Here is a 60,948-nt window from a genome sequence, read left to right on the forward strand (position 1 = left end):
TGAAGAGACCCTTCTCAAGTTAAAACACTAGACTCATAGCAAACAACAGCTACAAAAAGATGACGTATCCCAGCCACAAAAGAATGGCTGACGTGAATGGAAATTCAGAACAAAAAGTAAAACACCGAGTGTTTCCTTGTTCTTTGGGTTGTTTTGCTAACCTATATACCTGTACTTTTTTAAGAAATTATTTACTTAACCAACCTCCCTCAGCCTTGTCCTAAGCAATGTCTCAGGTAAGTTTTCATTACAACTCACTGGTTCAATATACTTTTTCTTAACTCCACATTAAAATAGTTAACTACTTAAAATTTTTGTGTATCCCTAGTCTAATTTTACCAGTGGTGACTGACCTGTCAACAGATACCCAGACCATTTTGCAAAACAGTTTTAGGCACATGGAAGGCTTAAAAGGTGATGCCAAAACCCAAGAATCCTAGGCTTCCCAGGGTTTCAGGGAAAGATCGTTTTTATCCCCATTTAATATCAACTCTTACTTCCTTATTTAGTTCAGATATATGACTTCACATATATATACTGAAACTACTTAAGCCATATAAGACCTTTAGGGGTTTTTCTGCTGGCAAGTTCTACCATAGCATCATCTCATGTAACTAGTAGCCAAAAAAGATGCACCCCTCTCAAAGTAAGTTTGGAAGGCTACCTATTAACAATGAATGGATACCTCTGGGGAGTGGCTTTTCACTTCTGAATCTGAGCATGTGCTATTTAAAAAAAAAAAGCGCCTCTTGGTTCTACAGTACTTAAATATACATGTTTTTAAGGACATTGGGTTTATTAGTCTTTTGTAAATAATGAAATTTTAATACTTATTGCCTATTTAATAGTTCTAAAGAACTCTGTGGGCTAACCTATTTTTTTTTTTAATGGTTTTGTGCTTCTTCCTTTCCCATTCAGTTTTTACAGAAGGATTTTAGTCAATCTGTCCCACATGCAAGAAAATGAAAAATCACTTTCTTTATGCTGTATTTATCAATTTGGGGATCAGTGAAAATTCTTCTCATAGCTTATAGTTAATTTATAACCCTACAATTGAAGAGAACTAAGAATAAAAAGGCTAACAATTTTATTTGTCTCTAACTGACGGATAGGAAGACATTTGTGGGCAAATTTTTAATCAGGATATGAAATTACTTGATAGTGTACAAGGACTGCACACCTTACCTAAAAATTCTGTTATTGGGGGTTTTAGGAAAAAGCATTTAATATCATCACATCTTAACCTCAACAATAATAAATTTGAGGGCTAGGGCTATACATACACTGACCTGGCAAATATTTTTAACTATATACTTCAGTCATAAATTAGAATCACTTAGCTTTTTTATGCACATAACAAATTAACACAAATTATGCACATAAAAAACACTTCAGATACCAAATGGACAAAACCAAGGGCAGTCTGTCTTCCTGCTCAGTATTCTTTATCTAAACACTGTGGAACAAAACCTTCCCATAAATCCAATTATTTGGTATCACCCTGCAACACACTCTCATGCGAAAGTCTTTATCTTCAAAAATTAAGCCACCTGACTAAAATATTTACATAAAATACAATCATCAGTATGAGACCCTTGACAATTATTGTTGAGAATCAAAAACTAGTGATATTCCTTATTTTAAAATTGTTCATTATACTTCTTTATAAAAATAATTTTAATAGAGAATCAAAGGCAAAAAGTAAAATGCTAGATTTTACCACATCGCCTTCCAAAAGTTGCCTATGATGAGAATTTTGTTACAGACTTAGTCCTAATATTGAATCTATGATCAATACCCTAAACCATTCTGTTCTAACAGATTAAGTTTTTAAGTACTAAGATTTCAGAGGATTCATTACAAAATGATTAACTGACCAACTAATATTTTAATACTACTTATAAGCAAGTATAAGTGCTTCTTCAAAAGCAATCATAATATTATTCTAGGCCTTTTAAGTAGCTCCAACTACTTTTCAACAGTTGGTATAAAAACTAGAAAGTTAAAAATCAGCAAATGGTAGATCAAAGTTTATTTACTACCTGCATACAAAAACATATTGCACATCAAACAACCAAAATCAAAAAAAAAAAAAAAAAAAAAAGAAAGAAAAGAGGAAAAAAAAGAAAAGAAAAAAAAAGGGGGGGAGGAGGGTTGGGGAAGAAAAGGAAAAGATACTCTATTGAAGACTAACATGTAGTTTATACAGAATAAACCTTCTGGAAATTGATCTTTTCAGTAGTTCAGGTTATGTCTGAATGGACATGACTAATTCAGCTTAGTGTTTAACTAAAGCTATGTTTGATTTTTTTTAAATACTGTACACTTTAATAAATAAACCAAACAAAGCCTCATTGAACAGTCACTGCCAATATCACCCAGTGTCCCTGCAGATGAGAGTTTAACAAATGTATTCCAGTGGTCTGCAGATTTTCTACATACAGCATTTTAAAAACACATTAAAACAGACCAGTTTCCAGACTAAACTAATGAAGAAATTACAATTCAGTGCAAAATATCTTAGACTGCATTTCATTCTAGTTTTCCTCAGGTGAAGAAGTGGTTGCATATTATTAAAAATGTAACAAAAGCAGCTAATGCTTTCATAAAGAATATTACGTTAGGGATCCCACCCCACCCACCTCCCCCGTTTCTGCCATATTTTGAAAACAAAATAACATTTCCTATAGCCAGCAACTTTTTTAATGTTACATATACTATTCTCAAGGCACATCTGATGATATATTTTATAACACAGTAGGTGTCAAAGTATGTTTAACATATGATTTCTTCAGGATCCCTCCCCTTCCTGAATTCCAAATGGAGGAACTGAAAGTGCGATGTAAAGACTGGCGATCCATATTCTATCTTTGGCAAGCTTGTACAAGCACTATTGTAAAATGTAATGTAAAAGAACTGTAAACTAGGAACTTCTTCAGTTTATGAAACACCATTCAGGACTGCTGCTTCTTGAGTATTTTCTTCTTTTAAGGTATTAATCTTTTCTTCTCCTGGAGTACGCTGTAGCTTAGAAATTTCATCGCCAGAAGCACTAGTTGGGCCATTTATTGCCTTTTCTGAAGGACCATGCTCTTCAATCACATCTTTTGCCTGCCAAAGGGAGACAACTTTTTCAACTTCTTTATAAATGAAATCTACAGCTGAGGAGGAAAACAGCTACATAAACATTAATTAGCTAATAAATAATTTGTTTTATATACCACAATGGATCAAAGAATTAAAAGGTTCTTAAAATTTAGAACAAATAACAACGTACTCCACCTCTCTGGGTCTTTCAACTCTTTATATCTAATACCTAGCGGTCCATAAACCACAAGAACCTGTACCTATTTACCAGAAACTTGCATCTAATTTCAGTTTAACCACAGGAGAGCTCACCACGTAAAAGATATAAACAGTAAATACCTTAAATAAGGCAAATAACCACCTACTTACTCACCTTTTTTTTTTGAAACTCATATTTACATATCAAATCCTTTAAAGTATTTAAAAGAAGTGAAACTTAAAGGTCTAATCCATCACTGAGAAGAGGTACATACAGCCTATTGCTCCCCCAAATAAAGCCAACAGTCTCCATGCCCAGTATCTTTGGGCAGACTGAGTTTTACAAATACTATTTAGAGTTCTGACTGAAAAGTATTTCAGGTTCAAGCATGCATATCTTCAGTTACCTGGGACCAAGAACAACAAGAGTACTCTTTAACTAGAATATTACTCGTCTAGTTGGGGAAACAAGTGATCACACAGTAAGTTAAGAAGTAAAAATAAAACTAAACCATACCAAAACAAACAAACAAAAAACAAACCAAAACAAAAAACAAAAACAAAAATCCAAAACAAAAAACAAAAAAAAAAGACCTACAGGTTAAATTCTCCTTACCATTTCTTTCTTGTTTTTAGCCAAAGTTTCCCTTGGGAGGTTTCTTTGTCTGCTCTGAGACTCAGCTCTAGAAATATAATCTGCAACTGTGACTGTTGAAGATGAGAGAAAAATTACAGGTGTTGAAAAAATATTTCTAAAGTTTATTTATGGATAAAGAGTAATTTTACTTTTAAAATAAACTAGTGGTGGGTTACCCAATTTCAAAATTTTCTTAAGCTGGGTACCACCTCCAACCAAAAACAAAGCTTGAAAAATGTGCCTGTGATTTAGTGCTGACAATAGAAAAATTTCAAGCTGGAGACTGAGGAAGTCTACATTAAAGTCCTCTTTCACAAGAATCCAGCCATTTGCTTCTGGTGAGTCTACAGTTGTGGGCTAAATTTGTTATAAAAATCCACAACCAAGAATAGGAGATGCAGCATTCTAAGCCCCAGACAGTGTTTACACTTTTGGGGGGAGAGGGGAAGAATGGGGCAAAATTGGTGCAAATCATGGTGTAGCAGGCTTCAAGTTGAAATTTTCATCAAAGATGTAAGATTTACTCAGATATTAGTTGTTCAATTTTTTTTAAGTTTTTTATGTTTTTAAAGTACAAATAAGATACCCAAGTGTGGTATTTTATGGTTCCTTTTTAACATTTCACACTAGGAACCACTCTGAGTAATCTTAAAAAAAAAAAAAAAGAAAGAAAGAAACTGCAAGCAAACTAAAGATGACAGAATACCAATCTAAAAATGTGGACATTGATTATGGTGGGAAAAGCGCCACCATGAATTCAGTAACAACCCCCTTTCCTCATTTTGCCAATCTTTCAATCTTTTAAGAAGCTGACTGAAAACTTTTATGTGTGTGCAGTGACAGTAGGGATACAGGGAGAAGACTAACCCAAACTCACACCCTACTGCCAACCCAACTGCAGAGAATGACCTCTGGTCTGCAGGTACTTGTAAGTGGGCTGGACCCACTCTTGTAAGCTCAATCCTTTCTCTTCAAGGACTTACAAGTTAGAATTCACTGATTTTCAGAAATACCAAAATAATCACCCTCTTCCTTTCAAAGAATTATTTTTCTCTCAGAAACTGTTGGGGGAAAAATCCTGACTATGTGAAATACAGTGTATTTTAAATTATGGGAGCAAGTAATTTATGTAACAAGTAAAACTCAAGTAAATTTAAAACTTAAAGTCACTATGTATGGGGAGAATTAGTCTATCAGGTTCAAATTTTATGAAAATAAATCACTTTGATACAATAAAAAGCTGGATAGTATTACAATTCATTTTTCTTAAGAATTAACATGCTAGCACCTTTATTAAGAGCAAAGAACTTTCTAGAACTATTAAATGTTTTAAATCTCAAGAAAACAACTTGAGAAATACACTTCTTTAGAAACACTGCTAAAGATGTTTCCTGTCTAAAATTCTCTTTTCTTCCAAATTCTAAGAAACTCAGTGTGTTTATTTTGGAGTTTTTTTCAATCATTTAAATTCACTGTTAGTGAATTTACAAATACATTTAATAAGTTTCCAAAATTGGGGAGGGAGATACTATCAAATACACTTCATCATTATGTCCATGTACATGGGAGCAAAAGCATCCTAGGAATTATTCTAGTTTGGAGAACATGTTAATGAATTCATTGTTTTCATGGTGCCAGCCCTCAGTGATACCTGGGAGAACTCAGCTACTTGGAAACCCTGCTGCATAGACACACGTACTGCTAAGTTTCAACAGTGACAATTCTTAGACTCCTTCATCCGCTAGGTACAGACATGGAGAAATATACTTTGATGTAGTTTAGCAATTAAGAGGCACTTAGCTGGAAAGGTAAAAACTTACCAGTGCCCCTCCCCAACCAAAGGGAAATAAAAACAAAAATAACCTCAGTTGATTCAAAGAAACACCTGTTTATAGCCAGTCTTTATAATATAAGCTACTTAAAAGTTCAAAGCAAATTAATAAATATTTACAATATCTAGGAAAAAAATTTAAGGCAATTTGTGCAGCATGATTTGGACTCTAGAATTTCCTCTAAGGTTCAAAGTTAATGAACTGGACACCAGTATACTGCACATTCTAAGTATAATAAAGAATGTTCACAGCTTAATTTATACCAAGGGCAACAAGAACAAATTAACTGTATATTTCAGAGAATGCTGACATTAACTTTAGATGGAAGCTGACTTCCTATAACTGCTGCCGGGGGCAAGGAGAAAGGAGAAAATGATGTGCTTGTTTTCCACCTATCTTGGTGTGTGTGTGTTTTGTCTGGGGATAGGCAGGCTGAGAAAGGCATTCTTGCATTGAATTCTAAAGAGAAAAAGCAGTAATTCCAAAGAACAGAGTAAAATAGGAATAAATGCAGAACACAAATCACTGTCAAATTATTAAAAACTCCAAATTATTCAAGTTTTGATTAACACCATGCAGAAATCTCTTCCTTTAACAAACCCTTTCATGTTACTTCCTTTGTTATTTATGTCCTTTGACTTAGTGATGAACCACCACCCATCTAGTTAATAAATTATGTTGTAATTTATCCTATATCAAGCCCATACTTATAGCTTAAATCTTATTTATAAAATATAGCCAGAAAGTTTATGCACTGCTATGCCAACTTCAAAAAACAAAACAATCTCTTCATCTAAAAGATATTTCTAAAACTAAAGAGAAGTTTTCAAAAAGAAGGGAAAATAATAAACATTTTCTGGAAAATTTCTATTTTGACCATATTTAATTCCTTTTAAATTTACAACTATTTTTAAAACATGAACTTTTTTTTTTTTAAGAGTGGGAACTAATACCCTTAACCAGTTTTCTCAAATGTCTCTACAACCACTAAACTTAAAATAGTAAAGATACTGGAATTTACAGTCTTTATTTGGGGAAAACACAAGAATTTGTTTTGGAAAGAATGCAAAATTGATTAGTTTAAAAGGGGTTTATTTCTGGTGAACACAATTTCTTCACTGTGGGTATACAGCATGATTCTCTGTACATATGAAATGGAATTATGTTCGAAATAGTATAGACAACAGCAAACAAGTTTCTTTGAAGTTACTAAAAATTGTATCTACTTAAATTAACAATCTAAAGCTAAGTAAGTACTATTAATTTGAATAGTTAGTAGGTTTAAGGGAAAAGGCATCACACTACAATAAACAAACAAAAACATAACATGCATTCCTCTTATTATGAAAAAGACACTTTTCAAGTATTTTTCTCATTTATACTTTTTTTTTTAAACTGTGGGTATTAGAATTCCCACAAAAATGAGGTGCTGAATCCAGATATAGTAAGCAGGCACCATGCAAAAGCTGCCCAGTTTTGCCAATCAACCTCAATCACAATCTATAATATAGTCCCTGGCTTGGCAGGCCCCAACTCAAGTGTGTAGACTCTGCCAAGTGGACAAAATAATGATCTTCTCAACAGTATTTCAATGTAAAAAACTGAGACACAACATTAGTTCAATTAGACAGGTTACTAAACATATGTGAAGGAAGAATGCATTTTCTTAATAGTAGTCTTATTAGTTGAGTAAACAATTTATGCAATGCACATCTTGAATGTATATGCACACATGTGTACATGTCAGTATAATATATTTAGGAAGCAGACACATGACAATTTTTTTTTCATGCTTGTGACCTGGTGTTGTCAACAGGTCCACTCAAGTTACCTGGCTGTCTATCTTCTGCCTGACCCCTGAAACGACGCCTGCGGCTACGATTGCGTCGCTGGGGTTTTTTTTCACTATCATCTGTAATTGCAAAGTTTACCATGAACTATTCTGACAAAAACAAAGCAAAACACAAGGCAAAAAAAACAAAAACAAAAACAAAAACAACCACACAAAGACAAAAAAAACCCTAAAAAACTTCTTTCATTTAAAGATTGAAGGAAGGAGAAAGAGAACCTTTTAATTAAACAGTAAAGATAAACAACACACATTACTCACAGGAAAAATACTTCTGTAGTTTTAAGCATTCCAACTAAATTAAAAATGGAATTATTATCTGGAAATTAAGAGCGTTTTAACTCTTGATTAAACAAACTCTAAGACTTAATTTAAATTACCATCATTCAGGGATAAAGTTTTCCTCTCCAATACTGTTAAGTTTTTACCAAAATTAATGACATTTTAGCCCTTTGGAAATTAATGCCTACTCAGTATACACACCTTCATTAGTGTCATTTATAGTAATATTTAAAAAGACAAGATGAAAGCCCAATTTTGGTTTATGAACAGTGAGACTATTCAGAGCCTTGCAGTTTGAGTATTTATATTGTTTTAATGGCATCAAAGGGCACTTTAATAAACCCTCCCAGTCTCAAAAAAAAATTGGCCATACAAATCTGAGAACTAGACATTTAAGACAGACACAAAGCCATCTACTTCGTCTGAAGTAAACACTGTGAATTGCATATGTCTGGGATCTTTTTTTGCAAAAAGCATCATACATTAACAATATTATACAATAATATATGTCTTTTCCCTAAGTGCTTACATACCTAGCCCATTTTCATTAACTGAAGCTGTATCAGATTCAGTCATCCCATCCATCAGAACAGCATCTTCATCAGTCCTTCGTCTACGAGACCGCCTACGACGGTTAGTACTGTGATGAGATTCGCTGGCATCAGTGTCTGCAGTCTGATCTGATTCTGTATTATCAAGTAAGCTGTATGGATTGCTGTCTGGATCTTTGAGCACTATATGCATGTCAGAGGCAAGAAATATTCGTTTAAGAGAGCTGCATTTATTAGGAATGTTTTGATCTACATTGAACTACATCAATTAATGATAAACTTCAGTTTTCCCCCAATAAAAGTATACTCTTGTCTTCAGATAAAATGTTTTATGTATCACTATTTTACCTGAAAAATAGCAAGTATGAAAAAATTTTAAATGGCGATGAAAAATTAAAGCAGATCAGGACACCTTGACTTTCTACCATTTCTCTTTGACCTGTTTTGAAAACGTATTAGGAAATAGTATATTATAACACGATATTTTTTACATTCACATTCCTAACTAATCCTATCCAGAGGCTAGAGAAATAAAAAATGAAGAAAAACAAATCAGCTAATATGAATTAATCCCAGAAAAGCTTTTTGTCTCCATAAATGAGTTCAAGGTGGCTGCTGCTGCTTCATGCCAATGTTGATGAACTATTTCCAAATAATACTCAACACCTGCACTCCATGACATAATAGAAATGCCACTGTGAACTGAAACAAGCAAAACAAGTCTACACAAAAATGCACAGAGAAGTTTGAAATTCTAACTGGTTATAGGAAAATATGGAAATGAATGTTGACTAGTATTCCCATCTCTAGAAAACAAAGAGCGAAGGTGGGGTAAGGTGGGGTGAGAATGGGAAAAGAAAGGTTTTAAGATACAGTTCAAAAGAAAAAAATTACCCATCTTACCTATGTGCATTTACTGCCTCCACCAATCAAATTATAGAAGAAATTCACCTAATCACGATTTTTCCTAAGTTTCCTTTGGTAACAGCTAGCAAGCTAGCATCTTTACAAAAGACACTAAGTTTATCCATTAATCATAAACACTATGTAAAGTACATTTATTTTGTAATTCGGCATACTATTAATTTTATAAACCTCGGTAACAGCAATGTACTAAAATTTATAAACTATTTCCCTTAAAGGCTATAAACTAAGTTTAGGACTTAAAGAATATCAGTGGAACTAAAGAGTACCTTTTTAAACATCTCTAAAAAAACATGCTAGGAACAAGTTTTCTGGTAATTTGTAAGCATGTTTGGTTATATGTAATTACATATACGTATGTTCTATAACATTTAAAATACTATATAAACTTTCATAGGATGTACATTGTAACATTAAGAAAAGAGTGGTTTTCTTAAAAGTGCCAGATAATAATATGTTAAGGTTACATCCCTGATAGAATCTAGTCCATATATCCCTTAACAATTCTCCCCCCAGCACATTGCTAAGCAAGAACATTCTGTCCAACTCCTACCAATTCCATTTAAGTTATAGCATTTCAGCTTTCAGAAAGATATAAGCAAAAGCTGGTTGGTTATACACCTCAAATCTCAGTCTTCTGAACACTTCTCTTTAAAGGTCAATTCCTCAAACATTTAAAAGAAAGTTTTAAAGAAGGTGATTTCCCAGTTTTTCCCTGTTCCCCAAGTGGTACAGAGTATAGCAAAAAATGTTTTTCAGTTAATTTTCAATACTAAGTATACAAAAGTATTTAGAGCTCTGTGTGCATTAGAATTCTCTGGGTCTGTCTGGCAAACAGAAATACATAACCCAAAAATTCTAAGCGGAAAAAAAATTCTAATCACCTAAGCCCCCAAAAACTGAATGGATAAAACATCTGACCAATGAAACAGAGAATCAGCCAACTAAAGTTACTCTGACCTGAATATTCTAGCTAAAACCTCACTGAGAAACACTCTATAGGTCTTTTCCTTATACTGCTATGTGTACATACGTTCCACTGTTTTCCTCAGTCAGTAAAAAGTGGAAACATGAACTTCCAAAACTGGGTGGCCCTGGGAAACAAATTAACTTGTATAAAGTTATACTGTTTACAAAAAAAGGATGCTGACATAGTACATAAAAGACTACCAGAACTGATGGACGATTTGCCACCACGTGGTCCACCACGACCTCGACCCCCTGAAACACTTCTGCCTCTTCCTCCTGGGCGTCTCCTGCTGTCACGCTGATGCCGGCTCTCTCGATCATCTTCTCCTGCCAATGACCAATCACTCAGCTCGTCTTTACGCTCTGATTCTGTTTCAGATGGATTAGACAGCTCAGAGTTTGTACCTTGGGAAAGAAGAGAACATGAGCCAATTATAATTCTATAAAAAACAAAGTAAAATCATTCATAATTATTTCCTACAATTCACTGTTTAACCCTACTGACTGGCTGCTCCGAAAAAAGGAAAATAAAAATAAATTTGCAATTTGTTAACTAAGAAATAATGAAGTGTTTATATTATATACTAGTAATGTAACACCTACCAGAGTCAGACTAAAAATTGTCTAGATGTGCAGAAAGTCAATAAAATTTTACAGAAAACATACAAAACAAATTAATACAGTATGAAAATGCACTTTATTAAGGAATACCAAAAAATTTTTTGCCCATTTTTAGGTTTTTAACAAATTGTTAGCATAATAAAAATAACCATAATCCAATATTTAAAAGCAAGTTTAATTATATTTATAAAAATTAGTAATTTAGTTGTATAGTGTCTTCTACCATTACTTCACTGATTCTAGGCAGCACTTTTTTCCCCCACATTTAACATCTCTGAAATCAAGTATTTCTTATAATTGATGGTCATAAGATGGGAGTGTATATAAAATAACAGTATGTTTTAAGCATAATAATGTCTTCAATTAGAAGAATACCGTATGTGAAATCACTGAACAAATTTTAGATGGTTATTCTGAGAAGAGACTTTAAATTTGAAGCCATTACCAGTGAGACAAACATTCAGATTCACTTTAAAAGTTTACACTATTTCTAACATACCAATGAGTTAATTTAACAGTGACCTTTTAAAAATGTAAACACTGCAAAGACTCCATAAAAGCCTACAGTATCATTATATCACAATTAAAGTGTCAGATTTATATGAGCCAATCACTATCATACTTTTCCCTACTTTTATTCTTTGTTAGTCCTGGGGTGGTACTTCTTCCATCCTTCTCTTGTATCATACAGGTAATCTGCTTTTCAAAAGTTCACTACACACCACTTTGCTTTCATAAAAGACCTATATTAGTACCTGTTTTCACCAACCAAAAGAAATCCAAAGATTTTCACTTCCAGGAAAAAAAAAAAAAAGGCACAAAGAGAAAATAGCGTTCAGTATTTGTTTTAGAGTAAGCCATCATAGATGCAGCGAGCACCCCAGTGAAAGTGGCACTGCCCAGATCCTTCCTAGGGAACTAAACCTCAGCATCTCAGCATCAAGCCGCCATAGCTTTGAACTTTGTGAACATCTATGCTTTATCTCAATTTATTTTGTGCATCTATTAGCAAGATGTGTCCTAAGGTAACTGCTTCTTCACATTATGCCATTTCAGCTTAAAATAGGTTGCAAAGGAACACTCTACTTTCCGATAGTATGGGAAATCTATACATTCAAATATATGTCCTTCAAAGCCCAGTTCAATGTCTTTAACTTCAGATCAATTTAACTGTGAACAGACCTCTCCACTTACTTCCTTAAAAGTAATGTGCATCTATCATGCTGTACTGTCATGTGCTGTTTTCTATCTTTCTCCGTTTGGATTTACTTCCCACTTGGTCTGTAATATATTTAAAGGGTAGAGCTCTGTCTTAAACCTCTAAATGCCCCCAGAAGCCTAGCAATGTGCATTATCAATTTCCTCTTGATAAATGAATTTGCTGCCTGATTTTGAAGTTCCTTTGCTAAACTCCAAACGTGAATGACTACATGATAAGCTAAAAATACCCTATATTAACGCCACAGTCATTGATGATAAAAGCAAACCAAAAGATTTTCAGATGCACAAAGTTGTAAGTACTAAGGTACAGGGAACAAAATGTAAAGTTTAACAAGTGAAGAAGCCTACCAACTTTCTTTCTCCTTTAAAGATAACTCAGTCCATCTTTTTTTCCCTCCATATGCCATTAAATATGGATGTAGCTAGTCAATTATGTAAGAATGGATTCAGTAGCAAATTAGAAGTACATTTCAGGAAAACCACAGCAAGCTTCTATTATTCACATAGGAGTCTTTGTTAAGAAATGTTCTCCCAAAACACTTATTTTTCCAAATGACAAAAAAACTTCATTAACTGATGTCATGGTTTAGTGGAGTAAGGGCAATTTATCATTTCATAAGAAGCTAAAAAAAAAAAATTACACACATATATACCCTGCCTGAAAACATAACCAATTTGAAGGTAGTTGAGTAATTTTTAAAGATTTTAACAAAAGTTCCTATTGAATTCTCTTTAGAAATACAGTGTATTTAACTCAGCATCAAAGCAAAGAAACTCTTTAAGTTTAACCTAAATCTAGTATTCAAGATACTTAAAGAAGGTGTCTAACTCATAAACAGATTTCAGTAGATAAAGACAGCTATTAAGGTCAAAAACACAAAAAAACAGAAAGAGCTAATAAACTGAGTAGTGCTCCACTTTCTTAATATTAAACAACCCTTAGCCAATTTTGAGATGGCAAAAGGAACTATACAGATTAATTAAGGTTAAGGATATTGAGATGGGGGGATTATCTTGGTAAGGTCAAACTAATCACATGGGTATCTGTGAACCACTCCCAGCTACAGAGAACCAGAGAAATAACAGCATAAGGATTCTTCATAGTTACAGGCTTATAAGATGGATGAAGTGGGGATGGAGAGGCATAAGCCAAGGAATGAAGGTGGCCTCTAGAAGCTGGAAATGTCAAGGGAACAGATGTTCCCCAAGAGCTTCCAAAACGGAATACATACATGCCAACTCTTAGACTGAGACTCCTATCAGATTTCTGACCTACAACTGAAAGACAATAAATTTGTGTTGTTCAAGCCTCTGAATTTGTTACAGAAGCAACAGAAAACAAATACTCTGTTGAAATCATTGCAATCATTCCAATCTCTCAATTTTGTAAAATGTAAGTTCATGAATCAAAAAAGGTGGGGGGGGGATGTTAAAAATGACTCATGAAGCTGATTCAATCTTAAAGACTCCAAAAGATAGAAATGTTTTAAACAGAATTTTAAACCATATTTTCCTGTAAACTTCTAAAATCACCTTATGAAGATGGTTCACATCCTTTTCAATGAATATGTATGCTAACGTCGTATTTCACCAAATCCAACATGCCATCCATTATAAATCATAGTACTCTGTGTGCCATTCAAGAAAATACTGCCAGTTAAAGTTCTAAGACATCATCCATTATAAGACATAGCAACTTCAGAGATGTTATATTGAGAAAAATAGCTTATATATATCATCACCTAAAAATACTTCTGCTATTAAGTGCACAAGAACACCTATAATCAAATTCAAATGATTTTTATTTCTCTGGAGCCCACTTAAGTTCAACAGTTATTTCAAAAAATACAATGTTACTAGTCTGTAAAGATTCAGAGGTAAGAGTGCCATCTACTGAACAATTTATATAGCTTTCTTCACTCCAAATAATCCCCTCCCATTCTCATTTATTATCTTCTGTCAACAAAGCATTTTGCCAGAGTGACCTCTCATCAGTAAGTGGTCTCCCCAGAGGCTTATAAAATTCTTCAATAATTCATCACCTGAAAAGCCAAATCTGATTATTTGTACTAGTAACGTATACCCCTAAAATCATTCAGTATGTACTCAATTTCTATTTAATTACTGGCTGTCTTTTGTATTAAATGTGTTTTCAGGAATGCAGTATTTTCCAATTCTCAGTCCTTCACATACAGACACATTTACTGGAATTTTACCTTTCAGGTTTCAACAGAGGGTTAAATTTAAAATAATGAAAAGGGTGGAAGGGAAAATTAACTCTTCAACTCTACAACAAATGCAAGATAGCACAGATTTACTATATAACTCTAGCACTGGTAGATGACTTCAGTCAAACATGAAATGTGGATGTGGAATCTGCACATTGTAACCCTTCATGTACTTCTACTTTCCCTAAATGCCTTCTATTCTGGAATAGGTGTATCAAATATTTTCCCACAGCAGTTAGGATGAGCAAAGAGGAGTAGAGAAGAGAGAAGGGAGGAAAAAAATCAGGTCACAGCTAAGATCCAAGTCCAAATGTAGAAAAATGGAAGAACTCCAAAGCTGAAGAAGAATAAGTAAGAAATTTAGGATTAGAGAATCAATGTTCATCAACTGTCCACCGGCCTGTTCCTACATGAGTCAGGCCCCATCCTCAGTGAATGTACTTTAGAAAAATGTTTATTTATAAAATGTTAATTAGTTCCTCACTTTTAAAGCCCTCATAATATTGAAATGCTATATGACACGTATTCCATATGTGAGATATTAATATTCAAAACAGCCAAATGAACCAATAAAGTGTACTTTTAAAACTAGTACGTATTTGCTACATGCAGTCTAGGCACAGTGATTAGCATAATTTCATGTTCACTTTTCCTAGAGGCTAGGCAAAAGATAAATCCTAGTAGTATCACTACCATCACAAGGTTTTTAATGGAAATTGTATACAACTGTATGAGGGAAATATGTGGAAAACAAGCTGCATACATATTTATTCTAAATATTTAGAATAAACATGATCATGAGCTATAAACTTAACAAAAACATTTCATTTCATTACACTGCTACTTGAACACTACATATCTTTTACTGTCATTAATACAGAGTATGCTGTCACAACTATTAAGACATAGACCTCAGAATCATCTCCTGCCCTCAAAGTCAAAAAGTGATGAACTAAATAATAATAAGCAAAATGTACTGGAGCACCTCAACTAGTATTACCCCCAAAAAAAATGTTTTATTACCATAACCGGAGGTGTAATTAGGGCCCCGACGACCTCTGCCTCTTCCACTATAAGACCTAGAACCTTGTACAGAAGAGACGGTACTTTCATCAGTGGCATATCCTTTCTCTTTTTCAGGCCCTCTGGTGGAAGAAGGTCTGAAACCCATACCAATCTGTCGTAGCTGTTCATCAATCTGTAGGCGTTCCATTCTTAGCTGTTCTACTTCCTATAATCAAAACAAAAAAGTGTAAATCTTACATGTATTTTTTTTGTCTTCCTAAAGCCTAGAGATCAAGCTATACTCCCTACCAATAAAAGAGGCTGCGATCTGGGGCTGTTATTAGGTAAAGTGTAACTGTGTTCCTAGTGAATTTATGTTTTAAAATGTCCCAACCATACTAAATGCAAAAAAGACATGGACTCTCCTCCTTTAAGGGAATGTTTACAGACAAGCATCAAAATAACCTAGAGAATGTTTAACAGTCAAGTGTTAAAATAACCTGTTTATTAAATAGCTAATGATTACACAGTATTACCAGATCTAACCCTCAAGGAGTAAAAACTGCTAAAGGAGGTAAGGTACCATTAATAACCTGCTTTCCTATCAAAATAGTGACACACTAGAGTTGTCACTTAGATGAACTGGGAGACTTGGTCATTCAGAAATTAAGGTCAGAAACAAAGGTAAGGTGTCTAGAGAAAGCGCTTGGCTAAAAGGTAGTAGAGTTGTGGAATATAAAACATGGAATGCCATATTGAATTGAGACCTAAAGATGAGTTTCAAAAGAAAGGAATGACATTATCAGGGACACTTTCAAAATACTAACATAGCAGCAGTAGTACAAGTGACTAAAAGGAAAACATACTAGAGACAGAGCAGATGAGGTACTATATGCTAAACAAGAAAAATACAGCACAAATAAAAATTGAGTATAAAACAACAACTCCAACTTCTAATAATTTATAGGGCATTTCTTTTAGTTCTAAAACCTTTGCTCTTTACTTACCAACTCAATAGTATATAAAGAACAACGGGTTAAATGTGACAATGAATATATGTATGTTCATGTATAACTGAAAAATTGTACTCTACACTGGAATACGACACAACATTGTAAAATGACTATAACTCAATAAAAAAAAAAGTTAAAAAAAAAAGAATGATGGTTAAGGATTATCAAATGATGTCTATGAGGGTACTGCATCTAATTCAGGGAATACCAGTTATCCAGAAAAGCCCACCTTCATTCATGGTTCTGTGCCCTATTTGCATATAAAACAGAAAGGAAAAAACAAAATGGTTCCAATACAGAACATGTAGATACAAAAGTAATGACAGTTAAGTTACAAGAACACAAATGTGACCATGTCTTAAACAGGAAAGAAATGTAGAAGTTCAGAGGAAAAGAGAAACAATGTGCATGAAGCCAATCATTTTATTATGGCAAAGGACTCTTTATTTTTAAACTCTCATGCAGGAAAAAAGGGCAAATATGAACTCAAATTAACAAAAATATTTAAAGATTTAAAATTTACTACAAATATTAATTTTAAGTTTAATGTGTGGAGCAACAATATGAATGTGAACAATATACAAACCTTTAGATAAGCAATATGATACTCTAAAAGAACTTGCACATTTCCAATGCTTTCTTTAGTGCCAACAAATACAAATGGAACCATCCCCTGTAAGAAAACACAGCATCCTCAGTATTTAATATTTTTTAAAAAGTTCTAGCCTAAATATGACATATCAATATATATGGAAAAATTTTCTAAAATGAGCAGTAATTTACTTCAAAGTTTAAAAATAAACTTTTAAAATATCAATATAATTTAAAATACTGAGATTTTTCAATAAACTGCCTTATTTACACTATAATTTAGCATTTAAGTGTGCTAAAAATTTTTAATTACTTTCTAAGTATCAGTTTATATGTTTTCTAATTTCTAATTCAATCTAATTTTCTAGTTATGGAAACCAATTTAAAAAGAAATTTTCCTTCAAATTGGCATGAATTTTCAGACTAGATACCACCTTAGTAGTGTTGCCTTAAAAGCATAATCAAACACATTAGCCAGGTTATCCCTACAATATGTGCTCAGATAGCAGAACCTTAAGTGTCAGTGTACTAAAAGGAGTGCTTCGTGACCATTAACATAAGTATCATCTACAGACTCTAAATATTTACACGATGTAAAATAAAGGAATTACTGATGTAAGCAAATAAGTCACCAGTTATTAAAGCAAACGAAAAGATCAACCTGGACCTGGCTTATTTTACTAAATTTCAAAAGAGGAAGGTTTTAAAAAGTGGGAAGGAAGAGAAATAAGACAGCTAAATGATGGGTTTTTCCCTTTAAAGAAATACACTTCAGTTTCCTACTGGCTAAGGGAAATGAGTATAGCCTAAGTAAACTTACCCAGTTGCGATGTCTTTCCTTACTTTCCTGATTGTACAGAACAGTTCCTAACAGTTATTTTAAACATGGGAGACTAAAAAGAAGAATCGCACTAGGGCAGGTACTAAGGCTACAGTACAAAGCACAGCTATTGTGGAGCCTAGTGACTAAAGAAGTAACTACAACTAGGAAGGCATAAATAAGGGACTCTAAAGTGAAAAAAGTCTTGACCCTGTCCTCAGGAATTCACAGGTAGATAATACAGGATACAAAGTGAGTAAGAGATGGGGGTGGGAAGAGAGAGCTAAAAACTTTTAAGCATGTATCGTATTTCCAAGAGTGTATTATTTACGTTCATCATTTAATGTTCATTAAAGTCACTTTAAGAAATATCTCAATTTTACAGCTGAGAAAACAATTTGCCCATAGTCGTAAAATCAGCAACTGAGCCAGCCAATTTCATATCCAGTCACCTAATTCCAAATAACATCCACTTGTTAACTGCCAGAATCTATGTTAAGGAATAAGAACAAAGTCCCTGTTCTAAAGGTAACCATAACCTCAGAAAGGATACTAAACATTCCTATAATACTACTGTACAGCATTAGTGATAGGAATTAAAAAAATGGCAATATTAGGTGGAATGTGAAATTATGCCACCCCCAGATGTGGAAATTTAGGGGAATTCATCAGAGTATTATCCATTTAAAGTGAATATTAAAAACAACTAGAATTTTACCAAGTAGATAAAGATGGGATATTCATTCCAGACAATCAATCTGCAAGGATTACGAGAAATAAAATGCCTTAACCCTGAACTGGCGATATTATCACCAATAGTTACCTTCAAAGAAAAGGAGAGGTAAAAAGGCATCCTTAATGGTGTATATTTTATACAATACTTTGATGGCTATTATAAACCATAACAAAAACATCTGGAATAAAGAGTAGGTGATTATTACTGCATATAAGCATTCACATCTAAGTAATTCCAGTGAACTTTCTAGATTAAAAAAATTTTAACTGATTATTTACAGTTAATAGATGACACTGAGACAAACAACTAGCACTCAGAAAAAAATTAAAGCTTATCCCTGCTCCCGATACATTATACGAAACAATTTCTAATTGGAGAGAAAAATTTAGTCATTAAAAGAAAAACAAACTCAAACTGGAGGGGAAAATATAAATGCGATTCTGAATGATCTACAGGTAGGAAAGACTTTGCCAAACAACATATAAAATGCACAAGTCATAAGGCAAAAGTCAGAAAAAAAAAATCCAGTACAAAAAAATTTGAATGCCTGCACAGGAACAAAAAAAAAGTCAAAAGAAACAAATATTTGCCACATACATGAAAAGAGAAAAGACTAACTTCCACCAAATACAAAAAGCTCTTACAATTCAGTAACAAAAAAGACAAAAAACATGTAAAGGACAATATGCTTTCAGAAAATGCCTTTCAAGCAAACGGAAAGGTAACACGTATATCTTCTGGAATGGCACTAATTAAAGTTTGATAAAACCCCAATATTGGCAAACGTGGAAACTAGACATTTCCTATACTGGTGGAAGGAATGTGTGGGAAAACTAACAAGATCTAAAAATTTAAACGCCCTTTGATCTAACAAATGCACTTCCAGGAATTCACTCTCCAGTCACAAGGAACCTTTGCTGCAGCATTGTTTTTAACAGTGAAAGACATGAAAAGGCAACCTGACAACAGTCTTAAATCTATTAGGCATGATGGAGAAAGACAGACATGGACAGGACACAAATATATTTTTACACTCTACTCGAGTTATTCTTTCACATAAACCTATTTCTTTACAATTAAAAACTCAAACTTATCCTTTAAAAAATCTTAATAAACTCATAAGATATTTATCAGGTGTCTACTCTATACAGTTCACTGTGCTAGGAAAGAATGGAGAACATGAGAATTCAGATTTAATTTTTTGACTTCAAGGAGATCATAACGTGGCTTGGAGACACAAGATAAACCAGAAAACAACACATAAAGCTTAAAGAAAATATTAAATACACAATTACACAGACAATAAAGGCTGCAGTTACAGGTGGGAAAGGTCATTTCAGGCCACAGGTAAATTAGCAAAGACTTCAAAGGAAACAAGTTATAAACTGACTCTCCAGGGGAGTTAGTTTAAGTTGTGAAATAGTGGCTCTAAATAAGTCAGTATTAGCCTTCTAGATATAACATGCAATCTTTTGAAAATTGAAAAATTTTTGTGTATTATTGGTTTCATCTTAAAAATATTGGAAGATACAGCAACACATAATACATGCATTCCTACATGGCAACCAGATTAAACCTGAGCAGCATCTGCTTCTTTTACAGAAAGACACAATGTGCCCTCCCATCACTATCTTGTGCTTCCCAACCTGCTTAATCATTTACATAATCTGTTTGGTATGTTTAAGCATTTTAATTTCTTAGCCCTGGCAGAGAAATGGCAGTGACAATGACCAAAACTATAAACACAGGAAAGTACAATAACTTCTTAATTTATGAAGGAGGACCTGAAAAGAACTAGCTTGCAACAAGACAGTAAATACTGGAAAACAACTGGGAATAGAATAAGTCAAGCTAAGGGAAAACCAGATATTAGGATCAAGCTAAGAAATTTATAGCCGAGTCAAATGACCCTGGTCAGTAAACATCTTGATCTTCAGATCAATTTTAGGCAGTAGCTGTATGCCAAATGGATGACATATTTTACATATTAAGTATAAATGGGGAAAGCACCAATTTTTAATAATATAACACCACCGATTTTAACCATTATGTCAAAGGCATCTTTAAGTCATGAAAAATGGGGTCACCCCCTCCACCACGTGGGGCATAGTGTTTGCTTTACAGGAGGTTAAAATTACTTGAGGTTTACGGCAATTTTTGAAGCAGTGTAGGATGAAATCAATCCACAAGAACTCATTTGTATAACACTAAGTTAATTCTTTCCCTCATTCATTTCTAAGTGTATATTTATCTCTACATTCTAACTAATTAAAAGGAATAAAGGAAATGGCTATCTTTCAAAGGTATCTTTACAGCATTCAATAATTAGCGTGAAGCTATTTATCTGAACTAATGCCTGCAGTTCTCTTTCTCCCTCTCCCTCTTTTTTCTGTCTTTAACAAGACTTATCCTATTCAACAGGCTAACAATCTCTTCAAATAGTTATCTATTGTACAAAACTGAAGAAGATGCGAGCATACTACTTTCTGGGAGGTAATTTGGGAGGGAAATCCTTCCCTTGTATTCAGACATACAACTATATACAGAGTTGACCACTAGAGTCACAAAGGTGAGAAATGTTGAAAGTAAACAAATGAAAAGTAAAACACAGTTCTGTGAACAAAACATCAAAATGTAAGAAAACTGAAGAAATTACAGAAAGTTATCAGAATTAAGAGCAATATAAAGCTTCAAGATTTCAATAAAGAAATGGTCAGAGCTTTCAAATTCTTTAAAAAAAAAAAGTCAAAGAAAGTGTTACTAAGAATTCCTTTACAGCAGACTGTTTTAGAGTATCAAATTTTACAGCTTGACACTCCAAAAAAGAAACAGAACTGTTAAGATTATCAAACTGAAGCATTTTTATCAAAAAGTAGCTTTTTTACTGAAGTACTGAGAAACCAACCAAGAGCCCAAGGCCCGCAACTGAAATATGACTTGTTTTCTAAGTGTATAAAGCAATATTATAAGGAACAGAATTTTTTTAAAAGAAAAATCTGCTGCAGAGTGTAAGTAGTTCACTGGATATAACTTTCCTACAACTCTGAAACTGTAACATTGTAAGTAAACCAAGAAAACATGGAAAAAAAAAAAAGACGAATTAAATTATTTTAAATACTTACATCTTCTCTAGGCAGTTTATTTTCATTGTCTCCTTCAATTCTCACCCGAACCACACCAGATTTGTCCACTATTTCTTGAATAACTTTGCCATTTTTCCCAATTACTTTTCCTTTAATAAGAAGAAACAAATATAATGATAAGTTAAAAACCAATATTATCATTTCAACACCAGCCCAAATAATTTATGACTTGCTATCAAATTAGAAAAACCAAGCAAAGCTCCACCTTGTCACTCTCAGAGTGAGGAATTTTATCCTTGGTCTGAAACCAGCTTCTCTTCAGTACACCTAAGGTTACTACTATTAACTGGGATTCATAGTGCTGCTCACGTGAGACATTTTCAAAGTCTTAAGTATTTTTCAATATGTTCTGTATCATTTTTATATTTTTATAATATCAAGCCCAACCCATTTCAAAAGCTTGGAAATATAAATGAAGACAGAAAGAAAACTTATTTTGGCATTAATCATATCAATTTATTACATATTACATATATTATTCAAACAACTAATAAATTCAATCTTGCATTTATTTTCAAGTTCCTATTTGTTTAAAAGACACCTAGGACTTGAAGATTCTTATAAAATGAATATTCTCTTCACAGAAATAAAATGTTTACATTTAACAAGCATTACATTCTATACCCATAAATTCTTAAACTACTTCACAGATATGCAACTACATACAACATGTATATGTTTTGCTGTCTTTCTAGATATGAAATACTGTAAAATGAAATAAAATTCAAATTATTTACCTTCATCACACTTTGTAAGTCTGTCAAATAGCAGTTATTGAGTATCCAACAATTAAAGGAGAACATGAAGATGCTCTTCCCCTTAGGAACGCACTTGTTATAAAGCTAACACACACTCAAATAACAAAGCAATACTGAGTAGTGTTACCTGGTAACAAAAGTAAATATTCAGGTAACCACCACTATATGGAATAGATGTATCCCTTATAGTTAACAGCAATACCATATTTGTTATTAAGTCCCAGTTCTCAATTAATTAAATTTTTATACTATATCAGCAATTTATTAGGACAATAAATTTCGGTTGAAAGAGGTTAAAATGGAAGTATTTCCTATTGCATGCTTAAGAGAACAGTTTCCAATAAAGAATAAATAAAGGAACAATGGCAAAAGTAAGCCAGCCAATACAGCAGACACTATTATAGGATTTTCTATCCCTAGTCTCAAACCTCCTTCCCCAGTAACCCTAAATTTAAAAGCAGCAGCAACTGAGAGGGAAAAAGAAAAAGAGTAGGAGAGGAAATTCACATGATGTACGTCTTCTCTGAGTAGCCCTAGCAGCATCATACAAAAGCAACCTTCATGTTAACAGTGACGCTCAAGCAGCAACTCCATCCTTGACCCTGCTAAAAATAAGCAAATATCTTTTCGAAAATACAAAAGTCAGGTTGATATATCATAATCACTCCCCAAAATCTTTGCCCCTTCCTTCTTGTGAACTGTACCAGTGGTGAGTGAACATTCATCATCCTTCTGGGGTCCATGGCAAGGATCTAGTTGACAGTTTTATTTAGTCCCACCAGAGACTGTTAATATTTTAACTGATCATTTCCACAGTTCAAATTTCAAAGCATACTGACAAATTGAAGCAGACCTGTAGTATAATTTGAGCATTGAGCATAAATGCTGAAGGGACAGAGTAGAGAAGTGATTAAGGAAGGCTTCCAGAAGTTGAAAGGTTTCAATTCACTTTCAAACCAATTATCATATAATAAATTTCTTTTGATTTGGGAGGGATGGGAATTTTTGGTCAAAGTCTAGAACTCTTAAAACCTGAATATGTATGGAAAACCTCTCTGCTCTGTAACTTACCCAAGCAGTCCTCATTCTCTTTTACTCCTCAGTCCTCTTTTTCTCTTTCACTTGAACTAAGAATGCACTATTTTTTGAAAGGCTGCTTCACCCATAAAACACTTGAGACAAATGTAGTATTATTATACACAAAAAACAATTGAAGTTTTCCACTACTTTTGAGTATTTCACCAACACATGTAATACTCGCTAATACGTATTTCCTAAACAGTAAACACATAACCCCTAATCACCAAAGCCAACCAAGCCAGAATAGAGGGGAAAAAAGAAAAAGGACTGGACCTAACAATACATAGATAAAATGAATAAAAAGAATCTGAGAGCTACAAATACATCCAACTTCCTTATTTCTGAAGTATCAGGAATTTTTACTCAAAACTAACATTACCAAAAATTCAACACCAAGGCTATCTTCTATTGAATTGTTGGGTTGGAAACAACACTGACTCCCTTGGAAACACTCACCTCCAAATCATTTTTACAAGAAATCTAAATTAAATTATGTTCTGTAAAAGGAGCAACCACAATGTTAGTATGTCAGTGATGGAGTATGATTTAAGTAAAGGGGATCATTTTCAAAAGCAGCTTTCTCATCAAAGATGTTTTCATTTGACAAAAATAAGCATTTGGTAACATTCTATTATATTAACATTTATTAAAATTATACAGAATTCATGAAGCTTATATTCAATTTTAACATATCAACTCATTTCTCCAGCAACTCAGTGTACAGTGAACAACAGTTTCCAAGAACAGATAAAAGTGGAGCTTAGTTAACTGGCAAGATGTCATACCCATCCAAATGTGGGGGCAGAAGTGAAAAGCTTTTTAGATAACCAACAGTTGAACACAAAAAACTATCCAAATTCTTGTGTTGTGGACTACTGTTTCAAGTACACTACTTGTTACTGGCCAAAACAAACATCTTTTTTTTTTACAGTGGAAGTGTACTGTTTTTTTAAATCTTCTCCTACTGATGTTTCGACCGAAAAACACATACAGAATTCTTTTCCTAAAGCCAGAACAGAACTAACTATATATAAATGGAGCCCAAGTGGCTCTCTTTTACTAAGGTCAAAAAACTAATCAATAGATAATCCTCTCCTCCCTCCAAAAAAAAAAAAAAAAAAAAAATCATTCCCCTAGTAAACTTCACTACTTTATGTTGATGCTTATTTTTATATTAAACTTTCAGAATAATCAGAGTATTTAACATGTGACTAAAGTGTTCCCATATGTTTCAAACAGCATTTAAAAGGGCAGCACAGATATAGGGGATGTTAATAATAAAGCTATTAAACAACTAATCCCAAGCTATAATGCTGTAACTTCAGCTTCAAATTCAAAAACTTTTGTCACTTAATTTACAACCCATGGGGTACAGTGATTTTCATTAACAGTGTCAAAAACTTTATAGTGAAACCTCCCCTTATATCCTTCTCTCCTGCCCGTGACTTCTTACCTTATTCTATGTCTTTGCAACAACCAATTATTATTTATTCAGGGCCTACTGTGTAGAAGTTTATTACCCTATTGTTAGTCCACTCATTTTTTCTTCTGCACTAAACAAAAGAAAAAAATTATCACAAATACCTTCTCAAAAAGTACTATGACAATTTTGATGGATAAATAAAAGATAAAAAGACATGAAGCAAATGACAAGAAAGAGCTCAAAGGATGGAGAGGCTTAAGAAAAACTAATGACAAACTTATAAAAATTGTAAGTCTTATTAGTGGGTCACTCTGTACAGAAGAAAACATTTTAACATGACAATAATGAGATACAAGTAACATACATTATTATAAAAGAAGAAAAGGAAAAGAAAAACACTCCACATAACTTTAAGTGAAATAAGGTATCACAAAAGACTAATTGTCAATTAAGTCACTGTGTGTAATTAAGTAACATTTAACTTATTTAACATTTAGTAGAAGTTACTTACCAACAAGATTCCTAGGAACCTGAATAAAATCCTCCACAAATTCCAAGAAACCTCTAGCCTTTTTCACAGCATCAGCACTCTGTAAGGGGGTGGAGGAGGGACACAAACATGAAATACAACCCTGAAGAAACCCACAATCCATAAAACACAAAAAATGAGAAAAAAAACCTTATGCTCTAATACAAGATTCTGCTCAGCCCACCAGTGACATTTCAAATCAAGTAATTCATGAAGTTTTTTTTAAGTCAGAGTAATTATTAAATGGATACGAAAAAAGTATATTAGAATCAAAATGTTAGATATCCCTAAGGTCCCTTTTAAGCTCCTGAGAAAATGAGCAAAAGAGTCTAACTTACTTAATCCTAAATACATCTGGCCCATACTCCTATGCTGAATTTCTCCAGGTGGATGTTATAACTCAATTGTTCATATTATCTGTACTGTCTGCACTGATTTTTTTCATTCTCACCATTAGAAATGACTTAAAAGACTGTTTTTACAGAAATGCATTTTTTTAAGTTCGTATTGATAATACCATTTAAATTCCTAATTTTTAATGGGTACAATTTTAAAAGACTAAAAGATAGGGGGGGTACCTCTCTAAAAGGAATGTATAGTTCTCAGTAAGTTAACTTTCACTTTAATGTTTGCCCTTTAATAACCATAAATCAAGTATATTGTGTGCTCACTATATCATACACAACAAAAAATTTAAAACTGTATTTAACTCTCCTAAACTGTAAGGTAAGCACTATTATTATTCTCATTTTACAATAAGGAAAACTACACAAGGAAGCTGAGTAACTTTCTCCAAGCCCTCTCAAAGTGGTAGAGGCAGAATTCTAATTCAGGCAGTATAGCTCTAAAGCCTTTCATCTTAATTACTTTGTTATACTGCCCACTTCTAAAGATTTCAGAAATAAAAATCAGGCCACTATTCAGATTTACTGTATGACTCAAATGAAAAGTCAAGACTTGAAATTATCACTCCAAAAAACCTCATTCATTTATTCTAATGTGAAGGATGGTCTCAATGACAAAAAGTTTATTTTTCAGATTTATTATTTTCCTGTCCACACAAATGTCACAAGTAACCAACGACAAATTACTACTCAAATTCAAGTTCCATAAAAGCTATTCTATTATATGCTATTTACAACTGTCAGTGCCTGACACATAGTAAGCACTCAAAAAATATTTGAATAAATTATTTGTAATGCACATAAAACAGAGTAAAATTCAAAAGCAGCTGGTTGGTTAAGGAACTTCTGAAAATAGTACACAATAAATACTCAGCAAATATTTCAATGCCCCATAAAACACAGTATCTTCAATCTACCTACATACATGTACCGATTGCTGGGCTGACTGGTTTTAAAGTATTTTACCAGGAAACTGAATTTCTAAACAATAGTTAATGTTATCGTAAAAGCTACCCAACGTAGGGGACAGCAGCTTACCTCTCCATAGATTCTAAATGTTCCAGTATCTTCATCTAGCTCAATAGCTGTAACTCCAGGAACCTTCCTAGCTTGCTGTATATTACTACCATGCGTTCCTATCGCCAGGCCCATCAAATCTTCTCTCACAACAAATTCCTCATGAAAAGCTGCTGCAAGTTGTTTTGTGCACTAGTAAAAGAGGCAAATTAGAATTTATTATAAAAGATCAGAAAAAATAAAATTTTTGTATACCCATGTTCATAGCATTATTCACAACAGTCAAGAGGTGGAAGCAACCCAAATAAATGTCCACTGACTAATGAATGGATAAACAAAATGTGATATATATTCATACAACACAGTATTATTCAACCTTATAAAGAAAATTCTGATACATGCTACATACAACATGGACCAGCACTGAGGACAGTATGCTTAGTGAAATAAGCCAGTCACAAAAAGACAAATACAGGCTTATTCCCTTATATAAGGTATTCACGGTAGTCAAATTTATAGAAACAAGGTAGAACAGTGGTTGCCTGGAGCTGGGGGGAAGGGGAAATGGGAAATTGTTTAATGGACATAGTTTCAGTTTTGCAATATGAAAAGGTTCTGTAGATTGATCAATAATATGAATACACTTAACACTATGAAATGCACACTGAAAAATGGTTACTTAGGATGGCAACTTTATTTCACCACAGTTAAAAAAAAGAACTAAAAAAAGGAATAAAGAAAATTACTTGGGATCATATAATGGAAAGGAGAAAAAGTTTGATCAGTCTATTTAATCATGGTCACAGAAAACAGTAATTTTAAAACAATTTTCCAGAATTACTGATACAGGCAGTTTTTCAATTCAGATGATTCATGTTTCAAAACTCATTCCCATTTTCCTTGTTTAGAACTTTTAAATTAATAAGGGCACTTGTATACCTGTCCTAGAGAAACTGATGTATGTTTATCTTTAAGACAGTGTGTGTGCATGTGTGTTTGGGAGATGGTGGGAGAAGCTAAGTCTAATAGTGTGGCAGTGAAGAATAGAAGACAGGAGTACCTTAGGACAGGGTAGAGAGAAGCAACAATCAGCTTTTTTTTTTAAAAACTACAAGCTGTGTGTCCTTCCTCTCTTACACAATGGTTGTATAGTGAACTACTTACTAATGAAGTGCATTGTGACTGACAGACAACAGGGTAGAAAATACAGAGTAAAGAACCAGTAGTACAGTTCTACTGGAAATCCCTAGCGATTTTCTAAGCTCTCTGGCACCTGTCATCTAAGTCCTAAGAAATGACTCAACGGGCATTTAGCAGACAAAAGGCTATGTTTGAGGGGTTCCGGTCAAGATGGCAGAGTGGTAGGACCACGAGCTTGCCTCTCCTTGGGACTACAATGAAACCACAACTGAATGCTAAACAACCATTTAAACCACTGAAAAAAGACTGGAACCTAGTAAAAAAAAAGATCTTCTGCAACTGGAAACAAAGAGGGAACCACAGTAGGAGGGGCGTGCTCTCGATATAACTGGGTCCCATACCCCCTGGGTGGGCAACCCACAAGCTGAAGATTTGTTACAGAGGACCTCCCACAGGGGTGAGAGCTCTAAGCCCCACATCAGGCTCCCCAGCTGGGGGAAGAGGAGGAGACCCCAGTACCTCTGGTTTTGAAGGCCAAGGGGGATTGGCTCTGGGAGCCTCATGGGACTGGGGAAAACGGAGACTCCATTCACTTGAGGCATACACAGAAACTAATGTGCACCCGGTCCAAGGGAAGAGGCAGTGATTTCATAGGAACCTGGGCCAGACCTGCCTGCTGGATTTGTAGGGTCTCCTAGGGACACAGGGGGTGGCTGCGGGTCACTCAGGAGACACAAAGGCTGGTGGTGGACATTCCGTGAGTGTTAATCTACATGAGCTTTCCTGGAGGCTGATATATTGACTGGATCATTAGCACCAAGAGACCTAGCCCCACCCAACAGCCTGTAGAGAAGTCTCAGGCCAAACAACATACCTGGTGGGAACACAGCCCCATCCATCATCAGACCTCCTGAGCCACAAAGGCCTCTAGACACAGCCCTGCCCACCAGAGGTCCAGGACCAAGCTTCACCCAGCAGTGGGCAGGCACTGGCTCCTCCTGCCAGGAAACCTGCATAAGCCTCTAGCCCAGACTCATCCACAAGGGGCAGATACTAGAAGTAAGAAAACAATAATCCCAAAGCCTGTGGAAGGAATCCACTAACACATAGAAAGATAGACCAAACGAGGTGGCAAAGGAATATCTCCCAGGCCAAGGCACAAGATAAAATCCCAGAAGAAGAAATAAGAGATAAGGCGATAGCTAATTTATCTGAGAAAGAGTTTAAAGTAATGATGGCCAAGATGTTCAGAGAACTCAAGAGGAGTATAGACGCTCAAAGTGAAGTTCTTACCAAAGAGCTGGCAAACATAAAGAATACCCAAACAGAGTTGAAGAATAAAATCAATGAAATGAACAGTACACTAGAAGGAAACAAGAATAGACTAAATGAGGCAGAAGAATGGATCAGTGAGCTAGAAGACAGATTCGTGGAAATCACTACTTCAGAACAGAAAAAAGAAAAAAGGAATGACGATAGTTTAAGAGAACTCTGGGACAACATGAAGTGTTCTAATATTCACATTATAGGGGTCCCAGAACAAGAAGAGAGACAGGAAGGACCTGAGAAAATTTTTGGAGAGACAGTAACTGAAAACTTCCCCAACTCGGGAAAGGAAACAGTCCCCCAACTCCTGGAAGCGCAGAGAGTACCACACAGAATCAACCCAAAGAAGAACACAAGGTACACACCAAGGTACATAGTCATCAAATCGACAACAATTAAGGATGAGGAGAAAATACTAAGATTAGCAAGAGAAAAGCAATGAGTAACATACAATGAACTCCCATAAGGTTATCAGCTGATTTTTCAGCAGAAATTCTACAGGCCAGAAGGGAGTGGCACGATATATGTAAAGTGATGGAAGGGGGAAACTTAAAACCAAGAATACTCTATCCAGCAAGGCTCTCGTTCAGACTTGATGGAGAAATCAAAGGTTTCACAGATAAATAAAAACTAAAAGATTTCAGCACCACCCAACCAGCTTTACAACAAATGTTAAAGGACCTTCTCTAGTCATCAAACCATAAAAGAGAACAAAAAGAAGAAAGAAAAAAAAAGAGAGACCTACAAAAGATTACTTTGGCTGTCTGGGGTCTTTTGAGGTTTCTTATAAATTTTGGAACTGTTTGTTCTAGTTCTGTGAGTAATGTTGTTGAGTATTTTGATGGGGGTTGCGTTGAATCTGTGGATTGCTTTGGGTAGTGTGGCCATTTTGATAGTGTTGATTCTTCCAATCCAAGAGCACAAGAAATCTTTCCATTTCTTTGTGCCATTTCGGTTTTCAGAGTATAGGCAACCTCCTTGGCTAAGTTTATTCCTAGGTATTTTGTTGTTTTTGATGTAATGGAAATGTCTCTGCCAATTATAAAATTCTAGTTTTTGAAGTGAAAAAAAAGTGAATGAAGGGCCGCAAAAGGCAAAATATCCTTCTTTTTATGGGTGACTTCTATTCCATTTTACATCTACATTATATATATATATATATATATATAAAATATGTATAAATATATATATACTGCATCTCCAATATCTATTCAACTATTGATATGCACTTAAGATGTTTCCATATCTTGGCAATTATAAATGATGTTGCTGTTAATAGCAGGGTGTATGTATGTTTTTGAGTTAATTCTTATTTTGTGGTTGGTTTTATTCCTTTGATAACTATGTAAGTTTAAAAAGCCAAAGCTCTAAACATTCAAAGAAACAACGAACAGTACATACACGTAAATTAAAAACCACATGTGCAGTAAAAAAAAAAAAAAAGATCTATCAAGCCATGAAAGACATAGAAGAAACTTAAAAGTCATTATTACTAAATGAAACAAGCCAGTCTGAAAAGGCTACAAACTGTAGGATTCCAACCAAATGACATTCTGGAAAAGGCACAGCTACAGAAACAATAAAAAGATCGTAGTTTCCAGAGGTTTGGGGAGAGGAAGGGAGGGAGAAATGAATAGATGGAGAACAAGAGATTTTTAGGGCAAATGAAATTATCCTGTATATAGTATAGTGGTGGCTACATATCACTATTCATTTGTCAAAACTCACAGAATGTACAATATGAAGAGTAAACCCTAATGTAAACTATGGACTTTGGTTGATAATAACGTCCCCATGCTGGTTCATCGATTGTACCAAATATGCCACACTGATAAGGGATGTTGAGGGTAGGGGAGTATATACGTGTGGGTGGGGAGGGCTATGTGGGAACTGTATTTTCTGCACAATTCTGTTGTGAACCTGAAACTGCTCTAAAAGAATAACTATTAAAAGATTTGTTTTAAAAAAGGCTACGTTTGAGAAAAATAATAGAAAAAAGCAATTCTTCGAAGGACATATGACTCCAGGTATTAGCCAAAAAAACAGATCCCAGGTTGCCTTACCTAACAGTCAAGTAGTTTTGAGACGTGGAACTTAAATAATGTACTCATGAAACTAAATGGGACACACATAAAACCTTTTCAGTAAACCTACTTACTTCTAAGTGCTTAGTGGCCTCTTCATTTCTGGACATAAGCATCAACTTTGTACGAATACTCCGCAAATGCATGTCACTTAAAATATTTACTCTCTTCACAGTTGCTTCACTGGCAGACTAAACAAACAAGTTAATCACTCAAAAACTTAAATGCCTTTTCAAGATAATACAAACACAACCTTCCACATAGGGCCTTCCTTGATTTTCGTCTACTGTACTTCTCTCCTCACCTAACATGCCCACCTCCCATTAGTAATCTTTCATTTCTTAACCTTTGTATTATTTAGATCTGCTCTTCAAATTATGATGGGGAAGTGGAATCCAAGAATCCACACATTAAGAATTTTATTATGTTAATAATGTCATACAAAAAATTTTCCTCCTTACTCCAGAGGAGATTTTAAAAATTAACATTATATAACTGCAAAATATTTTTTCTCCCACACTGTATTTTATTTATTTATTTTTAAATTTTTTGGAGTGGGGGAGGCAATTAGGTTTATTTATTTATTTACTTATTTTTTAATGGAGGTACTGGGGATTGGACCCAGGACCTCATGCATGCTAAGCACAAGTATACCAATGAGCTCTACCCTCCCCCAACCAATACACAGTATTTTAAGCCACTTATACCAAGTTAGCTTTTATCTTTGGAAATATTTACTTATAAAAACTATGCAATATCCATTAGCTATCTTAAAATATGGAGTTCACTTACCAGTATCATTAGCTGCGTGGTTTCCGGATGGTAAAAAATTCTGCATGCTCCCACTGCTTTCTTAAAATCTTTATGTGCATTTTCATTAGCACACCTAAGGAGAAATTAATTCATGTTTAAGACCTAAATAATAGGTTAAATTTAAGAGGGCAATTATAATGCAAATTAAGTAGTTTATTTTAGCACCATCCATTAAAACTTTTGTGTACTAAAAAGATTTTCTATCAAAGTTTTTGATTGGGTATTTAGGGAAAAGAGATTTTTGTAGTACTGAAAAATCCTCTTAATTCACAAAGCAATTCAATAGTAAACAAAATTACTCACGCCTCTCTCAAATCCTCAGGAACATCCACTGTGCATTTAAAGAAGGTATTTTTTTTGACAGTTTTATTTTGATTGACAGGTCGAAGTCGTTCAAATGTGACTATTTCATTGTAAGTGGCATCACAAGCAGCATATTCAATGACATAAAACTAAAAGACATCAAAATACTTTAAAAATCCCATCTGAACAAAAATAATGAGCTTTAAATGAAGTCCTAATTACCTTGCTCAGCTTAACCAGTAGACCCTCCCCCTGTGGCATGAAAACACAGCTTAAATTACATCAATCTGATTTGCCTGAACTAGATTATAGGTTCTTAACAAGCATGAACCTTGATGGTCCTTACATGCTTGTGGTATACCTCTAGAGAGGAGCTTTGGCGTTTGCAAATCCAGAACACAAACAGAAATTAAGGGTCTCATGAATTTTTTGAATGTGTGACTATTTCTGAAGTAGGCTTTTAGAAACAAAACTAAAAGTTGGAGTAACATTTATAAAAACCAACAGTCGAAGTACTTCCTTGGAAACTAGTCACAAAGCAAGCGTTAACAACACTTACTTCTCCCTTCATCATTCGAACTTTAGCCAACCACCATCCACATGGTTCTTGATCATTTGCTCTTGAATATACCTAACAAGAAAAAACAGATCCTTATTCATTCATTCCAAGATTTCAACACTGTAAGTAATGCCTTATTATAAATGCCAAATTCCATTAAACTCAAGAATCAAAAATGTTATTATATTGAAACTGGCATACTACACATAGCTTAATAAAAAGAGTCACGCATGGTTAAATTTTACTACTGAAAAATAAAACCGAATCCTTTTTGGGTAATTTGCCTCTTTGGAAAATGAACTGCAAATTCACGAGGGTTTACTAAACATAAATAAATATTATTGTAAAGAATTGTTTCTTACAAGGCAGTTTTATACATAGTGAAAAACACAGGTCTTTCTGTTTTTGTCAAGACTGTACATCAAGCACTTCATTTTGATGATTCAAGTTATGATTCAAATATCAAAAGTAAGAATAAGCTACAACTTCAATAACATGTATTTTAAGTCTGATGTCAGTATTTATAAAATGTTGAAATTAAGAACTGTATTCAGAAAGTGATAAACCCTATTTTAAAATTCCTTCAAGGTTATGACATTTAAATCCCTTGCTGAAGGACTTAAATGTACTAAAAACTTTAGCTGAACAACAAAAAAATTACACACATTCAGCATCTAGCAGAATACGTTAAGTATCTTAGAAAACCTCCTACCTAAAGAAATCTGTATCTTATATACTCTACATCTATAATTATCAAGTATTTTTAAACACAACTTTAGAAGTTTCCACTGAGGATTAGAGTTATTTCTTATGACACAGCAGCTTGTTTGATGTATTTTCAATACACGGAAAATGGGGGCAGGGGGTTGTGAAGAGATAATTAATACCCCCACAAAAATCTTGGTTAAAGTAAGGTTGCCCCGGTACAGGTGGCCAGAGAACTCTACCAATCAATACATGTCGATCAATACATAAAGCCATCTATGAAATAATGCAAACAACTACGGACAGGCAAACAGTTCTGGAAAACCTGAAGTTTCTATCAACATGATCTGAGAGTTATCTCGGAAGTGGTAGACTATTAAAAGTAAAAATAAATTATGCCAAAACTTCATGATCAACTTTATCATATGCCATAATTAGAGAAAAAATAAGAGCGATAAAGGAAAAAAAAAAAAGCAAGGCCTCTATAATAATCTCCAGTAAATTCAATTTTAGCTTCTGCATTTCTTTTATGAGCAAATCTATTTCATGACTTTTATCCTTTCTTATAGATCTCCCAAAAAACATGAAATTTTACTTTTTAAGAATAGAATAAAACTCTATCTTACAATTATTATATGCATCCAGTGAATCCTATCACAAATCTAAGGCAGAATCCATCAATCTTATTTTTTCTATACACTGAAAAACTTTGCTATTTTCATCATCATTCATCAATTATTCACACCTATGCTTTTAAAAAATTTTAAAGAAAACAGAAGGATGATGGCATCACCTGGAAAGGATACAACAGTACATTTTATTGTTACTACTGCATCATCTTCATTTCATAGTCTTTCAAGAAAGTATATAAAAAGGCTGGAGATATCACTCTTGTAGTCTGCTTTTGGCTGTCATTAAACAACTGGAAATTCAGAATTTCTATTTTATACCCATTAATTGCAAAGAGAAAAAAACTGAGAGGAAAGATTTTCACGATTATGAAAGGGATCAATCAGACTGATGCAGTGAGACAGATAACAACACTCTAGATTCTAATGATGAATGTGAAATTATCTTATAAGCAGAATCTCAGACTATGACGTCTTCAGGTGGCAACATACTTGCTGAATATTCCCAACCAACATACTTCTAAGGAGAAAAATGTAATCTTTAGTATTCTCACCCAGCTAGTCATTCAACTGTGACTTCATCATACAAAATCCTGCAACAAGATTTTGGACCACAGTGTTTTTCTAAAAGGACACATGACAGTATTCTTTCACCTTTTTATGTCTGCATACCAAAATGTACTTGATACAGTTCACAAGAGAACAAAAGCCAAAAGCAGCTGGGTATAAAAAGAGAACTAGAAATAAAACAGATAATGAAATGCACTGAATACAATGAAATAGTCAATCCCATTGGTTAAATATGAAAATGGTTTGATTATAGTGCAAAGATGACAATGCTCTGTTCAATAAGATTAGAAGTCACCAAAAGTTCCAAAATACAAATGACCCTTGAAAAGCACAGGAGTTAGGGGCATCAATCCTCCATGCAGTCAAAAAATCGAGAATAACTTTTAGCCAGCCCTCTGTTTATGCAGTTCCACATATGTGGACTTAGTCAACCACTGATCACGTAGTACTGTAGTATTTGCCACTGAAAACAATCCAAGTGTAAGTGGACCCATGCAGTTCAAACCCATGTCGTCCAAGGGTCAACTGTATTCTTAAAGTACTGCATTCTGATAACTCAAGTGTTCAGATAAAATAGAAGAAATGATAAATTACAACTTCTTAGAGATGGACTGTAACTTTTTTTTTCTAAATTGAAGTGTAGTTGATTTACAATGTTAGTTTCAGGTATACAGCAAAGTGACTCAGTTATACGTATACATATATTTTTTTTTTTTCAGATTCTTTCCCATTATGTTATTACAAGAAACTGAATATAGTTCCCTGTGCTATACAGGAGGTCTGTGGACTTTGATATCAGTATTTGCAAGATGGGTATGTTCTGGGTTTACACACGACAGCTAATGAGCAATAAGTAACTTTACTCATTTTAGGTGTATATATATATTGTCAAAACCAGCAAGATATAGAAAACTTGGACTTTTGTTTAAATGCTTATTAAAAAGAATAATGCTAATATCTTCACCATCCTCTTATTTTTACTCCTATAAAATTGTATGTGGGGGAGAGTGTAGCTCAGCGGTAGAGCGCATGCTTAGCATGCTCAAAGTCCTGGGTTCAATCTACAGTACCTCCACAAAAAAATAATAAAGTAAAATAAAAAATAAACAATTAAACCTAATCACCTCTCTCCAAAAAAATTTTTTTAATTATATGTAAAACTATTTTAAAATATATAAAACAACAAAAATGGTTCACTGGACCCAACTATTTTCCCTAGTATACTGAGGATTAAGAAAAAAAAAAAAAAAGGAAACCTAAGAACAAGGAAAATGCCCATTCCAGGCACTATCTCAGAAAGGCAGTTGAGCTAAACAGACTGAAGTATCTCTTGGTGACCTGTAGTGGATGGGTGCACCCTTAGCTTGAATGCTGAAAAAATGGGTCTTAAAACTACCTGTTCTAATTCTTTTTTCACCAAAGAATAACCTTCTAGGAATCTGGCCTCCTACATAAGTTTACCTCTGAAAAAGACAATAAACCATTTTGGATTGCCTTGAGACTTTCTCACTGAATATTAAATGTCAGATTCTGTTTTATACTTACATCCACCTCTTTAAGCTTCATTAATAACTATACCCCTGACGGACAAAGCCATCTCATAGACCCAAATAAACCTAATTTCCTGGCCTGAATCAAAATGCAATGGATTTGGCTCCACTTGAATGTTGCAGGTCAAATCAAATCCTTTACAAAATGAACAGCATTATCTCGACACAATAAAAAAATCATTTTAACAACCCAGCATTAAAACTGTGCCCTAGTGTACTATACCTGAGATGTTGATTACTAAACTTACGACTATGTCATTAGAGTAAAAGCACCTCATAGAAATTCCCTTACTTCAGATTTCACTTACATCTCCAAACTATTCCAAGGGAGCAATTAACACTCTAAGGTAATGGCCCTCATTGCTCTAACATTCTAAGCTTCTTCAAATCCAAAGAAGTTTTAAAAAAGCAGAAGACTAAGGAGTGCCCATGAGAGACTTAAAAACACAGTAGTTCTCAGAATGAAGAAGGAAGGCTACAGTTTCCTGGAATAGGGGATGAAATATGAAGAATCAAATTTCAAAAGCCTGTTTCAGGACTCTTTCTACCAAATGAATCCAAGTCAAACCTTATTATAAAATGGTCTTCAAATTGCAGCACACAATCAAACTAAGACACAATGGAGAAACAGACTCACAGACACAGAAAACAAATTTATGGTTACCAAGAGAGGAAGGGGGTGGGAAAGGATACAATGAGAATTCAAGATTTGCAGACACTGGGGGGTGGGTCGATCGCTCAATGGTAGAGTGCATGCTTAGCATGCATGAGGTCTTGGGTTCAATCCCCAGCATCTCTACTTAAAAAAAAAAAAAAAAATTGCAGACACTAACTACTACATATAAAATAGATAAATAAGTTTATACTGTATAGCATAGGAAACTATATTCAGTATCTTGTAGTAGTAACTTATGGTGAAAAAGAATATGAAAACAAATATAAGTATGTTCCTATATGACTGAAGCATTGTGCTGTACACCAGGAATTGTCACAACATTGTAAGCTGACTATACGTCAATAAAAATTTTTTTTTTAATTTTAATTTAAAAAAAAGACATAATTCCAGTCTGGATCCTAATGTTATCAACTTTTCATTCAAGTTAATGTTCAATATGCCTTTCAAAGTTACAACCAATTGAGACAAGAACACCAGCAGTAGAGAATTTTTAACCAATTTTTACCAAATTCTAAATAATGTTAAGCATTAAACTGAATATGGAATCATAACGACCTATTTTACAACTACATGAAATAAATTTATTTAGCAGTTACCCCATATTCACTATTTCATCTCATTACAATCAATGAAGAAACAGAAATTGTACATGATGAAAGCAAGCTTAACATCTAGGATACACTAATGTAATTTATCTATTTACACAAATAGTATTACTTCATTAGCATTTGAGGCTGGTACTTTAACAAATGGGTTTCCTAAGTCTTGGAAACCGGCCATTCCCAAAAAGAGGAAGATATAAGTAATAGAAAAGAATATGTTTGCCATTTTTTTAATGTATGAGCATTTCTATGCAGTAAGACTAAAAATGGACTTGGGTGTTATGTGAGAGACAACTTTAACTACAAACAGCTAAAATTTCCAGACTGGTTCCAAGAATCAAACATTTTTAAAGATAAGATGTAAACTATACAAGTATATCATACTTTTTTAAATAAGTAAAATATTAAATTTAAAAACCGTAAGGTAAGGGAGTATCCTTTCTCAAATTATTCTTATTCCCTTTACCTAATTTCTCTCAAGGGATCTATCCCAATGTTATAACTAAATTATAAAGATGTATAACTATAACAACTGACTATCTACTATAAAAGATGGAAGAAAAGGCATATGTCCAAGAACAAAAACTTGCCAATCCCTATTTTAACCAGAAAACATCACAATTCAGGAAAAAAAAAGTTTTTAGTATCAAATATGTTAAAATCAAGAAGAAAATTTTTTGTCTTATAAAATTATGTATCAGCTTGGGCTGATACATAAAGCTTCCTATGTAACATGTGTGTGTGTATATTAACTTGCTGAGTAAGTCAGGTTTCTTATAAAGACAAAGCATCCCACATGTGAAATCACTGGAGAAAAAAAATTTTTCTACTGCCCTTACAGTATCTCAGAAAGTTATATATCCAGCTCAAGAGAATCTAAAGAACTCTTCATTTTCCCATTGCTCCAACTTTACAAGGTAAGCATTATTTTCCTAGCAATCTTCAGTTAGCAAACAACAGTCAAGAAAACACTTACCAAAAAATTTAATCATATTAAATAATATAAAGATTTTAAAATATAATGCTACCATTTTTTAAGAAATCAAATAAAAAGCCACTAATTAGATTTAAAAATAAACTTTGAATCTTAAGACTTTTCAAAACCAACTTTCTTTTACAAATCATATAATGTCTTCTTGAAGCCATTACTACACCATGACACAAATTTATGTTTTATAATTTCACAGGAGCCCCCTAAGTGGGCTGGAAAGCAAACCTGAAGCAGCCAAATATGTTTTCAAAGTAATAGAATTTTAAAGTAAACCATGAAAAATCGTCAATGTTCAACCATTCCTGACCTACAAAAAGAAAAGATATTTCACATGGCCGAACTTTAGATAAACGCCTGAAGAGCTCAATGAAAAGCTCTTTCCTGGATCATTTGTGTTCTAAATCAATTACTAATGGCCAAATCAAAGTCACCTCTTCCTCTTTCAAAGAGAAAAGGTTCCTAGAGCTGCAAAAGAACAAGTCAGGAGTCTGACACAAAAGTGACAACACCCTGTGAATACAACATGACATATTAAAGAGAATAGTATTTAGGACAAAAACTAAAACTGGTTATCGGCTTCCCAACCTTCAGGCTATATGACTTAAAAGGTTAATAAAGTATTCAGAGTTTAGAAGAGGCCTTCAAGAGACTGTTATGTCAAACTGAGATAATGTGTTTAAAAAGCCAGTTAGTTATATATTATATAGGTTAGTGTTATACAAATGTCAGCTGTTATCACTGCTATTACAGTATTTGTGACTAGCAGAAAGAGAACAACGGCCAATGACAATTTTAAAAAATATATACTAGTCAATAAATTTCCCTGGAGAAAAGAATCAAGTTATATCAAAAATCTAAATACTCTAAAAAAAAAAAAAGCCAACATCCGTAGAAATACTAAAATGGATTATCTTGGAGGCCACAAAGAAAAAATTGGCAGATCTGAGCAAAAATATAACTTTACAAGCCACTAAGCAGTTTTTTAATGACTGCCTGAGAGAAAACACAATACATAACAGATAAAAAACTTTCCCATAAAATGCAAACATTTCCTACATCAAAAACTACATGGACCAAAAAAAAAAAGCCTACATGGACAAAAAATAAAAACACAATCAACAGAACATGGGGCTAACAGCCAATAAACAATTTAAGACATTTTATATCCCTAGTGATAAAGATTCAGAAGACCCAGAAGGTAACAGCTTTCTTCTATCATGTTTATAAAATTTTACAGATTAATAATAATTCAGCAAGTCAGTCTATGAGGAAACAAACATCTTCATGTGTTAGCAAAATTAGGAATTGGTAATTGAAAAAGCATTTTTGGAAGACAAAATGTTCCACTGAAATTTTAAATACTCTAAGAGGGAAGGTTCACTTGTTACTTCATATAACTCTGTATCATTTCTTTTCCTACATTAAGCTTTATTACTTTGAATTTAAAGGGGAGGACTTAACATAAAGTCACTGGGCTCAAAACAAAAAGCACTAAATAACAGAATACCTTAACATTCAATGTCGTTTGGATAAATTCCTAAATGATGGTGGCATGTCAATCAATCCACAGGTGGCAAGATTAGACTTACGTGAATTTTCAAAAATTTCAAAAGCAAGAATAACATCTTAATTCCAGATCATAATTCTCACAATTTTAAGGAGCAAATTTCACCAAGACTGAACCATAAAACAGAAAGTGAAATAAAACACTCTGTAATCATCCATTTCCAAATCATTCAATGTTATATACACAACTGGGGAGGCAAGTCACAAAGGTGGTCCAGGAACTGGACAGGACCTTCCCAGACTGAGACTGGGGAAAGCATACTATAAATAACACCCTCAGCACTCCACCAACTTTTTCCTCTAATCTGAACCTTTATACTACTAGTAACTGTCTGAACAATTATTAAAAGTATGAAAAGCACTACTCTCAGAATTGACCACATACATTTCTAATTCTAGCATTTTCAAAACTAAGTCATTCCTTGCCTGACCTGACTCATAATTCCAGAAGAAAAAACTTTCTAAAATGGAAATAAACTTTAAAAAATGAAAACAAATCAAGCTCTTTTATCCATCCTCACAGTAAGATGTTGATTAGAAAAGGATATAATATTAAGAAAAACATTATCACTGGAGTCTAAAGCCCAAGTGAATATGGAACAGTAATCAGCAGCATCACTGTTACAATTCATAGCACCCATCAAGTACCCCCAGTACTAATTAATATTCAGTAGTCACTTTGCCATATTATTTCCCCAAATCTTCCCGTATCATCAGTGACATTTCCCTCAAGGACACAAATACACAAAACACCTAGATTACAGTTAAAGGTCTCTTCACAAAAAAATTCTTAGTATCCATTTTTGGTGTTAATCAACTACAAAAGAAAAAAGTAAACTTGAAAGCTGTAATACTAGGGAGTGGGCTCATGGAGCCCTGACACAATTAAGTTACAACATGCTTTGATTTAGCAAAAGCAGAAGACTTCAATAAACTTAGAGCAGGTAATTAAAATCTAGGCAGGATTTTAGAATGTGATTTCAAGTTGTTAGGGGTTAAAGTCCTACAATTTGGTTTCCTAGCCTAACATCTACAATTAATGAGAACTCAAACAAAATGTAACATTAAAGCAATAACGAAGAATAAAAGTGGCAGGTAACTAAATGAGTTCATCTACCAAGTACTCAGAACAGTGTCTGGCACAGAGTATGTACTGTTAAGTGTTTATAATTTCAACACTAAAGATTCTCCTATGCCCCCAATTCTCCTACCCCAGCCTACATAAACTAGTACAAATGAGATTTAAAAATCTCTTTCAATATTACCAAGCCAACTCCTTATGAGAAATATATTTAGCACATTTGAGCTCCTCGGAGTTATCAATCTCTTGAAAATCAAAAATCAAATTTCCTATCTCCAACAAACTCATTATACTTCTGTTTGATAATTATTTCCAAGCTTCTTTTTACAAAACAGCAGGCGTTATTAATCAAAAATATTAACATATTGTAGACAGACACCCAAGATCTACCAAGTGTGAAAAAAGCACAATACAAAGCAGGAGTATTTTTATTTTTAAAAGGAGGAAGAAGAGCCTAGGGATAGATATGTAAATCAAGAAATGCGTTTTTTATATCTGGGCAGTGATTTTTGGTTTTTCCTTTTTGTTTTTCCTTTCAAATTTTTCTGAAAATTCCCAGAATTGTCAACAAGGCAATACACTAATTACAATATTTCATGTTGTTACAAATGAACTATATTATTGATCACTACAATAAATAACTATTTTTACAAAGATACTGAGGAAAAAGACAAAATTAGCAAAAAGAAGAAAAATAATGACCAACGTATATAGTTCTCTGCCAGATTCTGTGCAAAGTAACTCAAACCCCTATCATATTTAACTCTCAAATTATTTTTTAGTAGTGAAGAAATCTGACAAGGGCTACAAAGCTAAAAATGGTAGAGCTGAGACATCTCAGTTCTGACTCCAAAACTCAAGCATTGCTACATGACACAGCCATTACCAATTAAAAAGAACAGAATAAAGGAATTAGATTTATTCTCTCTCAACTAAACAGATTTTCCTACAAGAATATTTATTTAAAACAAAACAAAAATAGGCACACAAGAAAATAAACTTACAAATACATACCTCTACTTCATCTCCTTCACTAATTTCTTTTTTTATATCAGGTGGTGGTGGTAATCTAACTTCATTAAATGGAACCTGGCGTTCTGGTTGCCAACTAAAGGATTAGAAAATGAATTACCAATGTTAAAATATATTATTCTAATAGCACCTAACATGAAAGCTATATAGTCTATAGTTAGTGCTGTATATTTTTCAAATCAATCATTTAGCTTTCCCAAAAGAAAATCAACCTCCGTATTAAATCTTTCTCCCAATAATTAGTTTGTTGAGGTCGAACAGACTCTGTATTACTTGATGAAGTTTAACATCACTGATGATAATTATGTAATACCTTCCAAATTACTCACCCTAAGGTAACAGTACATACATTATTCTGCAAATGAAACAGGCTAAGTTCACAGTAATGATTGAGATTCAAAATAATGTCATTTCTACACTGCTGCAATGGGATCAACTTACTGCAAACACTTTTACAACTTTACAAACTGTCAAAGGAACACAATCTCAGAGATTATAAAACAACATAAACTGCTTAATTCCCTTCTGGTGTACATGTTCACAGAAATAAAGAAAACTATTCAATTATTTTGAACAGTTGATTTATAAAATATTTCATTTTCTTACACAGAATTTATCTTTTCTACAATGAACACATAACACATACATTATAATTAAAACTTACAAAAAGCTTACTTTAAATCTTCGTAGCAAATATGAATGTATTAAAGCTACTTATTTAGCTGTTGTTTAATTTGTATTTTATACGGTTAAGTTGATAAAGTTAAAATTCTTCCCTACTTTAAGTCCTAAAAGGTCATTTATATGCCTGGGAGGTACCCCAGCACGTAAAATATTCCTACAGCTTCTATGTGCCAACGTTGGGCAAAATGCTAGACAAGTAAAAGACATGAATGCTTTTTCTTTTCATCTTTACTGTCTAAATGGCACCTGCTCAAATACAGAAATCATCTCAACATTTGTTTCTACATGAAACAGCTGTTGGGCATATTTCTTTTCAGGCAGCTCCAGAAGTAGCTTAAAAGCAAAAAGTTGACCAGTTCTTTTCTGACCTTCAATTATACAGTACTCCTTCATAATGCTTCCTATCCATGTCTTTCACATTTTTACCTAATCTTTACAAAATCTGTAAAATTAATAAGCAAGCAGTTAAAGGCAGACTAATACTTATTCTATCAGTAGTCACTTGGAAAGCCTTCTAACAACATCGTTTCAAAATTCTGGGTTTTTAAGAACTAAGCATATGATATAAATCCCATTTGTGCCATCTATCTTTGCAAAAACCACTTACTAATTCATGTCCACATGTGATCTAACAAAGAAAAGTGTCACGGAAAAAGAGACAAGTGAATTGTGGGCAGAAAAACAGGTGAAATTACCAAAACTAAAATTGCATAAACTCTTAAAATGATCAAACCATCAAAGAGTCTCACCCAAAAGCCAACTCATTGTCGACTGGCAATAGGAACAGTCAAAAACCAACAGTTTTGCACTACCAATCTTTAAAATTAAGATCTCTATCAATAAAAAATAACTTACTTGTTCTCAAAAACAACTGTGAGGGAGTCTTCATGAACATCTTTGATAAATCCCTGTAAAAAAATTAGAAGAATATCAATACTCAATTAAATGTTACGTTAACTCTAAAAGGCTATATTAGAGGTACAAAGACAACATGGACTGATAACAAACCAGAGTTTGGAATTAGGCTGATCTAGGTCTGATTTCCATCTCCATCATTTGTGAGATGTATGACCCTGGAAGTTACTTAACCTCAGTTTTCACATAATATCACCTACCTCAGAATTAGGAAAAACAAATGCACATCCCTGAAACATCACAGGTATTAGTCAAGACTCAAACTGGGTGAGGCAATATTTAGTACTTGGACTAAGAGTTCAGGCTGCCAGGATTCACATCCCAGGCTGTATCACTTATGTATTATTGAGCATAGCTTTAACCTAACAGTCCATTACTATTTCCTACCTCATGGAATTATAAAAATTAAGTAAAATAATTAATGTTTACCAGTGTTATAAATATTAAATTATAGCTCACCTTTAATAAAAGGAATGACTACATTTTGAATGCTAACCTTACCTTTAAATTATGCATTTTTCCTACCAACTTCTCTTTCTCCTTAGCTTAATAAAAACTGAGCCGTAATGAGTATACTGCCTCAGAAACATTTTGGAATGAATATGGATTCTCAATAAAAATCAGTGGTCATTTTCTAGCCCTAACATTAATTTTGAATCTAGTCTTTTTATTCTATCTTCATTTGATTAATACAGCTGAAAGGAACCATAAGATCTGACATATTAAAGGAGGAGCAAATGACTTGGATGTAGAATACAGTCATCCCTCAGTATCCACAGAAGACTGGTTCCAGGACTCTCAATACCCTCTCACTCCCAGCAGACACCAAAATCCAAGGATGCTCAAGTCCCTTATATAAAATGGTGTGGTACACCTGACCCTCCATATCCATGGGTTCAACCCACAGTTGGCTGAATCTGCAAATGTGGATACCAAGGACCAACTGTAATTGTTGTTCAAGTCCTTGCTCCATCACTATGTAATCTTGGGCAAGCAGTCCTTGCACTTCTGTGATCACAACTGGCATCAAATGACACTGTACATTACTGTCAATCAGAACTGCAAAGTTCTCAACCTTAGTCAAATGCTTACAAACTGAACCACTAGGTACTTAGTAAATACGTTTCTAAAACAACTATCACACTAGACTTTCATAATGTGCACTAAAAACTAGCTAAATAGACACACATATTTGCAGTACCTGGTTAAAACATGATAAAAATAAATACATCTGTTTACTTCATCTCCTCCCAAAAGTCTATTAACTACTACTAAAAGAATTTTAAGGCATAACCCTACAAGGGAAAAAAAAAAAAAACCAAAGAGGAAAAACTTACAGTAAAATTTGGGAAATTTATAAAGCAGAAAAGGAATAACAGTAATTTAAAAAGCAGCAATTACCAACATATAAATGCTTACGGCGTGTCAGACATTATTTTAAGCAAATCAGCAAACCAAAGACTATAAAACAAATTGGTGGTGGAAAAACCAAAAAGCAAGCAGATTGGCACTATCATCCTAGAAAATCTTTGGAACTGAAGATACAAAGTCTTGGAGAGAAGGTAACAGATGGGGCTGAAAATAAAATCATTTTATTTTCTTTAATAATGTAGGATCACCAATCATACAGTATATAACTCATAAATCTAGTTTCCCAGCACCCTCCTCCCACATGTGTTACTCAATTGTATGATTCTGTAATTTGGCCTTGCTCTCTCTCCAGCTCCAAATGCTTGTTATCGATTTATTTGTGTGCTACCAGATATTTCAATGCAAATATCCTACTGTACGGCCTAACCTTAAAGACACCTGCCTTTCAAGAGTGCTACAGTAGCTCTTGCCTTTTATTTCTGAAGACATTTTTTGTTCCTTTCTCCTCTCAAAGCTTAAAATTAAGAGCTACCACATAGTTTAAGCGCTGATAATCTGATACTGCTGTAACAATGACTTCCTGGCCAGCTTCTCTATTTCTACTAGTCCATGTAATTTCAGCAATCATATTGGTCAACACTTTCATAGTTATGTCACCAGTAAATCTATCTGTATTATACTCGTGCCATTTCTAAGGAATATTTCATAAACTGAGATTTACCAAGTTCATAAATATTAAGAGTAAAACATCTATTCATCAGAGGTTAGTCATATTAAAACTTTCACTAACATTCTTCTGGTCCTTCACAAACAACTTTCAGAGTTTGGGCTGTTACATTAATTAATCATTTCTGTGTAACTTGCACCATGGATAAGTTCATATCAGAGCTCCAAGTCACTGGGAGAGTCTACTCTTCGTTATAATAAAAATCTTTTTTTCTATCTAAAAATCAGTGTTTATATCTCTCCCCACTTCTACTTTACTTCCACCACAAAAATCAGCATCAGCTTTGTTTGGGTGCACACTTTAAGAAAAAATACAGCTCTGGAACCTACTCATATTGCTAGTATCCTTCAGGCATGAGACTGAATAAAGTAAAAACCTGACACCCACTCCTTTAAGTATACTTGAACTGTAGTGAACAATTAGAAAACATCCCCAAACTCTAGATTCTAGGTATAAGGGGCTTCTGATGGTTAGATCTCTATAAAATTTGAGTCCATTTGATGCAGGACACAGTCAACACTTTTCCAGTCACTAGAGTGACTGTAGTTCCCTATATAGTAAAGAGATGCAAAATGGCAGAGTTAGGTCTTTGCCAAAGTATGTGAGGACCAGGGAGACATCCAATAACAATGGCAAGAATTTGCCTGCACAAGGCTAAGGGGACTTTATGACTTTAAGTCTGCATAACTCATGCCCTGCTAGTCCAAGCTTTGGGTATCTTCCTATTCACACTCATGTAGCCCAGAACCCGTATTTCTCAAAAGAAATCCTTTGATATTTTTCTCTTTCCCATACATATGCAAACATGGAAGATTCCAAGCCATCATAAAATGGCCCTTTAATTTGTTCATTAACACAGTCTGATACATACTTATGTTTCAAACTCTTCACTATAATTTAAAATAATGATTGATAGGTAATAAGGCACTTTAACATACATAAAGTGCAATCAAAATATCTTAGAATGCTATCCCTGACAAAGTAACAAATAGAGCATCATATAGCAAAAGTCCAGGAATGCCATAAATCATCTATAAATTAGGAGTAAGGGAGGGGATGGAGGGAATAGCAGGAATCCCTAAGCACTGGAAGCACCATTTGAAGAACTGTTTTCTCAAAATCAACCTAGCCTAAACATAAAAACTTTAAAAAGACACTCTAAGGTTCAGTAATGTGTCAAGTTAACCAATAATCAAGTAGCTAAAAATAAGAAGCTAGAAAATAAAACAGACAAAAAATATTCTACTAACAACAGCCATCAAAAAATAAAGGCCTAGAAATGCCCTCAATAACAACACACACACACACAAAATGTGCAGGACCTATGTGCAGAAATCTCTGAAACTTGACTAATGAGTATAAATAGAATATTTAGGAAAATGTAAACACCCATCACATTCTTAGGTCTTGATATTGTAAAAATCTCAAAATGCCTCTAAATGAGATCCCACTGAAGTATTAAGGGAGTATATAATTCTGTTGGGGGAATAAGGAATAACCTTAATAAAATTAAACCAAAGTCTATTTTGAAAACAAGGCACTCAAAAAGGAAATTTTTAAATGGGGGTAGCAGATAACAAAACATTATCCATACCAAATACTAAAGTTTATTTTAAAGCTACAATAATCAAAACAAAAAAGATATTTTAATAGAACATAGATCCTAAAAATAGGTCTAAATCTTTTAAGAAATTACAAACGGGGAAAAAATGATTATTTTTAAATGAATGGTACTGGAACATTTAGATAATTATTTGGAAAAATAGAAATTGATGTCTTCACCAACAATAAAACCAATGGATCAAAGACTCCAGGAGAAAGCTTAAGTAAATTATTTATAACCTCAGATTAAAGAAGGCTTCTCTAACCAAAAATCAAAACCCAAAAGCCACAAACCAAAAGTTTGATAAATTTATACTACCTAAAAGCCAAATATGATCAATACGTGGTGTTACATACCAAAAAAGGAAAGGGAAAGAAAAGGTAAAAGGGAAAGAGGAAAACAACACACAACAGAATTGAATTCTCAATTTATAATATTCTCAGGTGAGTTAAGAGAAGGTAACACTGGGTATGAACTATGAATGGTAATTCACAGAAAAAAATAGATTATAATTTTACTAATATATAAATTCTCTTTAAAATGTTACATATTCATTCTATACTTTTCTCTTCACATTTCATACATTTCTTGTAGACTCTTATCAGAAGATCAACCTCATTTTAAAAAACATTTTATAAGGTGTTTGACAATCCTGATGTGGGAGCTTATAATGACCTGTGCAAAGAACAAGGTGCACTTCAAGATATCTCCCTAACTTGGACGTACAGTTTTGAAGTTACAGAACACTACAGCTAAAAATAGAAGGTTTTTTAACTTGTGGAGGGTAGTCATAGGCGAAAAAAATTCTACTGGTTAAGCAGAAAGAAACACGGTATGAATGTATTTCGCAAATTGAAAGACTTGAGATTATATAGCTAAAAATCAGAACAGACGAATCATGGACCCTGGCTGTGGGAAAGACTGAAGATAAAGACAATTTCTTTTACAGACCTACCAGATCCCTCGTGTTAAGAGAAAGGAAAGCTGAAACCATACACATCCTTACAGCACCACAGTTTTATTCCTGAAGTTATAAATGCTGAATTTAAAACCTCATCTTCTGTCTGAACTCTTTTCATTAAATCATTTTCAATTTGATAATAAAATGCTTTTGCCAGTTTGCAGCTTTAAACTCCAAAAGGTTAAGTCTGGTCGCAACTCTATTTTGAAGAAAAGGCTTTTTCCTAAAAAGCCTATGTAAGGCAAAGTCCCAGAACAAAAACATAAAAAATCTAATTCAAAATCTAAACTGGAAAGGCAGCTATCTTGTCCAAAACATGGACTGAGGTTAAATAAACTAAAATTCTTATGTTTGAAATACTGATCAATTTATCAGAGACTTTGCTTGAGCGGTAACTTAGAAATCTACAGATGCATGAATTCCTTTGAAAACATGCCCACTAAACTCAGTAAGAATGTTATCATCCTACTCTAAAAAAAATTCCTCTGACTATAAAGTATCATTTCAAATTTACCTCTACTTTAGATTTTTCAGAAAACCACTAATGACCTGTTATTGCAATTCATTACCACACCAAATTTATATTCCTTATAAAGAGGGAAATAGAAACTTAAATCCTTAATACTCAGTGAACTACTACCAGAAGTCAGACAGCTTGAATCCTCAAAGATAGGTTTAAAGTGGAAGAACAGATCCAAAAACTCGAGACTTACACCCTAAACTAACTCTTAAGCTTCAAAATTCCTGTTGGAAGAGTTTGCTGATTGCCAAAAGACTGAGCAAAAAAAAAGGCCATCAAGAAACAGAACAATCTTCCTAATTAGAGTGTAGATTTTTAAAAACTATAATGTCAAGTTGTAAAAGCAAGGATTCATCAGGAATCAAAACCTCTAGTTCACATTTATCCTTTTAAGTAAAAACCAAAAAGTTCTCACACTCACATTACTGCCTCCTTCAAACCTGATCAAGTATTCTTACATAATTTAAGATCCACTCTAGCTTTCATACTTCTATCAAAGTTTTTGTTTTTATAAGTCTTCTCAAGACCACTGGAGTGAAATTTAAAGATTTTTTAAAATATTTATTTGCCAGAACTAACAACTACATTTTAGATGCCTTTTCCAATATGTTAAGGCATTACAGTCCATGGCTTAATTACTGAAGCAAACTTGTGATAAAACACTGCATTTCTAAAATTAAACTGATTAAAATAAATTTAATATATAACTTATTAGACATTGGGATCAATTTGTTCTATCCTGTAGGGCCTTTCCTCTGACTCGGTAAATGCTCCATTTTCCCCAACTCCATCAGTTAAAGTTTACTGCTGTGGATAAATGTGATGAGATAAATATGACCCAGGAGAAAGGAAAAGTTAATAGTACAATTTATGCAAAATGCACCTCAGGTTTTTGCTTTTCAAGAACTGGCAAAATGATCACTTGTTATTCTTTGACCAATTATCCAGTTTATTGAGATTCATTCTCTAGCCCCAGTCTACCTTCCCAGCCCATCAATTCTAACAATTTAACATCCCTGAAATGAGGGATGCTTCTTACAACTGAACAGCCGATAGCCGAATGGCAGTCAGGATATAAATGTCATTATTAAGCATGCTCAAACTTGGTTTGCTTGAACTTTTCTGTGGTACGTGACTGTAAACCCTTTGATAGTTTATTCAGCAAACCAATGAAGTATCATTTTAGAAAGGACTAAGGTTTCTTACCAGAAGGTTGTTCTGTTGACACCTTCTGATAAAATCAAGAAAGCACCAGCATCAAAACTTGCAGAGTGGGTGAAAATTCTTGGAAGAAAATCCTAGAGATAATAGAGGAGAGCTCTTTTAAAGTATGCTTGCAACATCAATGCTCTCCACGGCACTAAGGAAGATATTCTAAGAAGAAACACAAGCATCTGAATGTGTAGATGTTCTAACCAATTCATTTTGCTTTTATTTTCCATTTTATGTATGGGTTTAAAGATAATCTTTCAACAAGTATGTTACAAGAATTCTAAAAGATAAAGCTATCAGTTATAAATTAACTGGCAACATTTCTTCTTTCTTAGTGCCTCTTAACAGCTGTTGTGCTTCTAGATACAATGAAATCATAGCGATCTTTCACTAATTTCCCAAATCTACAAAAGAAAAAATAACCTGTTCCCTGGATTCTAAAACCCAACTTTCAACTATATAGACATCCCTACCCATCGCTTACTTTATACCTCAAATCAGTATGTTAACAGTGAGAATCATCTACTATCCAGCTTTTGCACTCTACATATGTATGATCCATTTTACAGGATTAAAAAGAGAAAAGTGAATACAGCAAACTATTAGCTACAGTTCTAAGAGAATAGAGCTCAATCACTAAGGCACTGTGTAGTGAACTTCTAGACTGCATCTAGAATCATACTAGTTATGCACAATCCTTGGAAGAATTGAGAAAATGGTGTTTCTGTATCATTTAAGTAGATAAGAAACTCTATTAGGTTTACAAACCTGACTTAGGGGCTCCCAGATCCAGGTGGTCATCTTTACCTAAGCAATTTTAAATATGAGTCTCAATTTACAAACTGAAGGAGTTGAAACTTCCTAAACTAAGGTAAGGTATTCCTAGGCACCCAAAGTTGTGCCAGAAGTAAAGCTACTCCTCTCCCCAAAAATATACCATAATCTTCCTGGAGCTTTTATATCAAGCAATTTAACAATAAAACAATCATGTCATGTTTCTGGATGGTGCATACAGTTAACAGTTACAGAAAGAACTCCCTATTAAGGAAATGAAAAAAAACATGGTATACTGGTTTCACTGTTAAAACTGGTCTCAGATCCACTACTATGTGGTAGGTCAAACAACAGAAGGCTCAGAGGATTAAAGTAAAGAAAATAAGACTCTTAACTGGCTTTATTTGCCCAAAGCTAAGTCACAATGTCCTCCCCTCAGGGACTCTTTATGATCTTTGCAGAGAACCCCAGAGACTTTTTGGAACAATTCTCAGAAGGTTCTATCAACCCTGAATGGAACCCAGCTCTCCAAGATTCTGGACATCCTCCTCCTGTCTCAATCCTAGAAGTGAGGAATATCTGGTTAAAGAGAACAAGTATCTAATTTCCCACATGCAAAAAAAAAAAACCTTGAAAACAGAGATTATTTAATACATGGTGCTAGCACAACTGCCTACGAATATTCAAAATAAGTCTTGATGTAGTAGACATGAAATAAATAAAACTCTATCAGAAAATTTTAAAAATTATATGTTAATCTGGACACAGGCTGTCTTAACCAGGACTGGAAACCCTGAGCCTTAACAGGTAAAAGTAAAGTTCAGTATGTAAAAAGTAGAACTTCTCTATGGCCAGAGATACTGGAAAGTTAACAGGTATAGACAGGGAAAGGGCATTATAACAGAATCCTTAAAAAAAAAAAAAAAAAAACTCAAAAAGTGAAATAGGACATCCCAAAAGGAAAATAGAGAAACAATAGGCAATTTATGGAAAAGCAAACCCAAATGGCCAAACATTAAAATTCACAAGTGGGGATTTGCAAATCAAAGTTGCAAAGAGATAACCTTTCACATCCAAAGGACTAGCAAAAATCAAAGATTATAAAACCCATTTCTGGCAAGGATGTAAAGAAAAGAGTTAACATTCATCAGCAGAGAAAATAGGAAGTGTTAAACTTTTCAGAATGTAATCTGTTAACATTTATTAGAGTTAAAAAAAAAAAAATCCCTTCCAGTAAGCTGTCAAACTCTTTGAAACCTATCCAATGGAAAAACATACATGGAGCGGCAAAAATCTGAAAACAAAGTGTCTATTAACTGGGGAATGGCTAGATTTCATAATTTTTACCAAGAAATAACCATTAAAAAATTATACTCCAAGACAATACAGCCAAGGTGTAGATTATCTTATTTTTATAAAGCAGTACTGAAGAAAACCTACATTTGTACCTGAATGTGTACCTATGTACATTCTATGAGTATTAAGAAAAATCTGGTATGATGTATGTATACTCAGCTATAAAGAGGCTACCTGAAATGGAGTGTGGATAAGAGATCAAGTGAAGGGAAGCCAAGGAAAAAAAAAAAGGAAAAAAAATTTACAATAGAGTAAATTTGTATATGCTTATAAATATATATAAAATTAAATAAATGTGTATTTTTAAAGAGTTGATATATATCTTTAATGCTTTGTCAACCAGCACTTTTTCCATATAGCATACATATACATTATCACTACCCAATCTTTTCCAACTCTAGTGATCTCAAATCTACATTCTAAGTAACAAACTTGTTTGATGTTTACAACACCTAAAAGATCTGAGTTGCAATCTGATTTCAGTAATAAACACAAACATTCAAGACTGCTACTTCAATCAAAAACTTTAACTTCAAACAATACACTTTTTTAAAAGGACCTAAACCTATAAATGGAAATCATTTCAAATCAATGGACACATATTCTACAAATAAAGTCCACAGATTTACTAATTACATCATTCATTACCAAAATAATTTCATCATTCTGAAATAAGTTCTATTAAGGAAAAAAAGTTATTCAAGGCAAGCCTTCAGCATCCATTACTACTGAAAATTCACCTTTTCTGAATAAAAAAATGACAATGAGAATGTAAGGATTTCGTAAGAATACATGAATACATTATGCTTGCATAATAGTAATGTTCTTGGCTCATTAATTTCACAAGTTTATAATATCCAACAGTTCTTGAAATGGAATGACTCAGATTTCAAATGGCCACACAAAACTATAATGATTTTCCTGTTACAAAGAGTTTAAGTTCCTTATAGTTTATGTATGCATAAAGTTCTGGGACAATATCTGAACTCGACCAAGATCAACACATAACCCATTAAAAAAATTCAAGTTCAGTCTGAAACAAAATCAGAAAAGATGAAGTTTGTACATATGCGGTTATATAAAGATTAACAACAAATCAAAGAATGCCCAGAAACCGAGAATGATTCGTTTGTTCATTCAACAAATATGTACTGAAGACCTACTATACTAAATACACACAGAGTCAGGAAAGAGTAAGGAAAACTTAGACTTGAAAATAACCTGGGAGACTACTAAAAGCAAAAAGCTATGAAGCAAGAAAGAACTTAAACGATGATTAGCCAAAATAAGAAAGGCACAGAGACAGAAGTCTGAAAGTTGAGATTCCTGATGCTGAAGAAATCTTGACAGGGAAATGTCATGTTCCTTTGCCAACAATAACTATAAATTTCATAGTTATTAATGAGGAGACCTCTACTCATGCTCCCAAAAAAGTTAAGCAAAAAATGCTTAGAGTACAGGACACAAGTTACAACAACTGACATTTAACTGAGATTTAATTTTGGTTCAGTCTTCCCACAGCTTACAGCTTCTTTAATGTAAAGAAAAATAAACTGAAGAGACTGCTGTATGTGCAAATATCCATGTTCAGATTAACAAAAGCAACGCTTTGCATAGCTTAATTTTGTTTCACTCAAGCTATTCTTTATGAGGATTCAGTCCTAGAAGATTTACTCCTAGAAAATTCAATAGAAGCATCACAACAGAACTTATTACTATTAGCTAAAAAATCTGCGAAAGAATTTTCTAAAACCTTTTGATACTACTGTACCAATGTTACCAAGATGTGACACATCTTAAGAAAACTTGAGTAGAAATTTTCACATATATACCTATATAAAAAAGCACTTCAAATATTTCCCAGAATACCATACACAACCAACAATATAAACTGAAGATGGTATAAATCATAACCATCCAGCACAAATTATAATTTGACCCACATATCTAGTTTTAAAAGTTCTAGGTGTATTAAAATACATAAAAAGTAACAGGTGGAGTTAATTTTAATAATTTTAACCATATGTATCCAAAATATTATTTCAACATGTAATCAGTATTTTAAAATTACAGTCTTACATTCCTTTCTTTGAAAAACAGCATGTCTTTGAAATTTAGCATGACTTTTACAATTAAAGCACATCTCAATTCACACTAGCACATTTCAGTCCCATAGCTAGTGGCTCAACATAGAAAAGATTTTTGTAAAGGGAAGACAGCTCAAATCATTTCTAGAGGAATCCTCCCAATTCAGTTCTCTTGACTTCCACTGTATTAATCAGTAATAATTTATAAGTAATGATCATTTATAAGCCATATATTTATACTTGGAAAAAAAATCACATAATGGTTAAAGAGATAGGCGCTCTGGAGCCTGAAAGATCATTCTGAATGTTGAATCAGCCTATTTTACAGACCTAGATTCCCTTAGCCTCAGTTTCCTCAGCTGGTTGTAACTCTCTTTCACTATGATTGAGAGGGCTTAATAAGATAAACTGATGTAAAGTACTTTCACATAATCTGATACTCCTGAGTGCTCAATAAATAACAGCTGTTGCTAGAGCGGGATGGGACTTTAGTGAAGTAACCTAGCAGATTCCACACTGTCTTTTAAGAGAAAACCCAGCGCCTCACACTGCAGATGAAAAACCCAAGGTCTCACAAGTAGTTAGTACGATCATAGAACACATATTGCTCTTCCCACAACAAAAAAAGCAAGTTTGCTACATCCTTCATCATGGTAGAGAATGCACTTCTTGAGTTACCCAGTCAAGTGTCTGCCTTATCTCCCTATCTAAAGCATAACCTTAACTACTTACTACCCTCAGATTTCCTTTGGAGAACCTCTGATGCTATGCTAAACTTATACAACTGGAAGTTGAGAAGCCCTAGAGCTAAATCTCATTTCAGTACAGTATAATTGGGACAACTTACTTAATCATTATTAGTTACCTAATACGTAAAACGAGGATAAAAACACATACCTCACTGCAGTCCTTGAGAGAATAAAATTAGTTAGCACATGTATAAGCCGCAACGAATATACAGTAAATAATAGGCACTCATACTAAATTATTATCTTAGTCACAGAAGGCACACAAATACCTGATGATACAGAAAATACACAGGGGCATAAAAATAAAAATGAGGGAAAAAAATATTTTCTGTAAGCAAAGCCAAAGCTTTTACAATATATCCTAGATGAGACTTTTTCTTTTTTCACTTTTCTGTTTTCAGATTTTTCCTAATTACATATAGTTCTTGTAATACAAAACAAAACTTCACAGGAAAAATATTTAATTTCAATTTCTAAAAATTAAGTGGCCTTTTCAAGTAAGTTAAATCTTAGTTCTTTTAATATTTATAAAAACTGCATTTTAAAACATGCACAAAAGTAGCTTCAAAATACCTGTAACTGTGTGCTTTTAACTTAATAGAGTGGCCCTAGTATTAAGACAGCCACTATCTTTTCCTGAATTACTAATCTCCAGCAACATATCAAAACATTCTGTACTAACACTGAAAAGTCAGTAGTCTCAAAACAACTCTTTCACTGTAACTCTGTAGGTCACCTTCATTAGTGATAATAAGCCTACTGCAAAATTTAATTATTCTCAAATCTCATTTTAATATTAAGCTAAAGCTAAAAGGAAATTCTGGAAATATCGCAGTACTTTGAAATTTGTTTTGCAAACAATTAGCGTCAAAAGCAGAAATCACAGAGTTCCAAAAGTAATTCTATTTTCTACAGAGAAGGCTTGAAATTCATTCAGCCATCTTAGAGATCACACATTTCCTTGGAACACCATGGAAACTTTCCTCTACAAGAGCCAGAAACTGAGTGACTTACTTTCAACTTCTAGTTAAAATTATATTCTGCCCACGGCTATGCAAGTTGCAATGCTATTACAAAGCTTAATATCACACACATGAGTTAAAAAGTATTTTAATTATTCCAAATGGGCACGAGGCTTTTCTGGGGTTAATAGAGATGTTAAATAAGATTGTGGTAATTGTTACACAACTCTGTAAGTACACTATTATAGAATGTAAAATCTATCGAAAAGCTAAAGGAAAAGGTGAGGGGCGGGGGGGGGGCACCTTAAATGACCAGTAGTATAAACCCTAAGATGCTACACTCCGGTAGAAAAGGCAAATTTTTATATAAAATTACATCCCCTATCATAACATATTTCCCATTTTTCCCAATCCCCAAAGAGTTACAGGGCTGCAAACAGGAGCATATCAAATTTTTTATCTTTAACAACCACAGATCCACTGTTAAGTAAAAAGAACAGGATGCAGGACAAAGTATTTAGTGTGCAACAGTCTGTGTAAATATTTTCGGGGGTGTGGGGGGGAGACTATCCTATTTTTAGGTCAACTCTTCCGCTTTTCCCTGGTTCCAATTACTATGTGAAATGAAGTTTCAGTTCTACTAAAAATCTTAAATCAATGTCCATAGAGCAATGCCTTAGGCACGATGATACTGGCTACTAATCCCATGACTCTGAAATTCTTCAATGACAATTCACATTTACAGCTGGGGGGGGGGAATCAGAATCACCTGTATGTTTAAAACCACCACTAAAAAAATACACCGAAGTGTTAACAGCTGTTATCGCAAAGCAACTTGTTTTTTCCTGACAGTTTCCAAAATTCCCTCAATGACCATGTATTAATTTTTAAATAGGAAAAAAATTATTTAAAATGAAACTATCGCTACACCAAACAGAAGACGCCAAATTTTGAACTTTACACAGTATTCTCTATGATTCTACATTTAGGACATTGTGGAAAAGGTAAAACTATGGGGACAGAAACCACCATAGGTTCTGGGAGTGAGAGAAGTTGACTACAAAGGGGCATGATAGAAATTTAGGGAATGGTAGAACTATTCTATCACTTCATTGTGTTCGTGGTGGTTACATAAATGTCACCATTTATAAAAAGTTTACATAACCATGTCAAAAAACGTATTTTACTACATGCAAATTAATTTTAAAAATTCATGGAGTTGAAATTAATAAAGTGTGCAATGAGCCAATTTTTTTTTCCAAGTGGACAGTTTCCTGGGATAAAAAACACTGCAGACTACTGAACTACTTCAAACCCCTCACTTTACAAAAAAAGAAAATATGCCCAAGGAAATTTGTTCAGGATGTTATTATTGCTAGATACATTTAAACCGAGGTACAGACCTAGAATTCCCACTTGTTTAATTTCAAATGCAGGGCTCCCTCCTCTTCATCATCCTCACGCTTCTAGAGTTCTGAAGATCATAGTTGCCACACATGTACAAGCGGATTATGGCAGGACATAAAATTCCAACTGTGTGTGCTTTTTCAGTACATACAAATGTGGCTAGGGTCCTTCCCAACCTCTGCCAAAGAACCACATTACTTTATTTTGTTAGGTAAAAATGGGTAATGAAATCAAAGTCTAAGAATTTGTATAGATAATAATCAACAATAAACACTTTAGAGTTTCAAAATGGATTCGACTACTGACGAAACAAAGTAAAAGGAAAAAAAGAGACAGAAAAAGTAAGATGGTAAACAATCTTCACTAAAACTTTCAAAAAGACCATCTTATTACAGAATCTTATGAATTTAAAAAGTGTATTTACAGCACGTGATATCATAAAAATATGAGTAAAAAGAAATGTTTTACCTACCATTGACATGCTGAAAATAATTCGTTAAGGCATAGTAATCCTTTTCTACTTTTCAACAGATAACCAGGAAAAATGCCAGTATGCCAGGAAAAAATGCATACATCCATTGAACAAGAATTGTATGGCCAAATAGCAAGAATTTGAAATTTTTTCATGGGGTGGGAAGATGTTGATGCAAAAATGAACCTTATCTACCCTTGAGAGGAAAGGTATGATAAGCCCATTCTTTGTGCATTATGCCACAACTGTATCTGCAGTTGTTCAGAGAACGCAACCATTAGGCTTAAGAAGTTAATGAAGTATCTACTCTTGTCTGACACCAAGTTTTAAATCTAGACTGATAATATAAAATTTGTCACGCATTAAAAGACTCCTTTCTACCAGTCATTGTTTTTACTTTATGCTGACCACCTAAACAGATTTAAACTTGTAAAAAGCTTAGGGAGATCGTTTAGACGCCAACTGTGATTCCCCACTACGCTATTACCACGTGACAGCTAAACCAATTCCACACAGCTCATTAGTAAACAAGGAAAGGCAAAAACAACGCTGAAAGTAAGAGATTACGACTACCTATTAAATTAAAATACTGTGGGGGATAAAAGATACGCTAAAACGAAACTCAGTGAGAATACATTCTGCATACCCACAATATTCCTGTTATTAGGAGACGGCCCTTAATAAAAATAGCCAGGACTCTCAAACATTTGAGATGCTGGCTTAGTGAGACTGACTGACAGACAACAGCTGGGGAGATTTTGTATTGATCTTGTAACACTGAAGGCACACTCTGGGAGAAAAGGAGAATTGGGAGAAGAGACCGTTATAATGGCAAAACTAAACTAAGGATTTCATTTTCATTTCTATGACCCCTACATCAGAAGCCCCTACTGAATTCCTCTACTCTCGAATTCCTCTTCCATGTGCCAGCCCCGATCCCATAGCAATGCATCTCCTTCCTCCCGCTGGAAACTAACAAAAACCTCGGGGGAGGGGGGGGCAAAAATCAACACCTTCTTCCAAAAACACCAGGGAACTGATTAAAAGCAAAAAACCTAGTCACGTCCCCACCTGTGTCTCCCTGATCCCGTTTCACGCTTTAATTCTTAAAGGCTAAAACTCTTCGCCGTTTCTTCCGTAATAGAGGGGCTAAGGCGCCGCCCAATCTCCCAGGCTGCAAAAAATATTTCTACTAGCCACATTTCAAGGGTTTCTGGTTTTCTCTCTTTGATCCTAACCCTTAATCCGGTATCCGCTTCCCTTTCAGACACTAAAGTTTATTAGCACAAAACCCTAGTACAAAGGTGAATTCTTAAGATTCCGCGACGCGCCCCCCAAGGGGGTGGGGAGGGGTCAGAGCAGCGAGCCGAGGCGCTCGCGCTCGGCACAGTCCGAGGGGCGGGGGAGCGGCTGTGACCACACAATCCCACTACCTCCTTTCACGACTCCCCCACCTCCCGGAGCTCAGGCCTGCTCCCGAGGAGCTCCCTGCGGCCCTGCAGCCACTCAGCTTCTCCTCACCGGCCCGCCAAGGGCCTCGCACCCAAGAAGAAGGTTCACGAGTAGAAAAACTCAAGAGGTGTCCAACGTGTTGTTTCAAAACATAACGGAGCCGGGGCCCCCGAGACCGTTAAACCGCGGGTGGAGGGGGGAGAAGCGATGAACCCAGCGGCCTCGGGCTTTGGCCTGGCCGCCTTTTTCGACCCCAAAACTCAGTCTCCTGGACCACCACCCCTCCCCCAAACCTGCCCCAGCCGCCAGAATACCCAACAAAGCGCCAAAAGGCTCGGTACCTTGTAGAAAGCCCCGTTGGAGCCGCGAACCTCCACCGTCAGCTCCGCCATGTTGGAACCGCAAAGGCCGCTGGGAAGAGATTCTAGAAACTTTCCAACCAGAGGGGAGGAGGGGGGAGGGGCGTGAAGGAGGCAGGGGGAGGGACGGGGAAAACAGGGCGGGGACTGGGATCCCCCGCCCCACACCCCTGGGGTCTCACCTAGCCGCTTCGACTCTCCCTGTGGGATCCCTCCGCCCTTTACATCACTCGCCCACGGCTCCGCCCGCCGCCGCCGACGCCCAGTTTGCCTCCCGACACAATCGCCCGACCTTTGCTGACCCGCCCCTACGTCCCCGCCTCCCAGTGCCCGCTGCTTGCCCGCCCCAGCGGGTCGGTCCCTCCAGCCGCCGGGGAGTGAACTGACCGGGCACCGCCTGTCCCGCGCATCTGTATTCCTCTGCTCTCGGGCATCTTGCCCTGAAACTTCCTTGAAATTCTAGTAGCCCTGGAGTAGCGTCCTCACCTCGGGAAGAGCAACTTTGGGGGCTCCAATTGTCCATTGGCACAAATTTTGGAGGAAAGAGGAAGACTAAAAATGTGCATGCTATGTGCTCTGAATTCTTTCGCCTAGCTCAATTTTTAAAAATCGGTGGCCTTCTCTTGGCTCAAATTCCACAGTTCCACACCACCTCACACAGTTCAGTCGAGCCCTCTCCCCACCTGTTACAACGTTAGCTGCTGAAAAAGTCAAGCTAAGTTCAACTTTTTGCGGTTCAATTTAGATGTGTTCATAACCTGCAATAGAGTTTAGGGTAATCCTCATTGTTAG

The 60,948-nt window shown here is 34.4% G+C and overlaps 1 protein-coding gene across 5 annotated transcripts; it reads right to left on the minus strand.

Moving 5' to 3' along the window:
* Nucleotides 1–2,017: 2,017 nt before the first annotated feature.
* Nucleotides 2,018–60,243, minus strand: FXR1 (FMR1 autosomal homolog 1). Of its 5 annotated transcripts, XM_010947832.3 has the most exons (18): nt 60,139–60,243; nt 44,085–44,137; nt 42,528–42,621; nt 33,144–33,215; nt 32,585–32,733; nt 32,261–32,354; nt 31,543–31,659; nt 26,940–27,110; nt 25,480–25,558; nt 21,687–21,796; nt 17,004–17,090; nt 15,573–15,630; nt 15,423–15,485; nt 10,531–10,734; nt 8,419–8,619; nt 7,586–7,666; nt 3,902–3,993; nt 2,018–3,111 (listed from the first exon to the last, which is right to left on the minus strand). In XM_010947832.3, exons 1-18 carry the CDS (start codon nt 60,187–60,189, stop codon nt 2,941–2,943), a joined length of 1,947 nt encoding a protein of 648 aa, XP_010946134.1. In that variant the 5' UTR covers nt 60,190–60,243; the 3' UTR covers nt 2,018–2,940. The 5 variants fall into 5 exon arrangements, with proteins under 5 accessions (XP_010946134.1, XP_010946135.1, XP_010946132.1 ...); XM_010947833.3 differs by lacking the exon at nt 7,586–7,666; XM_010947830.3 differs by having other exon boundaries at nt 15,423–15,630.
* Nucleotides 60,244–60,948: the final 705 nt, after the last annotated feature.

This window comes from Camelus bactrianus, chromosome 1 (assembly GCF_048773025.1).
Source record: "Camelus bactrianus isolate YW-2024 breed Bactrian camel chromosome 1, ASM4877302v1, whole genome shotgun sequence".
NCBI classification, from domain to species: Eukaryota; Metazoa; Chordata; class Mammalia; order Artiodactyla; family Camelidae; genus Camelus; species Camelus bactrianus.

Excerpts from the sequence above, each read along its gene's own strand:
- FXR1 (XM_010947830.3), bottom strand. The coding sequence starts at position 60,189 with ATGGCGGAGCTGACGGTGGAGGTTCGCGGCTCCAACGGGGCTTTCTAC. Across the intron at positions 7,667-8,418 it reads AGTTAATGAAAATGGGCTAG|ATGATAGTGAAAAAAAACCC; the intron begins GTATGTAAGCAC and ends TTGCAATTACAG. Across the intron at positions 3,112-3,901 it reads CTAAAAACAAGAAAGAAATG|GCAAAAGATGTGATTGAAGA; the intron begins GTAAGGAGAATT and ends TCCCTTTGGCAG.